General features: G+C 34.3%; 4 protein-coding genes across 4 annotated transcripts; 1 reads left to right on the plus strand and 3 right to left on the minus strand.

The window, feature by feature from the left end:
* Positions 1-19517: 19517 nt before the first annotated feature.
* LOC146997038 (uncharacterized) lies at positions 19518-21315 on the plus strand. Its single transcript, XM_085816336.1, has 3 exons — positions 19518-20107; positions 20210-20338; positions 20446-21315. The coding sequence occupies exons 1-3, from the start codon at positions 20075-20077 to the stop codon at positions 21295-21297; spliced, it is 1014 nt and encodes a 337-aa protein (XP_085672462.1). The 5' UTR covers positions 19518-20074; the 3' UTR covers positions 21298-21315.
* Positions 21316-26598: 5283 nt separating this feature from the next.
* Positions 26599-27337, minus strand: LOC146997039 (uncharacterized). The gene is made up of 2 exons (XM_085816337.1): positions 27001-27337; positions 26599-26901 (listed from the first exon to the last, which is right to left on the minus strand). The coding sequence occupies exons 1-2, from the start codon at positions 27146-27148 to the stop codon at positions 26612-26614; spliced, it is 438 nt and encodes a 145-aa protein (XP_085672463.1). The 5' UTR covers positions 27149-27337; the 3' UTR covers positions 26599-26611.
* A 1774-nt stretch (positions 27338-29111) lies between these two features.
* LOC146997040 (uncharacterized) lies at positions 29112-32168 on the minus strand. Its single transcript, XM_085816338.1, has 9 exons — positions 31809-32168; positions 31650-31730; positions 31289-31547; positions 30854-31180; positions 30462-30758; positions 30125-30369; positions 29958-30045; positions 29560-29851; positions 29112-29461 (listed from the first exon to the last, which is right to left on the minus strand). Exons 1-9 carry the CDS (start codon positions 32159-32161, stop codon positions 29172-29174), a joined length of 2232 nt encoding a protein of 743 aa, XP_085672464.1. The 5' UTR covers positions 32162-32168; the 3' UTR covers positions 29112-29171.
* Positions 32169-32242: 74 nt separating this feature from the next.
* LOC146997041 (uncharacterized) lies at positions 32243-34839 on the minus strand. The gene is made up of 3 exons (XM_085816339.1): positions 34144-34839; positions 32705-33010; positions 32243-32610 (listed from the first exon to the last, which is right to left on the minus strand). The coding sequence occupies exons 1-3, from the start codon at positions 34759-34761 to the stop codon at positions 32257-32259; spliced, it is 1278 nt and encodes a 425-aa protein (XP_085672465.1). The 5' UTR covers positions 34762-34839; the 3' UTR covers positions 32243-32256.
* Between the last annotated feature and the right edge of the window lie 37250 nt (positions 34840-72089).

Raw genomic sequence — 72089 nt, forward strand, 5'->3', positions numbered from 1 at the left:
GGCCACGACCAGCAGGGTTTGATCTATGACAACGCCAATGCTGATGGTGAGAATTTAAATCACCAGCTATGATAAGATTATTTGAAAAATTGAGCTGTGAATTTGCAGATAGAATAGAGGCATAGGCATTTTAGTCTTGAATTTTTTAAGTTGAGAGATCTTGTGGATTTTATAACCAAGTACTTCGACCGCAGTCTGCACAACGTTGATGGGTGTGTTGGAGGGTAATCCCCTAATGACCACTTTGAGTGGTCTTTCCGATTTTAGTGTATGTGATTTAAATTGTATGTTGTTTTCAGTGAGAAATCAAACGACTGTCCTATAATCTGATTCGTTAGTGGTGGTGAGGCGTAGAAATTCAATGTCTTGTTTCGATTGGATAGTCGGTGCGTGTCTGCGTAACTGATTTAGTAAAAAGAACCAATCAGCACGCGGTTTAATGAAGATGGGTGGTGGTGTTTGAATTTTAGGTGTTGTATTTTCAGCCGGCTGCTGCGTTAAGTTTTCTGTGTTTTCTGATACATTTTGTATGTTTGCGTAAGAATTTGTGGTTGGAATGTTGTTAGAATTATCGTTAGTGCTGGGTAGTTTCTTTGCAATCAAGTGTTTGGGGGGGACTGCAAAGCCGTCACTGTCGACAGGTCTGGTTCTCTTTTTGGTGTCAGGCTTAGAATTTTCTTTAGGTGGGTCTGAGGATGAGGGTGAGTTAGGTTTTGGATTTTTAGTATCAGGTTCAGATGCTATTGTGGTTCTTTGAAATTCTCTAATGAATTCTTCCTCTGTTGCAGGTAGGGTGAAAAGATTAATATTGAGTCTGGTGCAAAGTGTGTGTAAAGAAAATAAAATTTTCTCACCCTCATCCCGAAGTTGCTTCATCATCAGTTCTTTGTTGGAAGTTTCTGATCGTTGTAATCGTTGTATGTCGAACAGTAGATCCGTGTGTCTGGTCTTCAGAGCGTAAATCTGTAGTGCGCTTTTCGAGAGTTCGTGAGCAGAAGGAGAGGCAGGAGGAGTTGAGTGCGTGTCCATATCCGTTTGAACTTGTAATGGTTGAGAAGTCGAGAGGTTGCCTGCTGGCGGCGCCGTATTCGAGGTTTCCGTTTTCGCATTGCGGAGCTCAGAGCTCGCACGTCTGTCGCTCTTGGCGTCCATGACGCGAATGCAATGTCAAGGGTTGAGCCAGAGCGATGCGAGATACTTATAGCAGAAGTAGGAATGACGTCATCTCACGGCAACCAATCAGCTATCAGCACGAATCGGCTTTTCAGATGACGTAAATCATGTTTCGTTTTTGCATCTCAATTAGGTTGGAACAGTCCGTTTTCAATGCAAACAGTATCAGCAAGAAAAGAAGTAGAAGTAACTACTATATTATATTAAAATAAGGACTAAACTAAATAAACATTTCAAGGAGGAGAGATGATGCAGTAAAAGGTTTAAAAATAAGCTATATTTTCCAACAACACACACAACACACAGACAGACTCTTTCTTTTATTATATGTAGAGATATCATATGGCAAATTTGGAATAATTCTCAAAATAGAAGAAAAATATATGTAGAATAATACATCAAGTATACAATAACACATAATGTGCCATTATAACAAAATTTTGAATTTTCCAAATTTGGAATAAAATGCTAAAACAGAATATATCATGACAAATACTGAATAATACATAAAATATGGGAAATAAAATATAGCCTAATACATAAAGTATAGAATAGTACATAATATATCATATAATAAAATTATAATTTTGAATAAAGTGCTAAAATATAGGATAATATATGATATATCATATAATAAAATTAATAAAATAGAAGTATAACATGTAGAAGAGAATTAAATTGTAATTTAGAGTTCATGATCACAAATAGTTTTCAGTATTCATTAGGCAGACTTCATAAGTCACTAAAGTGTTCAGGATTACAGAGATCATAAAAAGTTTCTCGTTTAAGTTCATATATTATACATGACTCATACAATATTCATAGCTCATTTTTGTCATGGCACAGCAAATCAATGTCATGACCAGTTATAAATAAATGTTTCTTCTTGTTTTTGATTCTTATTTAAAAACACTTAACAAACAACTGAGGTCGTGTTTTGGGATCTGGAACGGATTAATGGCAATTCGTTTAACCACTTCACCGGCGAGCAAAACTTCTATATTTTGTACCATTTTTCTCTTCCAAAGGTAAACATTTTGTGTCTGAAATTTAGCTCAGTTAACGAAAGAAATATTGCCTTCCCCCTTCCACTACCTGTGAGGTCTATTGAGAAATTCTATTGAAATGAACCTGAACCCCGTACTTGTCACACTCAAGGACGTCAGTGACAACCCCATAAAGGCGACCATCGAACACAAAAGCTGGTACCTCGTAGAGGAGATATTATCAGCTTTGACCACACTACCATTTAAGACCAAGCTATGTCGTCCCTGGAAATCTGTTTTTATAATTATTTTAAATATAGGAATAATTTTAAAGTGTAATATATCATACATAATTTTATAAATAATAAAACTATATTCGTACGAAATATTCCTAAATTAAAAATCTTACATAAAAATAAATAAAATACCTTAATATCTTATATAATATATATATATATATATATGTGTGTGTGTGTATTCGGGGTAATGATGTGATGATAAAACGTGTTAAAAACTCGCATCCTTCTCATCTAATGCTATGCATTTTAGGACTTTTCGATTTGCATCTGATAATTAGTAAGAAGAGTAAAATCGATTGAAAGTTATTCAAATGCAAATGCCATTTTTGATTGTGAAATAAAAGCTTTGTTAATTAAAGCAAAAATCAGTACATTTGCTTATTTGAAATAGCTATAAATAATGTTTTGCTACTATTTTTCTTAATGCACTGTAATAAAACACGCTCGAATTACTTCTCATATATTTTCATACATTTAATTATTAGCCCAAAAGCGCTATTAATCTACGAAGGCATCCCTCCTTTTATGCAGATAGCCCTCGAATGCTTTGCCGTATACATCTAAACCAAACCGAAATACTTTGGGGAATGAACAAAAAGAAGAATAAAAAAAACTGATGTGAACACCACAAGACGACTTATTTACATCATACATATTTTTCTGCGTTTCATTTAAACTTATTTTCTCGAATTATTCTAATTAACCGATCCCTCATGCAAGTTGAAAATGAGACGAAAAATAGCACTGAATATCCCGGGAAATTTTTGTCGTGCAGATGTCAAGCTTCTTGTAACTTTTTTTTTTTTTTTCATAACGAGTACAGAACTAGCCTAAATAGGCATGGGAACCTGAAGAACACATTGAAAGATAGATTTCAATATTTATCCAAATAATTTTTTTTTCTTTTAATTTGACATTGTCAAAACATGCATATTTTCATCATTTATAATACTTTCATATTTGGATATACATGACTACCACCAAAGATTGAGAAAATAAAATAAAAGCCGTGTAAAAACATTTAAGCTGGTAAGGGGCAGTATATATATATATTTGGTACTGCCGATTGCAATAAAAATGAGAAGTGCACAACTAGATGTTATAGCTGCCCAACATACAAAATTTCATTGTTATAGGACTACTCGTTTTTGAGTTATGCGAGATACATACATACGTATGTACGTACCATACAGATGTCAGGAAAAAAAAATCTATTTTGAATCTATTTTACTGTTTAACTACCCATTTAAGAAAAAATGACTTCTTTATTCTGTCCGTACGCACAGTTGGAAAAGGATTGTGAAAATGGATTTGGGAACGGGCAAAATGGATATTTCCGATGAAATATGAACCCCAAAAATTTTCGCGCTTATAAACTTCCTTTACTTCTCACAGTAATAAAATATAACAAAAGCGAATACAATCACTTCAACTAAAAAACAGCCAAATAACATGAAAAAGTGGTACGTTTTCAAAGTGAATTCATTTCTTTACATTCAAAAAGTTAAAAAAAAAATTCTTCAAGGAATCAAAATTAAAACAGAAAATATTTTATTTATACAAAGTTAATCATGAAGGGGTAAGGGAATTATTTCTATGCGAAATTCTTATTACTTCAGAAAGAGTTCAGAGTATACAGTGTATGTACTCAAAAAAAAAAAAAAAAAAAAAAAAAAAAAGGCCACGTTCGGATTTGAAAGGATAGCATTTAAAACCTTCAGACTTGTTTGTCAGTTAATGGGAAGGTGTGTGAATTGTTGTGCATCTCTCGAAATCTGTGTTAAGGGGGATTATTCCCTCGGAAAAAGCGATCCCCCGTCGTTTGCTTTTCAGGTACAATCTGTGGAGTGAGTCTGGTCAATTAAGCCATCAATCACTTCTTTTCCTTTTCGACTGGTACTGAGGGGTAGGAAGAATAAGAAGCGTCGAATCTCTCTCGGGGGTCACGGTTCATGCCAAATTTCACCTCGACGATAGTCTGCCGTCGCTGACGGTTAAATAAACATTTCAAACTGACGATACTCTATCGGGGCAAACGGTGAAGTGGTTAATTTCAATGAGGAAAATTGCTTTGAGATACGAGCAATTTGACATACGAGCAAGGTTACGAAACGAATTAAACTCGTATGTCGAGGTACCACTGTACGTAATTATATAATCGTTAGCAAGCAGATAGTAATGAATAATTTTAAAAGTCGGATGCTATCAATATATAAATTATGTTGACTAGTATAATTAATTTAGAATTATACGCCTACATATAATAAGATGATGTATGTTACTTACATTAATATATACATATATAAGTCTGTGCCTATATATGAAATCATAATACTATTTAAACAAGTTAGCAGTTAGAATTACTGAACAACCATGAAAGATTCCCCAAGAATGAAATATGGTGTAACAATGAACACTTAGTTTAGAAATTAGATTCTATTTTATATTGTTGTAAAACTCATTGTAAGAGTGAAAATTCTTCATTCTGCCTTAATGCGATTTTTTGCGTTTAATGCGTTGTTTGGAGATTTTATGATCCCGAATTATATTGATGTGATATATTAATACTGCATTTGTAGATATACGTTTTCTGAGAAAGGAGTCAATTCGATTGATTTTTTGTAAAAATTTGGATTTTTCCTTATTTTATTGACGTGCACTAGCACTGAATTGAGAATGGCTTTGCTATGCTTCGATGGATGAAAAAGCGTTCGTAAGTAATGAATATTATGAAAGTTTCAGCATATTTAAATGAATAGTATTAAAAGTATATATTTACTAATATATATATCAATAGTTTATGGTAAATGTTTCATTATAAATCTCATGATAGTTTCATTTCTCATTCTATTGCATTTCTATAGCGGTACATTAATTTTTTGGTTTACATATTGTAGATTGCATCAGTTTTGCCGCGCAATTTATTCCTTGGTATGTTACTTGTAGTGTTATTAGAAATTCCATTATTTTTGTATTTTTTCTGCAATTTTTAGTATCTTATTAAGAAATTTATGTTTTATTTCAAGATGTAGCGTTAGCTTTATCCAGATAGATAAATGAATTTCTTATTTCTTAAATACTCAAAATAATAATATAGTATAGTAAATAAGACACACTCGGATAGTAGATTCACTGACTTTACGTTTTTTAAAGGTTATATATATACATTAAGGGCGTGTTCAAAACAACCATTGACGGGTAGTCTTGGCGTAATTCGGATTCATACCAAGCTTATCCATTTCTCAAGGCAATAATTTTCGTTATTTTTGCTAAACCATTTACGAAAATATAATTTTCCGAATGCTGAACTCTTATGCATGAAAAGGCAGATTTTAAGATTTTTGTTTTGCAATATAATACAAAATTCGTATTTTTAAAACACTGATGTATATGTTCTTATTTTAAAACTCTGACAGTATATAACATTATATAACATTATTGTGTTATCACCATTTATAGATGTCGCTTGCTGTACAGCCTGCTGAATACATTTTACTTTCTAGCTATCTACAATTACATCATGTTGTTTCGGTATGAACAGGATGGAAGTATTCATTACTAAGATACATTTAAAGATAATTAATTACGTTTTTCTGATTTTTATATCTATAATATATAGACAGGATTACTGATAAAAAATTTAAGAAAATAGTAAAGGAAGAAGTAAATAGAAAAATTTCGTTCAGGTATTGTGAGATGCTAATATAAACTTCATACATTTTACTAGAGGGCTGTTGCCAAAGCAAAATCTTTACTATATATGTCTACGAGCTCTATGTATACAGTGTTTTGCTCAAAGTAAACTTCCTGCATTGTGAAGAGTACTACGTGTATGTCTTGATGCGTTCATGCGAAGCTTGTTTCCCCGTATACGCTCTGCCTCTTCGAACCAAAATTGTCCGTAAACTGCAGCGTCTTGAGTTATTTATACAGGTTCTTGAGCTGTTCTGGTATTTCCTGTCGAATCTGACGATGACGCAGAGAGTCTTGTATCCTTCGTTTACTTGCTACTTCTTCTATTCATCGCGCATGGTCTGTTGACGTTCCACTTGCCTAATGGGCCTCCGTTTCCCTTCTGCTTCCCTTTCCGGAGCATGCAGTGTTTCTTGGTTTTCTGAATGTTTTTTGTGTCTTTTACTAGTTTCTGATACAGTTTGAGCACGCGAAGTTTCTTGAGTTGCTGCTTGTCTGCTGGAACTCCTATTCGTTTCTTCTTCAGTTTCTTGAATGCGTAAGCTTCCTTGTCACTATGCTTGCCTGCTGTGTTTCTAGTTGTATCTTCATTCATTTTTGAAGCTCGCAAATTTTATTGTACTTGCCTGCTGAGTCCCCTAGTGTTTTTTACTTCATTTTTCTGTAGCTCGCTGTACCATTTGTGCTCTCTTCTAGCGTTCAGACATTTTAGAAAATTGAAAAAAAAAATTATGTAACTGTAGTAAAGTAACATTGCATCTAAAATACGTTAAATACCTACAGATGTTTAAACTTCTACTCAGAAAGTAAGTATACAATAAAAGAAATTAAATTTTTATAAATAAATTTAGAATAGCATAAAATGCATAGAAACATTTCATTATGAAGAAAATGTATTCATTCTTTCCAAGCAACCAGCGATTCGTAAATAAATTTTTCTTGCCAACTCAGGAAACAAAGAGCTTTGACACTTCAAGTAATACATTGGAGGTTATGATTTAAATTTATTTCAATATAACAAATTTTCAAAATCTCAATAAAGGAATTAACGTAGCGATAGCATATCGTGTCACGTATCAAAAGGTGAAACATAAAAGTTGCCAAAAGCAGCTATTCATTTAAAATGCTGATATTAACGAAAAATTTTCGACATACAATGACGTTATATGGAATCACGTGCTTTCTTCAACTTCAGAATATAACCGTAAATAATAATAACAATAAGTTTCACGTTTGGCAATACTATTTATTTCATATTTTTTTTAACTTGAAAATATCTCTTAAACAAACTCTACGATTTGAAAGTGAGAAGGGCGAACATTTTTCCAAGTAAAGCATTTTGATGTCCAGTGCGCTAGACTTCGGCCACTTGGAAAAATAAATACGAAAAATTAGCGTTTTCCGAAATTTTATATAATATCTCGAGTGATAGTCGTAGAAAGTTAACAATAGTCGGAAAGTTTTACCAAGAATTTTTGAAATCCGAGGGTACCTCCTTCCAAACTCAAACTCCCCGTTCCGGAGATATGATGTTACGAAGAAAAAAAACAAAGAGGCAAAAATCCACAGATATTTATATTGTTGATTCCTGTTTACAATATTCAATTTCCTTTAAAAACATTAAGCTTCATTTAAATAAAAGGAAATTAAATTCAGGCATTTTTATTACCTTTCAAGCTTTTATTGTATTTTTAAATATTCTTTTTGTCACAGTTGCGCAAGTTTTCCTCGGCGTCATTAGGAGCCGTAGGTCGAAAACATTTAAGAATCATTGCTGTAAATAATGATCATATGATAAATTGCAATACATATTCGATTGTTTTGATGAGAATTTGAGTACAATTCTTTATACATCAGCTACTATGCCCCTTTATGTAACGACAAAGATTATTTTCAATGATTATCCGATGAGAATGATTCTTTACAATGATTATTCGATGACAAAGATTATTTGCAACGAATATTAAAAGCTGATGACTATGATTACTTAAATAGAATATGCATGTCATTCGATGACAGCGATTATTTCCAAAGAATCTTCGATCATGTCACTATTGTATATCGCTATACCCGTGGGGTTGGGGGCCGGTTGTGAATTGTACTATGGCCCTGTAATTAAGCGTTTTAAATGATGTCAAAAAGTCACTGATCCAGATATTTTACTAGTAACTGCCGCGTATTGTGATCGAAACCGTTATTTAAATCTTCTGAATAAAATTTGGGATAATTCCTTTTACATCAGAGAATAAAGCAATTTGTAACACGAATTTCAACAAAACTACATGCATCGAATAACAAGAATTATATAAACGGAAGTATCAGTACAACAAATCACTCTTTGCAGCTACGCTTTTGTCCGACACTTGTTTTTCAACTATCGTATCTACCCATTTGAAGATACCATGTGAAGAATACTTTTTTTAAGTGTGTAAATTAATTACATGTATGTTATGTATATATATGGAGATATTTTTTGAATTAGGAAAGCACCAACTTCTTTTAACGAAAACAACCGAGACATTATCTCCAGTCCAATTTAATTTTTCAGCTAAATCATTTCTTAATTACAAAAGTTAATATTAATTTTCTTTGCGAAGGAGACTAGGTGTTGCTGGAAACAAATGAAATACCAAACATCATAAATTTATTGAAGTCAACAGCAGAAAATTGTTAAACAATTAATAGATCACTTCAATGAAATGTCATTGCATTTAAACGTATTAAATTGTTTTCAGCAAATGTAATAATCAGGAACATAGGAAGATCCGAAGAGACATTGTGCGTTTAAATACTTCTTTTGTTTTGGCTAATCTTTTTATACATTTCAGTTAACGTGTAAATCTAAGTTTTGAACGCATGTCCCGTTAAGTGAAGAAGTCTGTGGGAAGGAAGTTGTTAATCCTGTGCGGAAATTGTCCAAACGATTGATCAGTCATCGGCTCAGCATACGCAGCCATCAGGTTGAGATCCCAAACATTGATTAATTGCGCTCGACTGGAAATTGGATCAGCCTGGTCAACGGAAGCCACCGTTTAAATTTTTTCTTGCTTTTAAATATATGCTTATTCACTTTTGTAATATGATTAGATACTTATAATCCTTCACTTTCAATAATATATTTCTTAAATTGTTGAAGTGGAGACACACACTTCATATTCTAGAAAAATGTTTCTCTGGAATTTTTGATGCAAATCCTGGTTATTTTATCTAAAAACAAAAGTAAGGGAGAGTGCCATTTATAAAGCTTAGGTTTTGCTAAATTTGCAGGTTTTTCGCGCTCGCATTTTACGTGCTTCTTAAGAATCTCTGGAAATAAAATGGGAACTTTCCGTGACTTGTTGCCAATCTAATTGGAGAAAAAAATTTATTCTTTATAGAGATACTTGCGGGAGGTAACCGTCGAGCAATCTTCTTGTATCTGCCTCGTCCCATCCTGTTTGTTATTTTATTAAAACGTGTTTGGAAATTTTTTTCCTCATTGCAAGGTTTGATTTGAGATGATAGATGTCAATCAGACCTTTTAATATGGCATCCTGAGCTGATGGTGCCAGCAGCTTCATTTCCTATTATACCTGTATATCCTCATAATGAAATTTAGGCTAATAAGACTAATATTCATTTCCATATTTATTGTTTTTTAATGATTTTGAATAAGTAAAGATATTTTCTTCGTGGAACATAGAGCGTTTAAAAATCTTTGACAATCTGTAAAAATGCTCGCAAACTGTAACTTACTACTTTTGACAAAAAACGTATAAGTAATCATTTATTAAATTAATTAATTCAAACATATGAACATATATATTTAATGAAATAAAAATATTTCAGCGCAAATAATTATCGACGTGTATTTGAAGAAGAAGAAGGAGAAGCAGAAATATACTACAGCGAGCAATTACTAGAAGAATTGGATCCCCAGTGTTTAAGATTGCAATACGTGTCGGAGACGTAAGTCTTTTCGGAAAAAATAATAAAACAAAACATAATGTTTCAGGTCCAGTTTAATTATACATTTAATAATTTTTTGACAAAAACGCTGGTCTGGAAAAATACGTTTTCAGATTTATAATGCTTAATGTTTTTTTTCATTCCTTCATTACAAAAATAGATTATAAATGTTTAAGTTGGAAAATTACATTGTGAAGAATTCAAATTTATTGTAATACTTTTTGATTATAAGGAAAGTTTATTGCATTAACTAATGAAATATCTAAACAGAAAGCTAATATACAAAATACACGTGTTTAAACGGCCAGTTTGTAAAATTTGTGAATGAGAAGTAAATGTGAAATAGTTGATATAATTAGAGTAGCAAAGACAAAAAGGACTTTATGTTTATAAATAATATGCATATATATATATATATGTAAAACAAATTAAGTAAACACTGAAATCCATCCCATACTCTGTTCGGAACAAATCTAATATAAATTGTTCTCTTCACCTCTTTCTGTTAGGCTATATATTTCTAGATTTACAGAGATTTATGATATTATTTAGCTCGAATTTTGAGAATGTACTCATCAAACATAATAAAAATTTCGAGATTCTAACTTTTCATTGCAATTACTTTTTTATTATATATAATATTAAATGATTTTGAATTAATATCAACTTAAAAAATAAAAATTAATTAATTAAAATATATGTTTATGTAGATATATATAGCCCCATCACATGATTTTTACATAACGATGATGACTTAGCTAAGTGGGAATATAAAATTTCCTGAATCAAATATTTCTCTTACTAAACCACAATATTGTCGAACTATGCACATTTTTTCTATCTCTGTCACCGCTGACACGGCGTCGTGCTACTTTCTTCCTATTCCAACAATATGAGAAATATAAATATTCTAGAAATAGGTAAGTTTAGAATTTCAAATGAATTGGGGCCGCAAATTTGAATTGAAATAAATCTGAATATTTTATTCTTTTCATCTGCCAAATTTGCTCTGTATTATAGATCAACATGTGCGATCGGAATTCCTAAAATTAATTCACACACTCACACATATACATATATATCTATATATATATATATATACGTTTATCGTATATATGTTACGGTGAAACACCGAAATCTGGACAATGTCGACTTTCACCGGTGAATGTCAACATTCACATAGTCGCTTGTTGTATGTCCGAAATATTTTCAAATACTCTTATTTCTGACTTACACCGGTAAATGTCGACATTCACCATCTACTAATGGTGTATATATATATATATATAATCGTTTATTGCAATGCATTGTCGAAAACGCTTTCCTGGCGCCATAGTGACGAGAGACAACACAAGAAGAATAGGGTACGAACAGTGTAAAGATATTTGTTTATTATTCTTAGCGCGGCGGAAACTAAGAAATAAGAACAAAAACATTGGGTCGTCATCAAAGAAAGTATTCGAAAGTTCCTTCGGAAAGTATCCTAAACATGGGTTTGGTAGGGGTAGTCCAGTGCATTGTTCAGCAAGATCATGAGCCCTCACTTGCATTATCACTTCCTCTAGTGTACGTCAACACATTAGTGCACGAAACCCCTGTTAGAAGTCCAAAAGGAACTTGTGGCACATATCGTGGCAGCTGCTGGGAAAGTCCTGGGGGTGCACGGTATTTTCCAAAACATCTTATGTTCGATGTGCGAGAGATGTAATACCTGTATCAGGGTGCAGGTCGTAATTTCGAAGACCTTAAGTGTCTAATTTTGTTCCTATTTTTTAATTTCTCTTGTGCTAAGCATAACTGGTGTCTGTTCTTTCTTGTGTTTTGTGTTGTTTGTACCGGCCAGGAAAGTGTTTTCGGCCATGTTTTGCCATTTCATTTTTCGTCGTCGTCGTCTCTCTCATATATGTGCATAATTACTTGTGACTCAAGTGTTGCTACTATATCATGAAATTTACAAACATAGTGTTTAAAATGCTACACATACCCATCCGAAAATATCTTTTTTTTTTCTCTTGCCCTTCAAATAAGAAATGTGTGTCCTTCATTGTAAAATCTCCTGGAACTTTAATTCTTCTTTTTTCGAAGACTATGGAGAAAATATTTCTTTATAGGCAGCTGTCAATATTCAAACATTACATTTTAAAAGCCATTAAAGTGTAGCCGAAACGCTCAGAAAGGCTTAATTCGCTTAGGATTTAGGAAATACATTTTGTAAGACTTAGCAAATTTTCCTTCAATAAATTTAATGGAAAAGACAAAAGAAATTACAGGGAACAATAAATATAGGAGAAAACAGATATTACTTTTCGTAATTTGTTTTGCTTTGTTTGATTTCTTTTATTCTTTCTGTATAAATAATTAAAAATTTTAAGAATGCAACTGAAGAATGAGAATAAAATTTTCAATTGAAAACGAATGGTGGACAAAATCCTAGTGCTGCTCTTTTGTACCACGAAATAGACCAGCAATATATTCCGAATTTGGAATAACCAGAAAAAATTTGAAACCTGTGCAGCCAGCGATGCAAAGAGATTGATCTGAGAGGAAGATGACTTAAATGAATAAACTCGGAGATAATTAAATGAGGTGTAAGGTTACCTCTACTGGGATAATAATAAGAAAAGGTTAAAATACAAAATACGTAAGTAAATTATACAAAAATTGAAGAAATTTAAAATATCTGGCATGCGTAAGAAATAGTAATTGATTCAAAAATATAAATGAATCCAAAGCGCTCAAACTTATACTCGTTTAAATACAGATTTTGCTGATTCAGAAAGAACGTTACGTGTATATCTTCTAAAATACTTTTTCCATCCTTTGTTTGTAGTTGTTTCATTTTTCATTTCAGTTTCATTTTTTCCTCCTTTTTGCAATTTTCGCCATTCTTTCCCTCTGCTTTTAAGCCACCTGAGTTCTGAAGTTTATTAGTACTATTATTTATATTGCAATTTATGTAAAAATTGAGTAAGGAAAAGTAAGGCACTGAAACTTTGCAAATTATTACGCTCTACGTGAGATTCATGGTGGTCGCTTATTGCATACAAATCATGCCAAATGCTTTAACTTTTTCGCATCGAGAGACGACCAAATCTGTTTTTAACAAACATCGAAAACGCCAGTGTTTACGAATTTGTCTTGGAATAGTTTTCCTTTCCCCCTGCGGTTTCATCCATTGTGTGCAGTTTCACCTTATGGCCGGTTTGCACCTGCGAACGTCAATAGCTTTCCGTATTTCTCCTTTATTTGCTTCAAAAGAATGATTGACATGTCCTTTAACAACTCGCGAAACCAATGAGCCATACACACTAACGTGGAGGGGAAAGAACTAGGTAGAAAATAAACGAGGTGTTGGGTCGGTTTGCTGTTGCCTGAATGAACGGGCGTTACGGGCGACTTCGATGCGAAAGAGTTAATTTCTCTGCTTGGCTTTAGGTCCTAACAACGAAAACTACAAATTCGCCCTTTGTAGAAAAAAAATTCTGTCAGGCAATGAATCTACGGGGAGATTTTTCCCTATGAAACTGAGCCAAAAGTGTTATATAGTATCTAAATATGAAAATGTTCTACATGTTAAACGGGATCTCCGTTGCATTACTTTCACTTTTTGACTACTGAAATAAAGATATACTGATTATTTTGTAGATTGGAAAACCCTCCTTGTGATCATGAAAAGGAGCAAAAACTGGAAAACGAGAAAGTACTAGAAAACAAGCGAGAACAGGAAAAGATGCAAGAGCTGAAAAAGAATCAAGAGCTGAATAAAAAGGAAGAACAGGAAAAGAAGGAGAAACTGGAAAAGAATCAAGAACTGAAAAAGAAGAAAAAACTGGAATTGACACAAAAACGAGAAAAGAAGCAAGAACTGAAAAAGAAGCAAAAGCTGGAAAAGATACAAAAACGAGAAAAGAAGCAAGAACCGAAAAAGATACAAGAATTGGAAAAGATACAAGAATTGGAAAATAAGCAAGAACTGAAAAGGAAGCAAGAGCAGGAAAAGAAGCAAAAACTTGAAAAGAAGCAAGAACTGAAAATGAAACAAGAGCAGAAAAAGAAGCAAAAACTGGAAAAGAAGGAAGAACTGAAAAACAAACAAAAACTGGAAAAGCAACAGAAACAAGAAAAGAAGCAAGAACTGAAAAAGAAGCAAACTCTGGAATGGATTCAAAAACTAGAAAAGAAAGAAGAACTAAAAATGGAGAAACAACTGGAAGAGATACAAAAACAAGTAAACAAAGAAGAACTGAAAAGGCAGAAGAAACTGGAAAAAATGCAAATACAGGAAACGAAGCAAGAGCCGGAAAAGATGCCAGAACTGGAAAATATAGACGAGTCAGAAAAGACGCAATACCTGGAAAAGAAGCAAAAAACGGAAAAGAATTCAAATCTGAAAAACAAGCTGGAACCGGAAAAGAACTGTCAAACGCGAAAAGGAAACCGGATGAACTGCGAAAAGAGCCAGACCTGGATAACGACTGTAGAACGATTGATTTAATGACCAAACGAAGCAAGACCCGAGAAAGAAAAATAGAACAAATAAATCATATACCACTGCAAATAATACCACTGGAAACATTAAAAATCAACTTCAAAAAAGGAAACACCCTTCTTCAAGGGGGCCTTGCAATACACTGTCATAATCCAGAAGATATAGAAAAACATTAGCTATAACCTCATTGCCAAAAGAGTTGCAAAATATATAGTTAACATAAAATTTCCTGAAGCCAGAATACCAAAATGCACAATTCATAATATTCCAAAAAATTTCAACTCTGATGAACTGATTCAAATTATACCCCAAGAAACATAATATTTCCGAGCTAAGACCTTTATTTAAACTGAATGATCAAAATAATACTCATAAATGGATCATAAAATGTCACGGTAAAACTTTCCAAAATTTTATGAGTAAAAAACAAATATATATTGGATGGCGCACCAATAAAATAACCGAGTTTATCGGTTTACGCAGATGTCAAATCTGCCAGGATTTCTCCCATAAGAGAAACAAACCAAAATGCTCATTCTTCATCGGAAATTATCATGTTTCTTGCGTTCTTCCCGTAAACTCCGTACTGCATAAACTGCTGGATTAACAATGAAAAGTATGAAGCAAACTTTGACTGTAAACATCCAGCTTTAGCTACTTACTGGTCCACATATCAAACAGAAGTTAGACGAGTAAAATCCAATACATATTATCAACAATAATGCAAGATCCTCCAGACTATCTATACACCATTTCCATCAATAAAATGAATAATAATGTCATCCGCTTTCTCGAAATAAATTTTCAAAGAGAAAAGACCGCCATCGACCAACTAAGTCAGTATCATATAGATTATCTGGCAGATTTTATTATAACACAAGAACATTATTGCATCACTGGCAAAATAGGAAGAATTCCAAATAACTGGACAATTATTCAACGTCATGCTTCAACTGGTGTTTTATCTTCTCGTACAGCCATATTCATTACAAACAATAAATGGAATTCTACAATAATGCTTAATACTCGAGATATAATCACAATTTCAATCAACACTAATGCATCTCAGCTTCTTATTACTAGTATCTATATATCTCCGTCCAAAATCCAAATCAAACCTTATCCGTACTAAATGAAATCTTACAACATAATAATAGTCCGCATGCTATTAGTGGAGACTTTAACTCTCATAGTACTTAATGGGGATACTTACAAACCGATCACAGAGGAGAAAAACTTGAAGAATTTTTAAATGCAAACAATCTCATTCTACATAATCATTTTACAGACGGACCTACCTTTGATAATACCTACAATAAAGATTGGACTGATCTTCTTATTTCTACAACACATCTTGATAATAAAATTAACAACAGATCAATACTAGATGAACACCGAATCTGATAACAAATATATCTCTTTTGATACAACTGAATATACGTCCTTTACTGTCCTTACAAGATTTAAAATCAATAATAACAAAGAAAAGAAATTTCAACAAAAGTTCAATCCAATTTCAAATCACTTTCTAAATTCTATTATTCTCTGTACAACAAAACCAGAACTTAATAATATTACCAAGGAACTTATCAGAAAGTTTCAAGATACCTAAGAACATATCTTCTTCAAAAGATCATCAATTCCCATTATAAAAATCAACTGGTGACGAAAGATCTCCGCAAAGAAACACACGAAACACGAGCATTACGAAGAAAACTCAAATCATCGCAAACTGATGAAGAACGACTCAACCTGCTTCAAAAATACAAAAAACGAAAAGCCTCATATAAAAAGCAAATAATATCTGCAAAACGTTAAGCATGGTGCAACTATTGTTCAAACAACCAGGATACATATGGCTCATTGTACAAAATTGAAACCAACAAAATCTTCCACCCAACGCAACTTACAGTCACTAATACGGGAAATAATGATAAAAATGTTACGAAGATCACTTTGGAAAACATCCTAGATGTTATTCTACCAAAAGAAAACATATATGATGATTCAACTGAACAAAGATTAATTCGTTTTAATCTACTTCCACGAAAAAATCCTAAGCTAATTCTAATCTGCAATAAATGTCTTCAAATTGGTATTTTTCAAGACTGCTTAAAAACAGGACAAATCACACTCTTCCTCAAAAAGAAAAAAGCTCCTGATAATCCTAATTCCTATCGGCCAATTAACCTTCTTCAAGCTCTTGGAGAAATTCTTAAACGTTGTATTATAGGAAGACTTGAATACCATTTTCACCATCAAAAATTTATCAAGGTAAATCAGTATGGATTTAGGCACCAAAAATCTACCATTCATGCAAACAGTGCAGTCCTAAATCAAATCGATGTTAATAAAATCAATAACCTACACTCGGCAATAATCAGCTTATATCTTAAATCAGCCTTTGGTTCATTATGGCGGCCTTCAATTACAGAAGCACTTAGAAATATTGAATGTCCTTATAATATCTATCAAATTATCAATAATTTCCTTCATAATCGCCATAGTCTCATTTTATATAATAATACTTTAATCAGAAGAAAACAAGTTCGTGGATGTTCACAAGGCGCATGTATGAGCGCAGAATTATGGAATATTACATTTAATAAAATTATAAAAAGTGCCTAGCTTTCTTTTGCTAAAGTTACTGCTTACGCCGATGATGTCGCATTTGTTATCAGTGGAAGGTCCCATTTAATCCTTCGAAGAAATTGTCAAGAAATAATAGCCATATTCCAGCAAGAATGCAAGAAAATTAAACTTGAAATTTAATCCTCCAAATCTAGAATCATGACAAATCATAAACCTGGACAAAATCTTACTAAGCAATTTTCTGTTAAAATAAATGGCGAAAAAAATCAAGCATACTAAATCAATCAAATACCTAGGAAATTATAATACATGAAAACAACAACTTATCGAATATCTCAAAGAACTTAAAAATCGTACACATTCTATAAGTCAAAATCTTCGACATGTGCATGGCATAACCTGGGGTTTAAATCGCCATATCACCAAATTACTATATCGTACAGTAATAACCAAAATGATTACCTACGACTCTGCCATCTGGAAATTCCCTATAACCACAAGAAAAGAAAAAATTCTTACCTCAACACAACGACAATTTACGCTTAATATTACCAGAAGCTTTCGAACTACCTCCAGTACTACTCTTAATATCTTAGCTGGAACTATTCCACTCCATGTCGAATCCATTCAGGAAGTAATTTATTCTACAATATATCAACTTCGCCATAATATTACTTATGACAAAACCATATACATCACAGAGGATTACGAAATGTGCCCTGCTCCTTACAATAGACATCTCCTGCTGTATCACACACACAAATAACAACAGCAAGAAACACTAAAACTAAAAACAATTCAATTGAAGTATTTAATTATAGAATTAAATATTAATACCGACCGTCAAACTGCCATACTGACCGTACTATCTCTAACCCAGAAAATCAGTCTTCTATTGCTTATGACATCAATAAACTCTCTAAAAAAACAGATAATTTAAAAATTCATATATCGTGGATAAGAGGCCATAGTTAGAAATGACGGTAACGAAACATTCGACAAACTTGCAAAGAAGCTGTTCCTAATCAAGAAAGCAATTTTCTATATACGAAATTTCCCAAATCTTATCTTCGACTCTGCATAAAAGAACAAATTACCCAAATATGCCAAGAACAATGGAATAACGCATCTACAGGTCGACGAACTTACTAATTCTACCCCTATTGCGATACTGACACCAAGAGTACAAAATCCTTTTTAACATGTAATATTACTGGCCATAGGCCATATCGTGTTTATTTTCATCAAGGAAACTTAATAGACACTGACATCTGTATATGCTGCTAGAAAGGAGACAGTGATCATTATCTTTTCTCATGTCCTCTCAAGAAAAATTTCATATTCTCGCACCCAGAAATATTGATATATCATTCAAAAGAACGATCAGCAAACTTCAACATCTTCATTCTAATATGAAACAAATTCACCAAAACTTAACACAATTGGATTAAATCTATGCAGAGTAACCCCATCTACAACAGACGAAATATAACAAAATATTTAATTTTCACATTTGTAGAATTTTAAGATAATTATCGATCTTTGTCACAAATACTTATTTGTACTGATCGTAATAAAAAACGCCTTGCAAAATTCATAATAAACAGAATGAAATATAAAAATTGAGTCGTGAGAGTAAACTAGAACTGAAAAGGCGAGTCATGATATTGATTTGCTGTGTCATGACAAAAATGAGCTATGAATATTGTATGAGTGATGTAAAGTATATGAACTTAAACGAGGAAGTTTTTATGATCTCTGTAATCATGAACATTTTAATGACTTATGAACTCTGCCTAATGAATACTGAAAACTATTTGTGATCATGAAACTCTAAAATACACTTTTATTCTCTTCTACATGTTATACTTCTGTTTTATTAATTTTATTATATGTTACATCATGTATTATCCTATATTTTAGCACTTTATTCAAAATTATAATTTTATTATATGATATATTATGTACTATTCTATACTTTATGTATTAAGCTATATTTTATTTCCCATATTTAAAGTACTATTCTGTATTTGTCATGATATATTCTATTTTAGCATTTTATTCCTAATTTGGAAAATTCAAAATTTTGTTATAATGGCACATTATGTGTTATTGTATACTTAATGTATTATGCTACATACATTTTTTCTTCTATTTTAAGAATTATTCCAAATTTGCCATATGATATCTCTACATATAATAAAAGAAAGAGTCTGTCTGTGTGTTGTGTGTGTTTCTTTCGTTCGCGCTGCGCGTAAGCTAATAGACACACGAGTAGTAAGCGCAGGTAACCGTGCTACGGAAGTGACGTCACAGAAAGGGGGCGTGGCTTGGATCACGTGACCGGAAGTGCCGCCATGTTGTCGAGTTGAGTTGAGTGGTTTCGAAGTGGAAGTGTTTGTTTGAAAGTGGAAGTAGGAGTGAATAGAAATTTCAGAATTTAAGTTTTTTGGAAGTTTCATTTTTATTGTGTGGCAACGATTATTTTTTTATTTTTTGTGGCAACGAGCTCTTACACCACGTGTTTGGAATGACATCATCAGTTTATGCGTGCTTTTACAAAACGGCATCGGGAGGATGACATCACCTATTCCTGTTTGGGCATGTTATTTTTCAAAATGGCGTCTGCCTTATTACATCTTTATGTGCTTCCGCTTAGGCGAACGAATACATTTTTCTGTGGCCAATCAGATTCTCTGAATAATGGACCAACCGCCTCTTAGCCAATCAGCATTCAGATGAAATAAAGAGTTCCTACCTGATATAGAGTTGTCACGAGAAACGTTCAGCATTTCTTTCCCTGCTCTTGCCTTGAGTGTACGCACATTTTTTGCTTGGACGATCCTTGTTATTTTCTTCGTCGGACTTTTATCTGTTTCTTCTCCGCTTCGAATATGGATCAGCTAGGAAACTACAACGCTGCAGAGGTAAGTTACTTTTCGAAAACATACTATTTTTTAGAGTGTTAATCTTTTAAAAATTTATTTGTGAAAGTGCAATGTGGGCTTAATTTGCCTTTTATTTTTCAGATGGAAAATCTATTGGAGAAAGAATCCATGCCTTTGAATGATGAAGTGTTGAGCCATGATGTTCCAAGAGAATCAGATAGCTCTTGTGCCAAAAGAAAAGCAGAAGAAACATCCCATTTCGAGAAAAAAGTACGTATTTACGAAAAGCTTATAAACTTTTTTTTATTTTATGTTACCTCATTTTTATGTATGTTCTTTTATCTGCCAACCGACTTACCATTTTTTTTCCTTTTCAGCGCAAAGGACTCTTTACCGAAGAGGCTATTCCAAAGGAACTCACTCACATGGGAAACAATGTCTTTGTGGGACCCAGCATTTACAAGGGAAAAGTGACTGTGCACATCCGAGAGTATGCTAAATATGGTAAAGCTTACTATCCGACAAGACGAGGAGTAAACTTTGAGCCATGGTGTTTGAATGTTCTCGTAACCATCATGACAGTGGAGGAACCAGACCTGCTGACACTCAATTTGGAATTGCCCAAGAACATTGTAGTTACATATAAAGATGACCACTTCACTTTGACTCAACTCTCTTCGACAGGAGAGACAAAATGTAGCCTCAGCATTACGACTGCGCAGTGGGAAGAACTGCTAACAAACTTTAGCCGTATCAGTGACATTGTCACCAACCTCGTTTATCAAAGCATGAACTTTTGTGAAGCTTATGAAAGCGTATCCGACGAACCTATTAGTGAGAAAACTCTTCCAGAATCCTTCGATCTTTCTATGGGAAAAGCATGCCTTCAAACTATTCTAAAAACATCGCTTGAAGAGCTCCTTCAGCAGCAAGGAGAACTAAAATATCCCAAGCTCATAGACTGTGAAGAACTCGCTGTTCATAAAACAGAAACTGTGAATTCACTTGCTGTGAGATTACATCCTATAGACATTGCAAGACAATTTTATGGAAATATTTGCGGTGAAGAACCCTATTTAATGTTATTGAAACCTGCTCACTATATCACCAAGGACTTTTTAAAATCTGTATGTTTAACTGATGTATTAAACGAAGTAAGAGAAACTTTTTGTCCAACAAACTTAGAACAGTATGGTGCCTTTGGTACTGAATATTATGAATATTTGTAAAAATAGATGCTCAATAAAATGTTATTTTATTTTACAATGGCATCATTCTTTGATTCAGACAATCTTTAAATGAAAAAAAAGGTATAGTATTGTATTTGTTACATATAGTTTTTATTTAGTACGAACTTATCGATTAGAAAGAATATAAATATGGTTGTTCGTAAACATATATATCATTACTTGTTCAACCTTTAAGTTGTTATGTTCACTTTCTTTCTTGTTTATGTCATATTTATAAAATCTTTATATAGGCGAGTTATTATTTTCCTCTTAAACATATATAAATGAATATCAGTGCACGTTTTGATCATAATAATTGTTGCAATGAACTCAGCTCTAGCTCAGACCTATCGGGATCCTCAGGTCCCCGCGAGTTTCGGGGGTGTTGCTGCTTTACATCGTGCTTTAAAAGGTCGCGTGAAAACAAAAGACATACAGAAATGGTTGCAAACCAAAGATTCTCATACTTTACACAAACCCGTGCGACACAAATTTCCCAGAAACAGAGTCATCGTCGGAGGCTTAAACGAGCAATTTCAATCTGATTTAGTGGATATGCAATCCCTGGCCTCTTTTAATGATGGATATAAATATTTGCTGACCTGTATAGACATCCTTTCGAAATACGCTTGGGCTATCCCTCTGAAAGATAAAACATCGGTGTCTATCAAATCTGCTTTCGAAAAGATATTTTCGGAACGTACACCCGAATCTTTGCAAACAGATGCCGGGAAAGAGTTCACCAATAAGCAAGTTCAAGATTTTTTGAAAAAGAAAAACATTCACTTTTTTACGACACATAATGCAACCAAAGCTTCTGTCGTGGAAAGATTTAATCGCACCCTTAAAACTAAAATGTGGAAATAATTTACTGAAATGAATACACGAAAATATATTGATGTTATAGATCAATTGATATCCAGTTATAACAATACATGGCATCGAAGTATTAAGACGGAACCCTCATCGGTTACATTACAAAATCAAGAAAAAATTTGGAAAAGATTGTACGATCAGAAATCAGTAAAAAAACATGTTCCTACCGATTTAAAGATTGGAGACACGGTGCGCATCAGCCGAGCAAAAATGCTGTTCGAGAAAGGATATGAACAAAACTGGACAAGAGAAATTTTTACAATCTATAAAATTATTCGGAGGACTCCTGTCGTCTACAAACTGAAAGATTTAGCAGGAGAAGTCATACAAGGGACCTTTTACAAACAAGAACTTCAAAAGGTTTCCGACTCTGGTTATTAGCCGGTAGAAAAAGTTTTGAAAAAGAGGAAACGTCGAGGGAAAGTGGAATATTTTGTGAAATTTCAGGGGTACCCCGAAAGCTTGAATGCTTGGGTAGAAGATGTTAGGATGCTATAAAAGGCCTGTACATTCTGCTTACCTCTCATTTGAAGAAACATGTCTTTCTTTATCACACTGATCAGCGACAGCTCCATGCGCTTTTTCCCAGACAACAAAATATCGCAATTTACCACTCAGCTTCCTACGCCGATTGATTTAAATAATCAGTGGGAATTATCTCTTGTGGACTTTATTTACCCTCACACGTGGTATAACGTCCGAAAAGACAACAATTTATTTGGATTTCATTTAGGAGATGGAAAACTGGAAGGGAGAAGAGTTCCTCCAGGATGTTATGAAACGATACCAGATTTATTAAAAGCCATGAAAATACCCTCTCATAAAAATAAGATTGAATCCAGTTATCATCCTGTCACGAAACAAGTGACCATTAAGACTGACGAAAAATGCAGTGTCATTCTTCATGAAGGATTAGCTGAACTTTTAGGATTCGAGCCTGGTGTTTACAAAGGATTGGAGCAAAGTCCTTTTGTAGCCGATTCAAAAGCCTCTTTTTCTGTCATGTATGTATATTGTGATCTCGTAGAGCCTCAAATCATTGGAGATGTACAAGCTCCGTTGCTAAAAATTGTCACGGTGGAAGGAAATGATGGGGATATCATAAACGCTCATTATCCCAGACCCTTTTACCTGCCAGTCATTCGTCAGCAGTTTCAGACTATACATATTGACATAAGACTTCACTCTGGAGATTTAGTGCCGTTCGAAAGAGGCAAAGTATTTCTTGTATTGCATTTTCGCCTCAGACAAATTCTATAAAAGAAGCATCCATTTGAAAATCCATTTCATTTGAATTGTGTATGCAAGAATAGAAGCATCAAAATGAGAGTGCCTTATACGTGTTGTACGAAAAAATTTGAAGATTATTATGTAGCTCAAACTGGAAATGAACTACCTTACTATCAAGGAACCATTTTACAGAAAGGTTATGGGATTGGTGGATTTTTTGCAAAACTGTTTCGCAGTGCCATGCCTTTTTTGATGAGGGGGGCAAAGACAGTGGGAAAAGAAGCTTTACGGACTGGAACACAGATTGCGAACGACGTATTGTCGGGCAAAAATTTTAATGTGTCCCTCAAAACCAGATCTAAAGAAGCTGGAAAAAAATTAGCGAGGAAAGCAGTTCAGAAAGCAGACGAGATGATCGGTCATGGAAGGTTTAAAAGGAAGCGCAAAACCCCCAAACGCTTGATTTCGTCTAAAGCCAGGAAGGTGTCACGACGTGATATTTTTGACTCGTAATGGCTTTCCTGTTAAAAGATTCTCCAGAATGCGCAAAATCCGAATTGGATTTATTTTCGTTACCTCCCACTCAAACAGTGATAGAAAAAGGTCAGTGGGTTGAATTTCACATTAGCCAATGTGTCGGAAGGAAGTCCTGTTGAATTCAATGTTTCTAAAAGCGGAGACGACTACCTAGACTTATTACAGACACAACTCTACGTCAAAGTGAAAATTTTAAAAAATGATGGCAAGCCAATCACGGCTGAAAGTAAAGTGGGACCTGTCAATCTCTTTTTACATTCCATGTTTTCACAAGTGGATATTAGTTTAAATGAAAGACTCGTTTCTACCAGTAATAACACTTATCCCTACAGAGCCATGATAGAAAAATTACTGAATCATGGATTTGATACAAAAACTTCGCAACTTTCATCAGAATTGTTTTTTAAAGATACAGCAGGACGTATGAATGTTTTTGATACTCAAGATACTCAGCCGAACGAAGGATTCAACCAACGAGCAGAATTGTTTAAACTGAGTGCCTCAGTCGATATGATTGGCCGGTTGCATTTGGATATGTTTCATCAAGAAAGACTTTTGTTGAATATGGTGGATATGAAGATTAAACTCAAACGCAGCAAACCCGAATTTTGTTTACTGGGAGATGGTGAATTTAAAGTCGTACTCGAACATGCTTCGTTGTTTGTAAGAAAAGTGAGAGTTAGCCCTGGTGATAATATGAACTTTATCGGCGTTTATGTAGATGGTCAACCGGTACCTCATAATCCTCTTCAACCTAATTTTGAGAAAAACCATTTTATACGAGCTTATCAGAATTTATTTACAAATGCAGACGACCGAGGACTTTACCTTTCAAGATCAGAATTTTCAAAGGGATATTCCTTATTTCGCTTCGATTTGTCACCTGATCTTTGTGATGGCTCTCATTTAAATCTGATTCGACACAGCAACTTAAGATTAGAAATAAAATTTGACAGTCCTTTAGAACAAACTGTTACCTTATTAGTGTATGCTGAATTTGAAGATTTGATAGAAATCAATAAAGCTCGAAATATTCTGTATGATTTTGGAAACTGATGAATTCATCACAGATTCATCAAATCTTATCTCGAGATCCTATTTCTTCGAGATATTATGCGGGTATTTTCCCATCTGACAAAATACCTGTGATTCAAAATTTTCCATGTGCACTGGTGCTGAATACGGACAAGCATGATGAAAAAGGAACTCATTGGCTAGCTGTCTACCCTGCAGATCAACAGACTCTTGAATTTTTCGACTCTTATGGACTCCCTCCCGAAGTATATGGAGAAGATATCGCATCCTTTGTCAAGAAATATCGTCATGTTCGCTGGAACAAGATTTCGCTTCAAAGTTTAACTTCTAATGTATGTGGACAATATTGTATTTATTTTATTATTAAACGATGTCAAGGACTCTGTATGGAACTCATTGTATCACCGTTAACCGGAAAGAATTATGATTTCCGAATATTTCAATTTGTCAAGAAAAGATATGGTGTAAACATGATTTTTAAAAAATAAAGTTGTTTTAATTTTAAAAATTGTGTCTTGTATTTCTTTTGTGTTGTTTCTACATATATTTAAACAAAACTCGTGTAACAACAATTTAGATAACACATTTTGGGGTATAAAAGGGCTCTCCATACACAGTGTGTTAAACATCACGAACATGGAAAGACAAAAAATTGTTGTTGTTATTTTAGTTTTGTGGATTTTTTCAAGTATGGCCCTCCTAATTTGGACTCATCTCCAATGGACATCTAAACAAGATTTCAACTGTTTTCAAAATAAAACAACACTTGACATTTATAAAATTTATCAAAAGATTGATTCAATAGGTTTTATCAAGTGCCACGAGTTTCCCAATTTTTATTTAAATCACCCACATTGCGGAGAAACAATTTGTGAATGCGTTCAAAGCTCTTTAAATGTTTTCAAAAATCACTGTTTGGAATTTACGAAAAATATTGTGGATTCAAGGAGCGAATGTCTTCTGATTGCCAATATACTTAAAGACTGTTTAGAGATTTTCTGTAAAGTATAAAAGTCAATATTTTCTTGTTCCTGTCATTTACAAAAATGGAACTGCCCAAGTTAGTACACCCTTCGACTTGTCTTCTGAGCGGACCCACAGGATCGGGAAAAACATTTTTTGCGAAGAAATTGATAGATCATAAAATGTTCCATCCTATGCCAACTCATATTATTTATTGCTACGGCAGTTATCAACCTCTTTTTAATTCCATGAAAAATGTTAATTTTGAAGAAGGATTACCATCTAACCTGCAGACTCTCCAAAATGCTTTAATTATTATAGACGATTTAATGTCTGAACTAGCAAGCGATACCCGTTTAAGCAAACTTTTTACAAAAAGAAGTCATCACCGAAACCTTTCAGTCATTTTTATAACGCAAAATTTTTTTCACCAAGGCAAAGAGATGAGAAACATTCATTTAAATTCCCATTACCTTGTCTTATACAAAAATCCTCGAGATAAAAGTCAAATTATGCCTTTAGCTAGACAAATGTTCCCCGGAAAAGTAAAGGCCTTTCAAGAAATTTTTCAAGATGCTACTTCAGCCCCTTTCAGTTACTTGTTGATTGATTTACGACCTGAAACAAGTGAAACGTATCGCCTTCATACCATACATTTTTACAAAAGTTATTTTCAAAATCCAAATGGTAAGGTGGTCAAGTCCTGTTGGATTACCCTTTTATCCAACACAATTCTGTACAGTTTTGTTTCCGGTTTATTCACCACCTTTCTTCTCTTCGCTTCTCGGGTGATTTTGCAGGGGTTGTGGAGAGAGATGATCTCACTTCGGTCGAGGCTGCAGACCAGACTTTTAATGGCTTCAAAATTCAGCAACTGGGAATTCCGGAAGTTCAATGAAAATCCTCGGACTTTGCAGCAGGTTTTCCCAGTGGCCGTCTGGTATGCGTAGTTTTTCGGTCCTCCTGAAAAAATAAAACATCATGAGAAAAAAAGAGATAATAGAAAAAACATTAAACATTTTTTGGTACATATTAAATAAGGAACTTTTTAAAGGTGTTTACCTAACACGAAGGTTTTGATAACATCTCCATCCAGTTCGTCGGTAAATTCTCCTAAGAAGTTTCCTAAGGGGGGATCGTTGCAACCATTCGAGGCATAGATGATGGAATCTGTGTCGTGATACAGGACGTCTCGACCCAGCTTGTCCATTTCACTATACAGCTTGAGACGAGCCCAAGCTGTCGTAAAAGTTGCTAGAAAAATGTTGGTCGAGGCATCCTGCGGTACAAACTCCTTTGAAGATTCCCAGCAAATGGCAGCCACCTCAGGCGTGGGAAGAAAGACATCCTTGATCTGAAAATAAAAGAAGAATCATAAGTTAACAGTTCAAAATAGTTATGAGTTAACAGTTTGAAACACACTAAGCTTATAGATGGATAAAATCGATAAGAAAACTTACTTTTTTAGTAGAATCCGCCAACATCTTATTAAAGTCTGGCATCTTTCCTGGGGATAAATACTATGTCTACCAGCCCCGATAGTTCATTTCAGTTTGAGACGTCGAATGGCTAACATGTCTTCTCCCATCGTGATCGATTTCGAAGGCTTTCAATGGATGCCTCATTGCTACGTTGTTAAAGAATTAGCCTTGTATTCTGTGCATGAAGGATATCACAGTTGATGGTCATTTTTACCTCCTCAACCTTGAAAAACATTATCACGATCTCAGCAAAAGTGTTTTGCCTGGGTCACAAAAAATCGTCATCACATGAACTGGAGTGAGGGTGTATTACCTTATACTCATCTTCGTATTATTTTGCAATATTTGTCATCTGTTTACTCTGTCATATACGTGAAAGGGTTAGAAAAGAAATTATTTTTAGAAAATTTATTAGGTAGAGACATCATAAGTTTAGATTGTCCTAAGATAGAAAATTTTAAAAAGAAAAGTTCTTTAATATGTTCGATTCATGCAAATGGATTTAATTGCTGTGCTTTAACCAAAGCAGCTGCATTTGCGACCTATATAAAAGAAAGTGTGCAAGAAAAAGAGCTCATTTGTCATCAGAATGTCTCATCAGAAGGATGTGGATTATTTAAAATTGTTAGGAAAAAGTCGGACAAAAGCAGCTCTACTGAAAAAGTGCCAAAATCATCTCATCAAATCAGTTTGTGAATGCGTTTTAAATCTTCTAAAAGCAAACGTACCCATCACAAAACGCGTCAAAAATCGACTCACCCCATTCAAAAGAACTTTAAGAAAGCTAGCGGACAAAAAAGTACCTCTTTTTAAGAAAAGGCGTCTTTTGGTTCAAAAAGGTGACGGTTTCCTATCTTTCCTGATTCCTGCAGCTGTCAGTGTCTTATCCTCTCTTATCCATGGAACACAGTAAGAAATTTACGCTGGTACCCTGGATCGTATGCACCAGTTTGAAGATGAACATTTGAGTGATTTAGATACCCAAATTCAAAACATCTTAAAAAAGAAAATGGACGATGAAGAAAAGTCTAAATTGTACATCCAAGTTCTGCAAAAGTATGTTACATTTCCTCATGTGAACACTTCCGAAGAACAACCGCCTGAACAACGTTCTGAGAAGATATAGAAAAAGAAATTATGCAAACAGTTCCTGTGAAGCAGAAAAGATCGGCACAGAAAATAATAGATTTTCTAAAAGAGCATCAGATTTCCTGGACACAGAATAAAGAACTCATTCTGGATGATCATGTGTTTTCTGGCTCTGACATTGTTCAGTTGATAAACTTTCTGTTGAGAAATAGAACTCAAAAACCTTTTGCCTTTGAACAGTTTAAAAATGTACTGAATGTTAACAACTTTCCTCAAGACTTTGTCAAAAACAAACATTTAATGAATGTAAAAACTATGTATGCTAGACCTAAAAGAAAATCCTCTTCGCAGCTGTGGCTAAAATTGTAATGACATGTGTAATACTTTGAGATATGAATAAAAGTTAATTTCTGATTATTTGTGTTATGTTTTTCTTTCTAATTAAACTAACATATAATAATAATTTTTGAAAAAATATAACAATTTTCTTAAAACAATAAAAACTTACCTTTCATGCCATTCTTTGAAAAAAGAAAAAACACCATAATTTTCAAACTTCTGTTTATTTATCTAAATACGTTTTTACACACAAATACTGTGCATAACATCTTTTTACACACAAACATTTTTTGTACATACCATACATTTTTACAAAAGTTATTTTCAAAATCCAAATGGTAAGGTGGTCAAGTCCTGTTGGATTACCCTTTTATCCAACACAATTCTGTACAGTTTTGTTTCCGGTTTATTCACCACCTTTCTTCTCTTCGCTTCTCGGGTGATTTTGCAGGGGTTGTGGAGAGAGATGATCTCACTTCGGTCGAGGCTGCAGACCAGACTTTTAATGGCTTCAAAATTCAGCAACTGGGAATTCCGGAAGTTCAATGAAAATCCTCGGACTTTGCAGCAGGTTTTCCCAGTGGCCGTCTGGTATGCGTAGTTTTTCGGTCCTCCTGAAAAAATAAAACATCATGAGAAAAAAGAGATAATAGAAAAAACATTAAACATTTTTTGGTACATATTAAATAAGGAACTTTTTAAAGGTGTTTACCTAACACGAAGGTTTTGATAACATCTTCATCCAGTTCGTCGGTAAATTCTTCTAAGAAGTTTCCTAAGGGGGGATCGTTGCAACCATTTGAGGCATAGATGATGGAATCTGTGTCGTGATAAAGGACGTCTCGACCCAACTTCTCCATTTCACTATACAGCTTGAGACGAGCCCAAGCTGTCGTAAAAGTTGCTAGAAAAATGTTGGTCGAGGCATCCTGCGGTACAAACTCCTTTGAAGATTCCCAGCAAATGGCAGCCACCTCAGGCGTGGGAAGAAAGACATCCTTGATCTGAAAATAAAAGAAGAATCATAAGTTAACAGTTCAAAATAGTTATGAGTTAACAGTTTGAAACACACTAAGCTTATAGATGGATAAAATCGATAAGAAAACTTACTTTTTTAGTAGGATCCGCCAACATCTTATTAAAGTCTGGCACCGTATGTACGTAGGTCAGTTGGGCTTTGTTGACGTTCATGCCCCATCTGAAACAAAAATTCAACATAAATCACAAAGAATTAAAAATGTTTACAAAAAGTTTAAGTCCAAAAGAAATCATCTTACCTGTCCCAGAAACTGTTCAGGGCCAGCTTGGCAACTTGTCGACGCCCAGGGTTCTTGGAAATCTTTCCAGCGTCCAACTTGACGCCCTCTCTTTCTTCATACTGGCGAATGTACTTCAGTCTGGCTTCTTCCGTCACACACTCCGAAGGCCAACCGCTACTTTCCTGTTTGATCTTCAGAAAGAGATCAATGTAGGAACGAAACAGGGAAGTAGACGATTCTTTGAAATGATAGACGTCGTAAATCTAGAAAATAAAGAATAAATTTCAGTTATGACAAAAGATTTTAAATAAATTTGGGTTATGACAAATAATTTAAATAATCTTTGAATACTTACATGTGTGACGCGGTAACATTTCTTTATCGCCAGCTTGACTTCTTCCGATACCCACGTTCCGATAAGAGCTCTTTCATCGTCTGTGTGGGTACAGGAAGACTGAGACTGTAGAAAGGCACAAGTCCGACACAGGGGGAACATGAGCTTCTTCCTACACCGATAGGGCAGTACTGGGAGATAGAGATTCCGAGGAGGAATCACACGGCACTGGATAAGTCCAAAGTAATTTTCTATATCCCCAAAGCTTTCCGTAATGATTGTTGGATGTCCTACAGGGTAGACGCAATATTTGTTCACCTGTGAAATAAAACAAAGTAAAAAAAAACATACATAAAAATCAGAAAAACACATCATCCATGAAAAGGTTTTAAAATAATAAAAAAAGTACGAACCCATGGATAGAGGGATGTGAAATCCACATATTTAGCGTCTCCCTCATGGAACAATTTGAGGGCATTTGTCCGTCCTCCGAAAAATGAGTCTCGAGGATTAAGCCGGTCCCTCAGATGGTGTTGCTCCAGGAAAGTTTGGAGATCCGGATTTTCCTCTTTTTCTCTCTGAAACTCATGCTCCCACATTTCTATGACGTGGAAACCCTGGGTGCGAAGCTTTCGTGTGGTCTCTTCCGTTTTCTCTCGCAACGTTGTCATGGAAACCCCTTTTAGCGGATGAATGACATCACCGTCATAACAGGAACTACACCCGTGGAAGAAAGAGCCCTAAAATAATACAAAATATTAATAGTGTTCCACATGTAAATTAACATTAAAAGTGTAAAATCATTAAAAAGGAATCACATAGAAAAAGAAATGGTTATATTTTCTTACCTGAAACTGATAGATGGTTTGAGTTGCTTGGCAGAAACTGTCTACCGAGATTCCGGCGATTCTGTGCTCTCCGGAACCATTCAACGCATGTTGAATGGCAATGCCTTCCGAAGCAGCAACAAAGTCCAACCACCGGATCGAATCAGGGCTGTAATTCGTGGAGTTGACGTAGCCGTGTGTGGGTACCATGGCAATCGTGTTAGGCTGAATGTGGCCACTCCGATACGTTGCCATACACGCTGACGCAATGGTCACGTATCTGAAAAGAAAAAAAGAACAATTTCATGAGCATGATTAGTCTATAAGAACATAACTGTAAACATGATCATTACTGTATAAAATAATTAAGAAAATAACTTACTGGAATAGATCCACATTCGCCACATCCAAAAACTGGGCTCGAAACTCCAGACAACAGCGGCGAAGAATATCCACGTCCGATCTATGAATATAAAAAGAAAATGTTAAATATACGAAACATAAAATATAAAATTAAAGCAAGAAAAAGGAAAAAACATACCTGCAATAGGCCAGCATCTCGTCTTGAAAATTGAACACATCCCCCTTGTGTTCGTCATGCCAGGACAGAAATGCTTGTCGGGCTGAAGTGCTCATGGTATCCGGGCTGTAATAGTGGGGGTCCGGTAGCGGTCCGACATAACTCTGGTTTTCCTTCGAGTTAAAGAGATGAGGGAAGTATCCTTTCTTTAACTCGCTGAGACCGAAGCACCCCGGTAGTTTGGCCAACGCCATCGGTAAAAAGTTTAACGAGTCTATGACCCGAATATTGAGACTGGGGTGTCTTACACTCATGATCATAGACCCGTTAGGGATCACCTCCGGCGCTGTGCCTTGCTCCAGGAGCCAGGCCATCACGAACTGCCCATCGAACCTGTAAGTAAAAAAATATTATGAATAATATTGAAAGCATAGTCATAATTAAAGCATGCAAATTATAGGATTTTAACTTACCCTTTAATGTTGTGTGCCACGGCGGTGAAGCCCTTGTGCTCTGTAGAGAACAGCCATACGCAGAAATCTTGGCATGCTTCGTAACCCGGGAACACCTTTTCAGTGCCGTCGGCATACTGAGCCACCGCGAAATTTACGAGATGCTCCCCCGAAGACTGGTCCGTTTCAAAGTCAAAAAAGATGAACTTGTCCTCGGACTTCTTCGGAGCAACACGACGCAAATAACAGCGGTGCTCAGCAGCCACGACAAACTGGCCGCAAGACGGACATTTGGTGGTACCGCACTTATGCAGATCTTTAGGGCAATCCCGCCTCCGGATCACTTGGCAGCAGTCCCTGCACTGGTATACCTGTAACGACAATAATTTTTTTTAACATAACAATTTTGAGAAAATTATATGATAAATAACTTTGGTCATTAACATATATTTTCAAAACACTTACCCTATCGCAAAGTGAAAAGTCTTGGTTTCCAGTGAGGGCTTTGTGTGCTGCATAACAGGCATCGGATCGGCAGAGACGGTCACAGTCCGGGCATCGTTGGGGCTGGCCTGGAAAGCAATCAGTCCTTAGGCATATAGGGCACGCATTGGCACATCTATGGCTTTCCGGATGATCATACGGCTTTTCATATGCTGTGCAATAATGGTTGCTACCAAAAAACCCTTTCAGGGACTTAATGACATCATAATGTCCATCGTGAAGCCACAAATTGATCCGTTGTGCCCTCTCTCTTCCTTTGTACACCACCTAAGATACAGCAAGACAAAAACAAAATTCTCTTGAATTCCAAAAAATCAAAGTAAAACCAGTTTTTAACATTTAATTGCATACATAAAGCGATCTAAAAATTCCTAATGCATTTAACATCGAAAGTAATTACATGCATATATGTTAAAGAAAAACAAAAAAAATTTTCATCGTGAATTCATTTTTTATAGTTTAAAGTTTTAACATCTTAATGAATTGTGTGCATGCATAAAATGAATCTAAAAATAAAAAATTCTTCATGCATTTTTTTTTACAAGTCATATTTTTAACATCGAAGCGAACCGCATTCATGCATGCATTTATGCATAAAATTTAACGCAATCTAAAAAATTCGCCATGCATTCAGTTTTACAAGTTAAAGTTTTAACATTTAAATGATCAGAAATATATGCCTAAATGTTCACTTTTTGCTATATTTTTAACATAGAAACAAATTGCCTTTGTGCATACATGTAAATAAAATCTAAAAAGTTAAAGTATTCTAAAAATAAAAATTTTTAAAAGTGAAAGTTTTAACGAATTGCATACATAAAATAAGAAATGAATCTAACAATTTTATGTAAACTAAAATCTCACTATGCATTTAATTTGTACAAGGTATATTTTTTAACATCGAAGCGAACTGCATACATTCATGGATTCTATGCTTGAATATGCATAAAATATAATCTTAAAATTTAGAGCAAGTCAAAAATTCACTATGCGTTCAATTTTGACAAATTATATTTTTTAACATGGAAATGAAAAATGCATCATGCAGAAATTTTTCTCTAAAAATCATTCAAAAATCGGACATTTTAGAAATCAGTTTTTAACTGCTATATTTTTTAACATGTATACGAATGATATGTATGCATAAAAGTTAATCTTAAAATTTAAAGTTCATTGTGCATTTTGTCAAATTATATTTTTAACATGGAAACAAATTGCCTGCATGTATAAACTATAATGTGCGCATCTCAAATTTTAAAACTATTCATTACCAAAATAAATTTTACAGTTTGTCACATAAAAAAGAAGTTAAATCTAATTAAAATAAATATGTAGAAAAGGTTTAGGTAATTTAAGGCTAATATTTATAAGCAGAAATATCTTGAGAAAAACTGACTTACCTGATTCAAATTTTCCGATGAGAAGACTGCAATTTGAGTATCCAGGTGCTCTTCAAATCTGGCAATTTCGGTAAATGTGCAGGGACCTAGAGGCACATTTGCAGCCACATGGAGTTCCTTGGCCCTGTTCACAAGAGCTGGCCGACTGCGATTTCTCATGGCTTTGATGGCACTCGTATCTTTTTTCAAATGTGCTAAGGCATACACAATGGCTTTGGCACAGCACAGTCCTTCCTCATTGTAAGGAATAGACAAAATAGACTGTTTTCTCAATCTGTCTATGGAGATATTGATGACTCTCCGATTTCCTCCGGCACCCACAGGTCGTCTGATGGTGATGACATCCACCGCGAATCCTGAATCTAGCTCAATTTTGTCTTTCGACTGCAACACTTTCATCACGGCAGCCAGAATCTTTTCCACTGTTAAAGTCGAAACTGTCATGAGGGAAGTACTTATCGGTTTATCCAGCCCTTCTGCTTGGATACAAAATCGGATGAGGTCCGAGGGACCCAGATTAGTTGTCGTTCGGCGAATAAGCTGCTCAAACAGTTCCCGGACGGTGTCCGGAATTCGGACCATCGGGATGCGTTGTACGTTCTGAGGCAGCCGTTCCATATCTATACTAGCTCGGAAGGTAATCTCCTCGGACTGATATTTATGGTTTCGGCGACGAGACTTTTCTTCGAGCACAATCTCCTCATCGATCTGAAAAATAAAAATAAGTTTCAGTAATAATGAAACATTTTCAAAAAGACATTATTTTAATAAATAATGCAAAAAAGAAAAATACACACCGAACGTTCATCGGAACCAGCCATAAAAACAGACCCACGAGCTGATGACGGAGAAGTCTAAAAATAAATAAATGCATTTTTAATACTGAGAAAAAATATTCTAATAAAATCTAAAAATGCTGAAATACTTAAATAAAGATATACTTAAATATTTTCCTCAAATCCGGAGCCCACTTGATAATACAAGGGTAGATCCATAGGACTTTCCAGAAAAATCTGATCCACTTCATCGATTAACTATCAAAATAAAATAAAATACGTTTAAAATACATTCAAATAGTAATAAAATACGTTAAATAAAAAAGTGCGTTAAAAATACGTGTAAAAACTTACATCGTCATCTGAGTCCCGAAAAGGAAAGTCAGGATCTTCAAACAGGACCTGGCAATTAAAAATTTAAATAAATAAAAGATTCAAAAAGAAATAAAATTCGTGTTTAAAATAGTAATCTAGACATTAAGTACAAGCGAAAAAATACTTACATTAGATGCAGAATAAGTTCGTTTAGCAGACATCGTGTACAAGAAAACGAAATGGCGCAGGAAAATAACAGAATCAAAATGACGTTCACTCAGCAAGAATCAGAGTAGAAATGATGAAATCGTGAAAGCTAGCGAATTTATAGGCGATATATAAGAAACAAACACGCTGATTGGCTGAAATAAGATAGATATTGTTAGCGGAATGCTGATTGGTTGTTAAGATTGTATACGTTCGCCACGGCGGATGCAGAAAGCGTGAAGCGGTTTCGACAGCCTGCAACGTGAAAGAGATGACGTTTACCTGTTCCCCCCCAGCCTATGACGTCATGGTGATTTTCGCTCCAAACGGAAAAATAACAGGTTTGATAACATGAAGGGCTTAGCCGAGCGGTAAAGCGCTACACTCCCATCCCAGAGATAGCGAGTTCGAATCTCAGCCGTGGAGTTACTTTTAAAATTCAGGGAAAATAATATTAATTTCCACAAAAATTCATTAAAGGTAATAAGTAAAATAATGATGTACTAAATAGTTAAAAATAATAGTTAATAATTAAAAAGTTAAAATTAATGACGTATTAAAAATTAATCAAATAACAAAATAATATTAATCACATGTCAAATAATTAAAAATAATAAATTAAAAGTGATGTCATTCCAAACACGTAGTTCAAGAGTTCGTTGCCATAAACATAAAAAATAGTGTCGATGCCACACAATAAAAATGAAACTTCCAAAAAACTTAAATTCTGAAATTTCTATTCACTCCTACTTCCACTTTCAAACAAACACTTCCACTTCGAAACCACTCAACTCCACTCGACAACATGGCGGCATTTCCGGTCACGTGATCCAAGCCACGCCCCTTTTCTGTGACGTCACTTCCGTAGCACGGTTACCTGCGCTTACTACTCAAACGGCTAGAAAATTTGCTACATAGGTGTATCTAGACAAGGGCCAGTGCACCTCGAAGCGATTTTTTCGAAATTCGAATTCGAATTTTTTTTATTTTATGTTTTGTGACGAAATCGCGTCATTTTGAGACATAATGGGCTATAGGAAAGCGAGATTTTACTCTACACATTCCATTTTCAAATCGTCATGAAACGTAAGCACTTAGATATTTTACGAACTTAAAATAAATTTCTTGTTTCAATAAATAGATTAAATACGAATTTATTTAACAAAGGGAGCTTAACACCTTTTCAAAGGGATATTTTCTAAAAAAGTTTATTTTTAAAAATGTACAGTTTATTTTTCTTTGTTTTTTGAACACGTAAAACTTTCATCCATGCGACTGCTTTTACAAAAAGAATTTTGGAAAACTGATAATAGTTTGTAACTTTAAAAAGATTTTTAAATGAAGCTTCTGAGTACACTTCGCATATTTTGCTTGCACATTTTTTTTTCTTCAACGGAAAGTTGGTTAATTTTTTATTAGGATAATAATTATTTGCATTAAGGGAACCTCCTTTATACCATTTGAGTTCTTAAGATTTTGCAAAGGGAAGTTGGTTAATTTATTTATTAGGATAATTAATATTTGTATTAAGTGATATTGCTTATTTCATTGTAATTTTGCTATACGTAATAATTTTTTTATGAAGTTGTTCTGCAGAGTAAAATTCTACGCTGTTTTTAAATTTAACGTTTGGTGTTCCTTTCAGCCATTTTTCCGGTACATTTAAAAGCCAGACGAAGGCTGGCAGCGAAGCTGCTAGTATTCTGTACAAGCTTGATGTAAAACTTGTTTTATTAGATTTCCCTCCTTTCCCAACAGCACGAAGTTTCGAGATCTGGTCTCATCCGGTGGGCTAATAATTGATTTACCCACTACAATATTATTACTACCTTCTAATGAACTTTTTTCTAGTTTTTTTCATTTCTTCTATTAACAGTTCTCCCTTTTTGTCTTCCTCACTTAAAAACTAACGTCTAAATCTCTCTTTAAAGAACTATCAGCAGGTTTATTCTTCTTCTGGCCTTCCCTCCGTGCTCTATTCGGTTAGTGATTGGGAGCTATAGATGTGCAATCTTTAATGAAGTTCCAACACTTTTACCTGTACATGTATGTATCTAAATGAAACTGGCTCGTTTGGATGTTATAGTAGCGAAACACCAAAAAAAAAAAAAAAAAAAAAAAAAAAAAATCTTGATTTAAATGATGATTATTTAAAAAATTTAGCTGGTATTTTAAGGATGAGGATTTACACTAACTGCTGATGATTCTTTATTTAAGTTATCGTGATTATATGTTATAGTGATGAAGAATATGATTAATTGAGTATGATGGTAATAAAATTTTATGTGATAGTACTTTTTATTTAGGTGATTTTTTTTATTTGACGACTTCAATGATGATGGTGGAGATGATATATAGTTGCGTTTGATCAGTATGGAATGATGTTATTTGTGTGATGGTGGTTTATTTTATTCTGACGGTGGTGATAGTGATACGATGGTTTAAAATGATGATGTGTTTTGTGTGGTGAGGAAAATTTAGATGATTTTTATGATGATATAGATTTGACTGATGACGATTTTGTAGCTGATATGATAGTGATTTATAGAATAATTTAGAGGGTTTCGGCAGTGAAGACGATGGTTAAATGACGATGAAGAAGATGATTTGGGTTACATTGCTTTCTATTTAGGTGAACTGGAGGATTATAATTTATCTATCTCGACGATGAGGTTATTGACGATGATATATCCGACGGTTTAAACTGATGATATGTTTTGGATGATGGGGGATAATTTAAATGATTTAGATGATGATTTTGATTTATCTGGTGATAATTTTATAATCTATATTCTGGTGATTTAGATAAAAATTTAGATGATCATTTACATGGTTTAGATGATGAAGATACTGATCAAATGAGAATGATGTTCTTGATGATGAAGATTTAGATTATTATACTGATTTTTTTGTTGATTTGAACGATGATGATTTATCTTAATTTGGCGATGTTTTCAATGATGATAATGATGATATATATATGATGGTTTGAAATGATGATGTCTTTTGAGTATTTATGATTATTTAGCTGACTTAGATGCTGATTTAAATTTAGCGGATGAATTTGATTGGATTTTGGAGATTTATATTTAGATGATGATTTCAATGGGTTAGATACTGATTTAGATTATGATTATTTAAACAATACTAGGGTCATCTGAAAAATCAATTTCCCGCACACCATAATAAAACAAAGCACTATGACTTTTAAAGACCTACTGCAAAAGATACAGCTATATTTCAGCTGCTTCTCAGCATAACAAGCATCGGAACTGTACCAATTGTTATATCGTCGGTTAAGTATATCCAGTCCGGTCTCATAGAAGTCTGCCGCCTGGGAAGGAAGGCAGCCTGTCACAGTTGCCTGCAACATTTCTCTTGTGGTAAAGTGATGCCCGGACAGGAAAATCTTCAGATGCAAGAACAAGTGGAAACACTTGAAAACAAGATGGGAGCTATAGGATGGAGGATTAGACACCTATGGAATTCGCCGTATGCATCAGATGTTGTCGGGTACAACACAACACCAGCACTGATCACCCCAAACCATTTGTTCTGAATTTTGACCGTAGCACTACTCGCCAAGAAGTTAATGAGCAGAATGCCTTTCTTGTCCCAGAATACCTTGCACATCAATTTCCGTGCATATAGTGTCTGCTTGAAGTTCGTCCTGGCACGGGGATCCCTGTGACGCCAATTGGTTGAGAGTTTCTAATTTCCTGGGGGTGAAGTGAGCATTCCACATCTCATCACCGGTAACGATCCTGTTGCGGTACTTGTTACCGTCATCGTAGTATCGCTAGAGAAAGGTCAATGCTGCTGCCATGCGTTTCATTTGTTGTTGCGGTGTCAGATTCTTGGACACACAACTGGCTGACAATTTTCTGATAAACAGAAGTGTTTTGTGACGATTTCATGCACCACAATTCGTGATATCCGAGGGAAATGGCTATTGAATTGTGCAACTGTAAAGTGAGGATTCTGCAGAATGCATTGACACACATGTTCCATAAGGCCGTGATTTAAAGACGGATGGCCAACGGCAGCGCTGTTCATCATGGATATTTTGCTTACCTTCTCACCAACACACCAAAACCGATATACCAACGACGAAACATTAGCTTGCTGATCACGTCTGATCCCTCAACAAAGTGCAACAGAAATTTGATTTCGATCGATACACTACCTTCCGAGCGTTAATGTAAGCATTACAACGACGTTAATGTAAACCTTCAGCCTTCAAAATTACAGCTGTTGCATACGATAGTCACACATACAAACTATCGGCTTCGCGTTTCGGTCCTTCTCAGCGCCATCGTTTGGCGGATATGGGAAACTGACTTTCCGGATGACCGTCGTATATAAACACTGTGAAATAAGTTGCCCATAACAAAAAATATGGTGAACATAATGAACGACTTCAAATAATAATAATAGACATAAATACATAAAGCTACCGAAAAACATTTGTGGATTTATGCTTGTTGCAAACGCTAAGTGATTGCTTCGATATCAAGTTAAAAGAAAACGAAACTTGACTGATGGAAAGAACATAAAACCCGACTGATTCAAAGAACACAAAACTTGACTCTGGAAGAATATAATATTTGTCTGTCTGTAACAACATGAGTATTTCATTTTAAAGAAATAAATGCGAAATACGACATCGATAAGAAATTCAGAAAAAGCTCTGAACTTTGTAATAAATAATTCTGTGATAAATTTCCGATTGTGTGCTGAAATTGATTAGTCTTAAATTTTTTGTAAACCGATAAATTTCGTTCGATAAAATGATTTTAATATCTGCTGGCTTTAGTTCTTTGTGTTTAAGTTCTGATTATTCTAAATTAATCGCAAATGTAGTCAATCAAGTAAAAATATTATCAATATATATTTTTGAATTAATTACATATTTACTTAACAGCCCGGACTTTTAAGTGAGCACTTATTGTTATTTACGCTTATACATTATCTCTGGTTTTTAATGATATTCTGTACTGTTCTAAAACACAGCGTTGTTATTCGCTTGAATGCATATAAATAGATTGTTACGTAGAAGCTAATACTCAATTATTCTCGAAACTAAACAGATCGTATACATTGCAACTCATTTTTCTCAAACAAAATGTTGAAGATTCAGTGATTTGTCATGGTGTTGAATACATTAAACCTTTTTATCCGCCGATAAATATTATATTCTTTCTATTCCTGAAAGCGAAGCAGTCAAACTGTTTTCTTCTTTTACGAATAGAACAATTCTACGCTTAGCTTTCGCTTTAAAGCTTTCTAGAAAATTTTTGCATATCCTTTAATTTTATTTAGTGTGCAAAATGTATAGTTTTGAAGCGATTCAAGAGTAGTTTGAGTAAATCCTAAATAGTTCTTTTAGAAACTATAAAGAGAATGTTGAAAGCAAACACAAATCGCTTATCTCTGGAAGATTTTATTGCATTTATATTGTCATTAAATTTTGAAACTTCGGATGCCAACATTTTTTTTTCTTCGTTTAGAGTTAGAATTCCCTTTGAGATCTTATTGGCGAGGAGTATAATAGGACAAGATTTAGAGAAAGAAAATAACTAAAGATTCAATGAAAAGAAGTAAGTCATGTTCGCCTTTTATAGTGTCCGCTGAAGAAGATTTGAGTTTCGTAATTCCCTCCTTACCGTCATGAAATTTTAAAGAAACCATTTTATTTCTCAATATATATAGAAACATACCATTATCTCAAAAAAGTTTAAAGTCGTAAAGTCTTGAAAATTTAAATAAATTGGAATCAGATTTCAGTCATGCCCGCATTTGCTATTGTCGACCCATTTAAAATCTCTGTCTGGTGATTGATACCAAAATTAATTAAATTTTTATATTTTAAGTAAAGTTAGAAGCATATCGCTATAGTGCCCCTGTATTGATATCCAACAAATTTTCAATAATTTTATCCTAAACTAAGTTCATATCTAGATAGTTATGTCTTTATCTTGTGAAAAGACACTTTGACAAGAAAGTCACATAATGTCAGTTCGCGCGGTGTCATAAAACCAAGTGGTAGCTTAGCTCCCAACATATCATTAAATGATATTCTTAGAATTCCATAATCCCGGTACAGGAGGATACTGAAAAAAATATATGAGCACATGATAGATCAATCCTACTCTCAAAACAGTAATTTAAGTTCTACAAATAATATCCTACTAAACTCTGTTAGCAATAGAAAATTAAAATCCAACACATTTTCAATAATTTTATCCTGGTAGTCATGTCTTTATTTTGTGATAAGACTCTTCTACTTAATTCTCTGAGAAGAAAGTCGCATATTGTCTTCAAAACCTAGAGCTGGCTTAACTTCCAATAAAACCTAGAGGTAGCCTAAAATCCAATATATCATTAAATGGCATTCTTAGAATTCCATAATCCAGGTACAGGAAGATACCAAAGACCTGTAACTGTAATTCTACTCTTTTGCTTTCCAGAATTCTCAAGAAAACAGAAATTAACGTACCTTTCTCGCAACCGGCTAAAAAAGCTTTAAAAATCCAGACAGGGAACATGTTATATCAGTTCTTCTTTAGTGAGCTGTTGTTGTTTATTTAGCTTCTGTTGTTGATCGGATTAGATTTCTCTGCGCTGTGGATTGCTTTCTATTTAACATTTTAGTAGTTTAAAGTATAGCTACTAAAAGATAAATCGTTTTATCGGACAGCAGTATACGGATATAAAGTACCATTGGAATGTATGGGGACTTAATCCTGAATATTAGAGCGACGTCTTGCTTTAGAAGATGTTTCGGACTCTCGATTTATTATTCTACATAATATATTGATGTGTTGCAAATGAAGCAGCTTAAATAATAATTAATAGGAGACTAAAAAACAATGTGTTTATTTTGCGAAATCAAGCATCAGTAGCATTAATATACATCATTTCGAAGTGAACTTCAAAGTGACGACATTCAGTAGAAGCTAGATAATTGTCATAATATTCATTTTGGGCCTTGTATGTCCTGTTTTAATTATGCAAAGCAACACCGAAAGTTTTGTGAGATATATTGTGTGATATTGTGCGAATATCTCTAAAGAATAATCTAGCGTTATTTCTTTTGATAAGAATAAATTTTAGTAACCCTTTATTGGACTTGTGTATTCAATCTGTTACGAACCCGTATGCAAGCAACACTTTTTGTTGTCAGAAGTGGGATTGAATGCCAATAACGTAAAGCGATAGAAGAACAATTAAGACAGCTCGTGGCTGCTTTTGCTGTATTTCAAGAAAAGATGAAAGCCGGCCAAGCACCTTTAAAGGAGAGATGAAAGCCCTTAAAGAGAAATGAAAGCGGGTCAGGAATTCGTTAAGGAAAAGTTGAAATCAAGTCGAGAAAAGATTGAAGCAGGTCAAGAAGAGGTGAAAAGAGAAATTACCTGCATAATAGAAAACAAATTTGAGGCTATGGAAAGTAGAATAGACGCGACTGAAAATAAAATTGGACAAATTAAAGAAACATTTTCCTCTTTCAAAGAACGAATAGAAAAGAGAATCTCGGCCATGGAACAACAAATAGATTACAGAGCTTCTTCTGTCAGAAAAACAAATCGAAGGAAGAGTTTGTGCCGTTCAACACAAAATCGAACAACAAATTGATGACAGGGTTGCTGCAGTTGCCAAAGACGTCGGTACTTTAAAGAAATTCATAGCTACGGCAGAGAACAATTCCGATGGTCTTAAATTTTTATCCATGCCTGTTCGTCCGTCTCTGAAGCTATCCGTATATGATGAGAAGACCTCCTGGGAAGTATATAAGACACAGTTTTCTATAGTGGCGAAAGCAAATGGATGGGATTCCCAAGCTAAGGCCTCTCATCTTGCCGCTTCTCTGACAGCAGACGCAGGGGATATCCTTCAGACTCTTCCCGAAAACCAAGAATATATATTTCAAATCTCTATCCAGGGTGTTGGAGCTGCGGTTCGGGGAGAAATGCTTATAACGCTACATTAAAGTAGATTATCCGGTCCTCACCTCATGTGGATTTCATCAGCAGTAGGTAGACCGCATTTATATTTACATTGAATTTCTTTCAATTTAAACCGATTGATGTAGCACGGAAAGGCTCCGTGATTGGTAATTACTTGACTTAGGAAAAAATCTGCATAGTGTCTTTTTTCCGATACCTTAGGAAAGAGCTTGAAAGTTACTCGACCTGTGTCATCTTCCATCCATCTTCTAGCAGGCTTCAGTTAAAATTTCAACTGAAGCCCATGGAAACACTCCAGGAACTTGCCACGGATGTAGAAAGGCTATTTCATCTCGCCTTTTCGGAATGCCTGGCAGAAACAAGAGAAATCTTGTCCCTACAGTACCTCATCGACGGCATCCGAGATTCTGAAATACAGAACGCTCTGCGAATGGCGATGTCAAAGACTTAAAAAGTGGTCTGTTGTACGCCATGAAATTCGAGGCAGCCCAGCAAGCAACTCGTGGAGACTTAGAACAATCACTGCAATCCAGTGGATTAAGTGATGACTTTTTCAGATGATTCATCCAGATAAGTCAATGTTTTGATACGGTGTAGGAGTGAGAAAACCTGGCTCTAAAATGTTGGAAATGTGGTACTGAAGGCCACATACGACGGCATCGCAGAATACCCTAGGGCACAGAAAATAAAACGGATGATTTGACAAGACCAGTGAACGCCTTGAGACGGGATATTGGTGAAAAGAAACCTACCGTAAAGAGCTGGAACTGCGCTGTTGAAGGCCACATACGAAGGAACTGCAGAAAGCCCCAAAGCACGAAAAATAGATGAGTTAAACAGACAATCAAATGTCATGAGACGGAAAAGGAGTTACAAGAAACCAAAGTGCTGGAACTGCGGAGCTGAAGGACACGTACGAGGAACTACAGAACACCACAGGGTACGGAAAATAAGACTATTTCCCAGAAAAGACACAGGAAACAAATTAATGACCATATCGCGGAACGGGTTTTCAAAGATAGTGCAAATCTTACGTTTTAAAGCGCTCAAGATTTCTGCAGTGAGTGGCAACAGTAATGAACTATCCATCAATGGACATATGGGTGGATCTCCTTGAAATATGATCATTGACACAGGAGCTAATGTTACCATCATTCGTAGAGATTTAGCTTAACAATTTAAAAATAAACCCATTTGCACGCCATGCTGTGTTACCATCCACACTGCGTCTGGTGATAAAATCCACATAAATCGGAAGTTAAACGTGAACATGACGTTTGGAAATGCCTCCTATTATCACACGGCAAATATGCCAGATATTACAGATCCTTGCATAGTTTGATTGCACTTTTCAAAGAAAAACAATTTTTCCTTGGATTTGAAAAACAACAAATTGCTTTCAGTATCAGAGGACATGATTACCCATCATTAGAAGATCCTCACCTGGAAACTTGTTTGAAAGACCATGCTCAGAAAGCTGCCGAAATATGTATAACTACGAGTATTTAAACGGAATTAGGGAATACTAGGGTTGAAGAGAAATGCGAGACTAGCGACTATTCCCCATCTCAGATGCTCTTCAGTCGTTACATTCGTCTACCTCCTGATCTCTTGTTTGGTTGCCCTCCGGATGTGCCTTCATCGGCTGAGGAATGCACAAAGATCTCCAGGCCTATTTTGAAATGATGCACAGTTTTGTACAAGAGCGAGTCAGCTTGGCGACGGAGGAAGATGAAAACTCGATACGACACGAGAGCTACTGGACACCTCTTTAACCAGGGTTTCTTAAACTTTTTTCAGTGGCGACCCCTTTTTATCACTGAGATTTTTCGCAACCCCCAGGACCCCATAATATTTATAAAACTTTGTGGGACACCATAAGAATTACGAAAATCCGACACACGCGTGAGTGAAACGGTCAATTTTTTCACTTGAATTGTAATGTACTATTGCAGGTTTAGGTCATTAACTTTAATTTCTAATTTTAAGACACAGAACAATGATAAAATTTTAAATAAGTAACAGACGAAATTACAGCGTCGCGTGCAAAGCAAGAAAAATGAATGTTTATATTATAAAAAGAATGCGTCGAAATGTTTTCGTTTTTTTTTTTCCTTTCTCTGTATCCGATTTCCGAAACCGATTAAAAAGCTTTAAAAAACCACACAGAGGACTTCACAATTCAGTTGTTGTTTAATAAGCTATTGTTGTTTAGACAGCTTCTGTTGTTGATTGGATTAGCTTTCTCTGAGCTGTGTATTGCGTCCTATTTAATGTTTTAGTAGTTTAACGTATGGCTGCTTATTATATTGCGGGATATTGTGATATTGTACAATTATCTCAGAGGAAGAGTTCAGCGTCCTGTTATATTTCTTTTGATAAGAATAAATTTTAGTAACTTTTTATCGGACTTGTGCATTCAATCTGTTACGAACCCGTATGTGCGTAACAATATCTTTACATTATAAGCTTACAAACATTACCATTATCTCGTCTGGGGAGTTCTATACACGCCAACAACATAGAAATACCAAATACATGTACAGCCAGGTATTTGGATTTTATGACTTAAAATACACTATAGGTCGAACTAAACGATCTGATGGCCTTTCGCATGCACGCACTGCGCACTTAACACAACTGGCCCTGAATATGAGATAGATTCTGGTTGATGCAAATTTTGACGGCTCAGAAAATTAAATTCCGGTAGACATTCATAAGAAGATAACAAATACGTTCGTAATCATTAAGATTGCTACACAAGGAAGAAAAGCAAATAGCAGAATTTTATTTATTGTACATTTGCAATATGGGGAGAGGAGGATATGTTTGAACTAACAAGTGGTTTTGGGCTGATTACATGCGAAATCTTAGGTGACCAGACGTCCCGATTTAGGCGGGACAGTCCGGATTTCAGACTTCATGTCCCGAGGTCCCTCACTTGTCCCGGCGGGACACCTGTTTGTCCCGCTTTTTTGAAAAAGACTCTTAACGTCAATTAACTGGAATTGGGCGCCACAGCGCATTGGTGACGCCCCGCTGATGCTTGCTTCTGATAAATGCCGATAAAGCTATGATGTCATCACTCAGAACCGCGGCCGGCGACCCGCGTTGGTGGCTAGGCAAAGAAACAGCATGCGCGAAATATTTGTCGCCAGAGCTACAAGCCGTCGTCGAAGTTCGAAGGACACGTTTATCAAGTCTGTAAAACGAATATCGTTTTAAATTTTTTTTAACTTTAAAGGAAAAGAAAATATTTTTTCGCGCAATTAAATTCCTTAATGGATTAGTTATTTTGACCCCAAAAAACTGCGAAAATCCGAGTTTAAATTATCACGAAAAGTCAAAGAAAAGTTCTGTCCAAGAAAATTTCTTCTTAGCACCGTACTCCTCAATTTCCTGTAAACATCGCGGAGGGGGAAATTCTCGCCGCTAGGTTCCATCGCCAAATCTCTTGGCAAATTTTCCCTCCGATTTCCAGCGACGTAATAGCAAACTGGTTTACATTACGTTCTTTGGAACCTTTCCTTCTTTACATAGATGTTCTTTGGCTAAAGTGGTTTGTGCGTGCGATTATCATGTTTCGATGGTTATTTATGTTTTCCTCATGTAAGTGACATTACCCGAGTCTCCATTGAGCATCAGTCATGTCAAAACGAAAGCTGAAATTCAAAGAGGAATTACAAGGCGAGTTTCCATTCATAAAGAAGGTTAGAAGCAACACCGATAGTGAATAGTGATGTGAGATGCGACAAATGTAGATCACATTTCTCCGTCGCTCACATCGGACGTGGAGATATAATGAAGCATTTGAATACGGATCGTCACAAAAACGCCCTGAAATGTCGGCATTGCCAGGTACAATTACGAACTATTTTTCAAGATCTGAATTAGGTGAAAAGGAAGCTCGGTTGGCTGCTACAGAAGGTAGCTTTGCATACCACACGATTTATCACAATCACAGCTTTAGGTCGATGGACTGTACTTCCAGATTAATGCAAAAGTGTTTTAATCCAAAATTCACTTGCGCACGAACGAAATGTGAAGCCATTGTCACGAGTTTGCTTTGTCTATATGTAATGAACCAAGTCGAACCATAAGGATGTCAAGCTATTTCCTGGGATAGTGAGATACTTTATGCAACTCTCAGGTGTGAAAGTTAAAAGCCTGCATTCTCTTTCTGGGGAAACAGCACAGACGATTTGCAACTTTCTTGTAAATGCATTACAACGGCATGGTCTGACAGAAAAGATTGTTGGCTTCTGCGCAGACAACGCTAACACGAATTTCGGTGGATTCGGAAGGAAACTGTTTGGTATTGGTTGTGCTGCTTCTATCGTCCGCAACGCAATCCAAACAGCTGGAGATTGCTTGTGAATTGATATTGAAGTAGTTTCTTTGAAAATTTAATTTTATTTTTATATCTACACTGTTTGTATTGAATCCTTCAAAGAATTTTGCGAATTTTACCTGTGTAGAGTACAAGCTCATTTTAGGATATGGGGAAACTAGATGGCTATCACTGATGTCTGCAGTAGAGACAGTTTTAAAATTGTTTCCTGCACTGAAATCTTATTTCCTGTAGGAAGGGTGTTTCTTGTTTTCTTATTTCTTGTCGGAAGGCCCCACCCTAATGAGCAACTTTTTTGAGAATCCCTGTGCTGAATTGTGGCTTTATTTCGTACATAATATCGCTGTGGTGTTTCAAACGGGAATTCTGCACGTAGAAGCACAGACTGTAACAGCATTGGAAGTATCTTCTGAACTGAATGATTTAACCCTCCGGAGGTTTTGAAGGAGATAAGGTATTGTTTTGTAAAGCGTCAGCAGCTTTGTCAAGAAATTGCTTCAAAACGCGTGGAGGGTTTCTGTCAATGTATCCACCGAAAGCGTTAAGCAGTTTTTTTCACCCCCCTACACCTGCGGAGAATCATCCAGAAGAACTAATTAGTGTGTAAAAGTATCAATCACTGTCAAAACTTTGCCCTTCCGGAGTTTTCAAAAAGGAGAATACTTCGAAAGCGATCTGACCTTGTAACAGTAACTGTTCGCTTTATGCTATGGATTTTGTTATCAAATGAAAATTTTGAGAGAAACTGAAAAATCAAGACTTTAAAAGAAAAAAAAAATATATGTTTAATTTTTTTTTTCCGTTCATAAACCTCCATTTTTATGCATGTATACATGTGTGCGTGCGTGTTTATATATATATATGTATTTAAATTTTGTGGAAACCAATGTGCATACGGCAGTAATATCAAAATATTTTTGTGTTTCTAACTCCCTTCACTTTAGTTATTGAATTTACCTCTTATATACGATTGCTTGCTAGGATAAAAGGAATATTTTCTCACTAAAAACCATATGATTTGCGGTAGTTCCCAAGATAGTTTACTTTTTATAATAAAGTAAAATATCTTTTTAACTTAGAAAATTTCCTATTTTATTTGCAACTTCTTGTATTTTTGATCCAGAGTTTATTTGATGCTACGGATATAAATAATATTTCAAAATTTACTTGATATAATGACAGAACTAATTAACTAAACATGAAGTAAAAAACGTTTTTATTTGATAATCATAATTACAGTCGTCTAAATAGAAAGAATTAAACAGAGACTCTAGTCAAATGCTCATGATTCTTACTTATTTTTTTTTTTATTTTTTTTAATTTGACTATGGCAAAGCACTCGAACGTTACTTGCCTAAGGGTAGGGATGTCTTCGTGGAGGCATTTCTGAGGGAAACTGTCTCATATACTCATTGCACGTGGGGAAAACAAAGAAAACGCCTACGCAGTGAGCTCGTTCGCCGAAACTCGAATTCTCAGCCGAATTATCGGTATTCAGAGACTTTATTGCTCGTTCGCTGATGGGCCAACGCTCTTGATGCGTTTTATTGAATATAACTTTTATACTTTCAGTTGGAAAATTTAAAACATTTTTTCAAAATATTATAGTTAAATAGAGGCAATGCATAGTTTTACTAAGCATTTTCTATCAGTATTACTTTCAGTGCAGTTACCTAATGCAGAAACATATAGTTTTATAAATATTTATATTTATAATTTGTTTTTCGATATAATGAATTAAGATTTCCCAGAATTCTATACATCCTTAAATTTCATTTTTCAGTATAATATTATAATCTTAGTATTATAACATAATCTTAATATTATAACATTTTCCGAAGCAAATTGTGGTTAATTTAAGTCTTTGGATTTTTTAAATATCGAAAATATTTCATTCATTTCCATCTGCAATCTTGTGTTCAAAAAGCAATGTAAAAGATCTCTGAGCATCGGACGAGCACAAAAGAATTTTCCATTTCGACCAATTGTGATAATTATTCAAAATCTTTGTTAACACATATATTTTGAGGTGTTCTATCCTTCTTTGCTTATGTAAAAATTTGCACTCACATCAGAAAATTATACAACTTTAATGCCTATTCGGCAAACCTTAAAAGTAGGAATTTAGCTCGGCTAGTGAATGTTTACTAAACGATTGTTCCTGCTAAATCCATTTGAGTTCCAAAATTAGGTAGTGTATGTGATGCTGGGAAGTTGGTTTTAACTGTATTAAGGCTTATCAGATGTTTAACTTCGAATTAAACTTTGCGTTTATATTTTTTAAAATTTAGCTACAAGAGAAAAGAGAATCATCTTAGTCATCTAATTTCTCTGACACCCAAGCGGGACAATCGACAACGACGCTGACCGTCGTATCGAAGATCCCACGGGTACGAATCTCGGTGAATGTTTGTCAATAAGTAGTGCATTTGAAGCATGGGGAACTCTATAAAAGCGGCCAGCCAAATATTCTCTCGAGAGGTTGGAGGCAGGGAACGAGGGATGGGAGACCATCGGGCAAGTCACCTCGGGCTGTTCTCCTTCAGACTTGGTGACAGAACTAAGCAAAGTGGAACTGTTACCCGTATGCTAAAGCGCAAAGCAGCGGGTCTATGCACAAGGTATTCAGCACATGTAATGGACCCGTATGCTAACAAAAGTCGCAAATGTGACTCCTTGCCACAATGTATTTCGTGTGGTTAATCTCAATCACAAACCAAAATTAGTAACAAAAGCGGCTATTTTGATAACAATAAATCATTGTTTCAGATTTGTATTATATTTTCTGTTAAAAACCAAAACAATGGCTTAATAAACTTTTATTTGTATTTTCATCAAACTTGTTTTCTGATTCCAGTTAAATAGCTGTTAAGAACAGACAATCTTTAACAGTCTAAGGTAATGTTAGCCGTTAGGTTGAGTGTTTACAGATACTTCAGCTTTTTAAGAAGGTTTAACCATCTCAAGCCAACATTGTTTGCAGATTAGATTCCCGTGCGGTTTACACTGTGTCAGATTAAAAAAAGGAATGTGGTTTCCGAGCTGATAATACAACATTCTACAGTCCACGATATATTAGATGAAAATACTGTTAAAAATTAATATTTCACTGTGCGAAAAAAAATCTTATAAGTTAGTGTAGTAACTCTAGAAGCCGTGCAAGCAAACTTACGCAGCCAGCGAATACATTTTCCGTTCAGAAAATTAGCATTATTATGATAATCATTATTATGTCAAATAATTTTAACAATTTTTTTTTTTAATTTTTATGGTTTTGAGTTCAATTTTAGATTATTTTGATTATCATTAAAATCTAAAATGAGTAAAGCCTCTGGAAATTTACAAAATGTGTTTTTAAATTAATTCTGAGATTTGAAGATATGGATTTGGTTATTTACATGACTTGGCATTAAAACTGTTATGGAATATTTTAATTTTATAATTATGTTTTACTTTCACTAGTGCTTGTATACCCCTTTGAGGGGCGGTACATAAAATAATTTAAACTGTGGTAAAATTTTGCATGAACTATGACTTATGGACCCTAAGGACACAAAATTGAGACTTCAAAAAAATCTAGAGCGAAATCCTGAATTTTGAGAGCCGGTATATATTTTATACCGGCGCCCCTCTAGGACATTTTTTTCCAGTTAGCTGCCAACTGTTAATCTTTGCTTTTTAAGTTAATTTTGCATACTTTTGATGTGCGTCTGTAGTGATGAGTGCTTGAATACAGTTATGTAAGTCTAAAGACAAAATTTTTTTAAATTTCGGCAGAAATTAAAAATTTTAAAAATAAAATTTATGTTTTTATGCACTTTGATGATGCAACCCAGCTGAACATACTTATGTAAAATATGGGTAAGAACCTTTTCAAGATTTAAATTCAATATTATTTTATAAAAAAATTTAGCAAATATAACACTGCATGTGTAAATTCTATCATGCTGTAACTGAACTAGTATAATATTACAAGCAGATGTAACTCAGCCGAAAATTAAAAAAAATTGAAAAATGAAGCACTACGACCGACTCAGCTGAGAAAGTATGTTGCATTTTTGAAGTTGTATTTTATGCTTTAGATAATATATGAAAAAAACCATGCTTCATACAGTATACGAAGAATCGCCCCCTCCCCCCTTCACACACACTTTAGATCATCGAGGACCGTAAGGGTCCCTTTTTTATTTTTTGTATAGTTTGTAATATATCTTTTTTTTTTTTTCAGAAAGAAACGCCGTTAAACAATTTTATTATTTGATACACCTCAAAGCTCTTATTCTGATTTTCAATCCCTTTGGCCTCATAGAGGCTCCTTTTCAACTTTTGGATACATTTCAGTTTGTATCTAAAACGGGCCTTAGAAATATTTTTCCTCCTTTCACCAACTGTGAAAATTTATTTCGGAAACAACCTATTTGTATCAACCAGAAGGCAAATTTCTCTTGTGTTCTCTAGTCTTTCATCTGAAATTAACAAAGAATTAAAAAGAATTTCCCTAAAGAATAAAAGCATGCTTTCAAACCAGCAGTTTTTGTGATTACACTATGAGATGGACCTTAAGTACATTTCCATTTTAAGTATGCTTTCCCTTTGTGTGATCTTATCACACACAAAGGGAAGAGAGCGTGACTCCCGAATGACAAATTAGTTGTCAATCACCTCTTTCATTTTCCTTGCATTCTAGGAATTTGGAAAACACGAAGCAACGGGTGTCTTTTGGGGGCTTACATGCCACATTTAACCCCCACAATTGTGTAAAGTTTTGACCCCAGATGGCAGTTTTGAAATCGATGAGTCTTTCTCTTGGAAAGGGATAAGTGCTGAAATAAAAATTTTAGCTACACACAGACGAATGAAACTCGAGCTGAGTACGCAAAGAATAAATGAAACTAATATACTTGTATTCAGTCCTAGCGCAGGGTCAGTAAACTCCCCATTCCTCCATGAACATAATATTGAATCCCAAACGACTTATAAATTAATCATGAAAAATTATTACATCATAAACTGCTATAATAATAAAGAAATTCTGTCATGTCACAGAGTAGAAAAGGAGAAAACTGGTGCTGCCATCTATTGGCGTGTTACCCTCAGTGTGGGCGCCGGTATATATTATATACCGGTTTTAAAATCGTATAAATAATCATCTGTTAATTATCAATTCTGACAAAAATGAAGTAAATATATAAGATTCAGCATGTGTACGTCATATATTTGCAGATTTTGAATTTTTTCTTTCCCTCCAATAGAATTTACGAATCTTCCAACATGATACCTTGCAAAGAGGTATATTAATTTCATAACTGCAAAATATTGAGCATTCATAGGGTGATACTACCATTTAGAATTGAAAGAAAACACTAGACACTTACGATTGTAGCTTTTGGTGTAGAAAAATTAGCATTTTTACGGAGGTTAAAAAATTGACAAACAACCGGTATATATTATATACCGGTGCCCTTCAAAGGGTTACTAATGTTTGAAGAATCAGTGAACTTCTGGAGTGAAATCAATTCACACATTGACTACAGACATGTTGGTTTAAAAATATTCAATTTAAGGAAAAAAATATATATTACCCAAATGCAGATTAATGTTTTCACATATTTCCGTACCCTGTTGAGACACGTAAATTATACCAGATTTATAGAGAATAATTATATAAAACAATGAGACCTTGGTGGTGCCATTAATCTCAGAAATACTTCGCTTCAGTTTCTAAATGGTATTCACAGTATGTGATCAATATTAAGCTTTATCTCCGATAGCCTTTTAAGAAAATCTGTGATACCCCTTTACTAACGTTTAAACAAATGCGTGCAGCTTATACAAATTGGATTACTACATACTTGGGAAAATAATTCTTTCAATTTCTTCCTGAATTACATGTGACATAGAAACAGGTTTCGTTTCGATGATGAATGGGATTTTTAAAATTATAGATTACAATGCAATGTATTTTTAACTATACTTTGAAATTATATTTACGATGATTTTTCGTAGTTATTATGAAAAAAGTTATAAGAAATTTTTTACTTACTAGTTTTTTCGAACACTCTAGCGATACATTTGCTTTTAGAAGTAGGAAAATCTAATGTCCTTTTTTGAGTGTATGCCATGTTTTAAATGAAACTGCTTTGCGTATTTAGGGCAGAGCGGTGGCTTTTGAATAAATTATAGTTTTATATATTTTATTGCTTGGTTTCCACTGTGGTTAAATTGTTTCCTCAGTTTGCTGCTCACTGCAAAAGCTATTAAAAATGTAATTCAAATGATCCATTTACAGCCTGATGAAGATTGTAATCGTTTTGAAAAATTATTTGATATATGATTTCAACAGCTGAAATCTGTTTATTTCAGGAGCGCTTTCCAAAAGCTCCACCGGAAGGTTTCATCAGTTAAAGTACAAATAGTGGGCAAATTGCGGAACGCGAATATTTTTTTGTGGCGCGCTAAGACAGTCATAAAATCCGCTTTAATTCGAGATTTCCTTCAAGTGCGCGATCAAAGATTGATGTCGCATATCGCTATATATCTGGTTATACCTCCGCGTAACCATGAAAGTGCTCTCTGAGTATTTTATGTGCGTTGAGATCCCTGCTTTTTGCATTTTTTTGTGAGTGATCTTCTTGCGGTGTTTAAGTGCTGAGATATTTTAAATTACCATGACTATTATATTGGGCCAAAAATAGTGAAATTCTCCAGTTGGAGAATACTTCGAATAGTGTGTTTGAAAATGGCGTTAGGAATATTACGTAGGCCGATGCCTCGTGCTTTTCGCATGAACATGATTTAGACCTTGATGTGGAATTTCTTACTAAATTCTATGTCTCTGATATTTTGGAATTCCTGAATAAGATAATCGACGATATGTATGTGGATAAATTACTATCTCTATATTTTTCAAAGTGTGATACTTCGGATTGTGCACGTGTTGACTTGCTCATCGAAATTTGAAAAGAACCTCTCTCCGTACTGAAATATAAGCTCGCGTTCATAAAGATAATATCGGTGCTGTGTTCCATTACTATAATTTGCCTGAATCTAATGAACTCCTGGCCTATGGGCAAAAATTTCGTAAGGATAATTTCATGAAAATTAAGAAACTCGAAGTCTATGTTACTTCGAGAATGGTAAGTGTGATTTTCATTTGTCAAACAGAGAACACTAATTTTTGTAAATGCCAGTAACAAACGAAAAATGTTGTTAATGGTAATGAGTGCATTTCTAATGATGATAACTCAGATTTTAAGAAGTCGGCTAAAAGTGCCAGAGGCATGAAATTAATTAACCTAGATCGAGTTAACGATACAAAATATATTTGCTAATCTTGATCTAAATAATATTCCTATTATAGTGATAACAGATGTAATGTTCGTACTCGTAATAATGCTGCATTGAATAATGTTCATGACAAGCCCAATCCTAGTAAAACTATTGTGAGTAATGCCAATTTAAATTTTGCTATTATTAATAACCCAGAAGGGACAGCCGTGCAGGAGCCGTCGGATCAGCCTAGAACTCCCTGTCATGGCTAAGCCTTCAGAGGGTGTTACTCACCGAAGCAATTTTATGGACAAATGTTCTCGGAGTATATCACAGCTTCAAGAGAATTCCTTTCTTAATTTACAGCATACGTGTTGCTTTTTAAGTTATATTTAGACATATTAAAAACTTAAATTTATTACATTTACGGGCATAAAATATTTCAAAGATTTCTAGTTCCAGTTTCTTCGAAGCTTATCATGATTAATTTAAATCCTTGAGCTTTTTAAACATCAAAAACATTCATGCATTTACATCTGCAGTTTTTGTTTCAAACATGAGTGCAAGTGATCTCTGAGCGTAAGACAAGCAAAAGGACATTTTCCGTTTAGAACATTTGTGATGATTATTCATAAATTTAGAGAGAGCTTATATAAGGTGTTTTATCTTTCTTTACTGATGTCACACTTTTCGCTCACATCAGACAGTTACACAAATGTAATGTCTGCGCGGCAGACCTTAAAGTTACGAATTTGACTCGTCTAATGTATTGTTCGTCATTACCTCAAAAAAAAATTGTTCATGCTAAATCCATATGAGAATTAAATTTAGATAGTGGTTGTGATACTGGTAAGCTACGTAAAATTTAACTGGAGTGTAGACCTAGATTTGAGTCCTAAAATTAGGTAGAGATTGTGCTATTGGTAAGTTGCTGTAGAATTTAACTGTAGTGTAGACTTGTTTAACAGATGTTTAACTGAAATAAACTTTGTATTTATGCATTTTTTAGTTTAACTACAAGCGAAAACACTCATCTTGGTCATCTTTTTTGTATGCCACTAAAATGGGAGAGGGGTAAGAGACGCTGACTGTGGTATCACGGGTATCGAGCCAGAAATACGAATTCCAGTGAAGGCATAGATATTTGTAAATGAGTAGTGTCTCTGAAGCATGAGGAACTCTATATATGCGACCAGCAGAAACTTCTCTCGAGAGGTTAGCGGTAGGGAAATTGGGATTGCAGGCTCTCGGATGCGTCCACTTGGGGTGTTCTCCTACAAATGTGGCGGAGGAGATGAGGATAGTCGAACTGTTAAGTGTATGCTCTCCAAGCTATCTGTATGCTACCGATATAAATCCCAAGGTAGCTGATCTATGCGCAAAGTACCTATAATGAACCTTTATGCTACCGATAGGCACAAATTTGAATCCTTGACATAATGAATTTCGTTGGCTTGATCTGAATCAGACAACCAAAATTAGTAACGAGAAAACTATTTTAATTCCAACAAATTATTGTTTTAGATTTGTATTATATATTCTTTTATAAATCCCAAGAATGGCTTAATGAACATTTGTTTGTAATTTCATCAAGATTGCTTTCTGATTAGAGTTACATTGCTATTAAGAGCAGAAATTCTTTAACAAGTTAAGGTAATTTGAATGTGAGTCGTTAGATTCAAGTGTTCACAGATAGTTCAGGTTTGCTAGAAGGTTGAACCATCTCTTGCAGATTAGGCTTCCGTGTGGTTTGCACTGAGTAAGATTAACAAAATGAATGTGGTTTCTCAGCTGATAATACAGCATAATAATGTTCATGATCTATTAGACTAAACCCCTGTTAAGAACAGTACTTTATTGTGCGCAATGAAGTCTAATTCTATAAGATAGTGGTCTGAGCCTAGAGGCCGTCCAAGCAATCTTGCCCAGTTAACGAATGCATTTTACGTTCAGTTAATTAGCATGATTATGATACTAAATATTATGGCAAGGATTTGTAACAATTGTAGGAATCAAATTCTTTTGAGTTCTTTTAAACCGAGCATGAGTAACGCCTCTAGAAATCGGCAAACTGTGATATTGAACAAAATCAGAAATTTGCAGTTACGCATTTGATTATTTATATGACCTGATATTAATTTGTTGCAGATTATTTTATTTTCATAATTACGTTTTACTTATTTTTACTGCTGCTTGCATACTGATGTTTGAAGAATCATGGAACTTCAGGATTTAACACAACGCACACATTGACTGCAGACATGTTAGTTAAAAAATCTTAAATTTAAAGAAAACATGCCTACTAACAAAATGCAGATTAATCTTTTCACATTCTAATTTCCGTACCTAATTGAAATAGGTAAATTATATCAGAATTGTAGAGGATAATAATATAAAACTATTAACATTGAGACTTGGTCGTGCAATAACTCTCACAAACACATATTCTCTGTTTCTAAAAAATGCATATTATTCTCGTTCACTAATAGCGACCCAATATTAAGATTAATCTCTTATAGCTACTTTAAAAAAATATCCGTGATAACACTTTACTAAAACAAATGCATGCAGCTTATATAGACTGGACTATTAAGCACTTAGGAAAGTTAGTTCTTTAAATTTCTTCATGAAATATATGTGACATGGAAACAGGTTTCGATTCGATGATGCCATTGATTTTATGATTATAAAAACTAAAAATTTCATCTTATTAATCTTAATTTTATCTAACTCTATCCCCTAAACTTTCTCGAGCGCATGGGACTCCCTCTAGCTTGCATAAAGTTAGTTTATGCATTTTTCCTATTTCTGTTCACTTTATTTAATTCTGATGAGGAGGTGTATGTCTATGTCTTAGCTCTGGGAAGAGGCTTTCGCCTGTAACTGCCTTTACGAATATATTTTTCTTGACTTTTTAGACTTCAAGAATCAATGAAGTTGAATTCAATAATATGGAAAATACTTGTACACATGCTGTGCTAGAACTCACAGATTATAAGAGACGGAGGCTCCAATGCCGTCGTACGTGTTCGCATAAATTTACGAGTGTTAGAGAAAACACTAAATCAGGATGTTGGGGTTTTAATTTTTGAATTTCATATTTAAAAATATCTTGCTTCTTTGCATACCACCTATTTTGCTCTTGCGTACAACCAGTGGTATGTCTTCCACCGATTGAGAAATCCTGACTTGCACAACAGGCCTTGCTCTATTCTATAAATCTGATGTTTTTAAGACTAAATGTGAAGGTGCTATTGAAGAAACTTCTAATAGTGATCTTCATGGTTTTATATTAGATCTTAAAACTGATAAACAGCTTATGTATCATACGCTTTGATTTTCTGAATCAAGTAAACAACGAACTTTCATTTTGATACCTGCACCACGAACAACGGCCAGTAGAAAAACAATTTATTTACCATTTCTAACTTCTGCCTTTTCCAGCATTAGTGCTTTCAATGCTGTTTCAGAGTTATTAGCAGGATTATCCTGTTCACATAGAGAATCATTTACGACTGGATAAGCTCTTTCTTATAACTCCTTTTCTATGCTGTTGCATTTTATAGCATATTACATTCAACTTTAATTCTGCATATTCTTTAACATAAAACTTTTTATAACACAAGAAACATTTAAAGTATCTAACATTTATTCTAAGAATATCCTTCTTCTGCGATAAATTAAATTTATTACAACGATCCGATGAATGATCAGTTACTTTATCAAAACAGCAAAAGAAAAACTTGAATTTTCAGAAAGCCTATTTAAGGCTGCAGTTGTTGACACTTTCTTCACATTATTTAAAATTTTCATAGGATACGAAATTTCCTTTATTTTGTTTATAAGTGCGAATTTGATTATCTGTATATTTTTAATAAATATTATCGCAATCAGTTAAAGGAAATGTGTACATTCTAAATTCAGTTTCTTTCTCTTAAATGTTTCACATGTCTGTTGCTTTTATTTTTTTCGGTATCATGAAATCGGTTAAATGCAACAGCTTTACCTGTTGGTACCCCCTAAATAAAATGGGGGTAAAAGTGTACCATATCCGTTTAGATCAATGCCAAGACTGGCTAGATCTTCTGCTTAGGTACTAAAGTGGTCTTTTGTTAATGACGTTATGGCTTTGGAATATCTGCATGGAGTCAGATTGGGTAATCTAGGCATACAGATGTCTAGCTGTAATTCTTTTCTATCCAAAGCGTTTAACTTTAATATCTCATTTGCGTGTTATAATTTTCTGAAATCAGTAATAAACCTATTGCGGAAGTTTCGTTAAATATTGTTAAATAAGTAATTCAACTTTTCTACGCCATTTAGAGATTCGTTATTGTGAATAACAGTTTTAAACTATGTCCAAATATTTTGAGACATGTTTCGGTTACTAAATGTGAAATTTTAAATTGAGCTGAACTGATATCGGATATTCTCGGATTATTTAGAATACCTAGAAGTATCCTGCACTCTAATTTCAGGTGAAAAATCTCTTTATACATTTTTTCATGCTTGTTTTGAAAATTAAAATATTTTCTTTATAACCTTTAGTAGATTTTATGACCTTTTAAATTGATTCACGTCTGTCATATCTACTTCTATTTCTTTATTTTACTGTAACTGATTTCGCTTTTCCTCTGTTAATACTAAAAACAGTTTTACAATCAGTTTAGTGTTCGAGGATGTAAGATTTAGTTATGGTAATAAATTTTGCTATAGTTGCTTTTTAGCGCTGTGCGCTTCTATATATTCTTCTCAAGTGTGTCAATTATCTAACAGGATAATTTCACGTATTCTCTTTTTTCTTTCCAAACAATTCTTTTTTCGTATACTCTATTTTTCTCGAATGTCGGATGTTCTTGAATAATATTTTTGCGGTAACTATCTATATTACCATTCTTTAGATTTAATTCCGAGTATGAAATCCGATTAGTCCGGTCGTTACTAACACACATAAATTTATGCGCAATACAGACAGAATCATTAGGGGCATGCACCTACAGTATTGTTAGGCTTAACATCTTCGTTATTCATCTAGAAATTAAGTTATGGAATAATTCCAGAGACAGGACGCTCGGAGTGCCATCTAACAGCCTGACCTAGCAAATCATAATACCTAGAATAAAAAAATCCAAGCCACATATCACTCTATGGAATCACATCCGTCAGGCCCAACTTGGGATACATCAAGGAATGGTAGAACATCAAGGTAGAAAATATATAAACTTACCCCAATGGGCCAATAAATCTAGTGCAGGTCCGGATAAACCAATAATAATATAACCGGCCGTTTTGATTTCTTTTATATTTTTCAAATATATTAAAGCTCCGACTTATATTGAGAGCAGGAATGAACTTTCTTCGGATCATAATTTTGCAATGGTGTAAATCAACATTAATTGCTACAGTACACAACACAAAAAAGTCCTTATTACTAATTGGGCATTATACTCCAAAGCTCTAGACAACGCGAGATACATTTCTAGCACAAGGGATGAATTGGATCAGGTGTTCTCAACCGGTGGTACGCAAAAGAAATGTAGGTGGTTCGCAAAGAAGCAAAGTATTTTTAACTTCTAAATTCAAAAATTAAAACCCCGACATCCTGATTGAGGTTTTTTCTCCAACACTCCTAAATTTATGCGATCTCAGCTTTATTCCAGCCGCTTATAGACTTTAGCAAGAGGCGTACGATCTGTCTGCATGGCAGTTTCCGTTGTTCTTCCATGTTGTACATTTCGAAAACATTCGTTTAGCTGCAGACATAACAAAGTTTTCCATAAATGATGTTTTTAAAAAGCGTGATGGAAATGGATGCTGTATTTTATAGGAAATAAAAATAAGTTCGTATAACAAAGATAATTGTATCTCATTAATTCTCTGAGAGTTTATCGATTTTTTAGCATGTCGGCGCTTCATATGTCGTCATTTCCGGGCTCGTATTGCTCCATTTTCAATGAGAATCATTTTTTACGCCGGTTTGCTGTCTTTAAGAGTAAGTATTGTGTCTTGTTGCTTTGTATTCCTTACCTTTCTACGCGATTTGAGAATAACGTCGTCTGTTTTTGAAGAACTAGTAATATAATGTGCATTTAAATATTTGTGTAGGATTGACTAAGCGGAAAAGGGACGGTTCCCAAGTGACGGATCCGGGACAATATACTAGCACTGAGAATACGGAGAAAACGAAAAGTAGAAAAGAAAATTTCTAGAAAATATAATGAAAGTTTTTTATTATTTGTATTTACTTGGAATGGAGATGAAATGGACCCTCAACCTCAATGTGTTGTTTGTGGTGAACTATTATCCAAGCAAAGTATTAAACCATCGTCTCGTAAAGGATATCTTGAACCTTAGCGTGCCAGTTTAAAGAATAAATCTTAAGACTATTTTAAGAGGAAATTATCGAAGTGGATAAATATTACACAAGTAATGAAAGGTCTTGCTTCTTCAAGTGAAAAGGTTTGGAAGCTAGTTACCTGGTAAGTCCAAGTATTACTAAGACTGGGAAGGCTCACACTATTGGAGAAATCCTTACATTACCAGCAGCTTAAGATATCGTTTTAACATTATTCAACGAAAAGAGGCTAATGAACTTAATAATATTCCTTTATCAAATGATGAAGTAAGTCGACAAATTCATGCTTATGATTACGCTTATGCTTTACTTTCACTACAGGCATCAGCTTCTTAGAGTTTAAACCCAATCATTCTAACTTGCCATACGGACCATTCACGGTTGTAGAAAAATTTAGGCCGCTATCCCGCTACTCACCCGAAAGCGAAACTAAGAGTCTGAGAGATCAGACATTCAGAGTTTTAAGGTTTCAAGTCAGGGTGGAGAACACTAACATAATAGCACAAATTTCAATTTTTATGTCAGGAAAATCATTTGAGTCCTGACTAAAGAACATTGAACAGCATAGTGAGAGATTCGAGAATATAATATCTAATTTTTGAGAATTCAGGGTATGAGTATCATGTGACTGGTACTAGCCAATACGCTTGGATCCACATTGGTAGGCGTTGGTGAGTTCAATTATTTACATTTTGTACAAATGACACTAAAAGTCTTTGCCTGTCCAGGCAATATGTCCATAATCTTAGTAGTAAACGCAAAAACAAATTCACAAACACGGGAAATAAATCTCAGTTAAATACTTGGATAAATACTAGGATTAAACGCATGATTAAATACTGGAATAAAATGAGATAAGGTGAATAAAACTATATACATATTTACAGCTACCACTTTACAGTGTGGTGAATTGAACTAGATCGTTTCACGACGCTTTCCACAGTGGGATCATAGTTCGTAAGTTCTCTCAAAGTATTGACTGGCGAATTCTCCATTTTCTCAAAAAAGTTGTGAGCATCCATTAGGATCTGCTTCGGTATTGGTTTAATTTTTAAATCTTCAGAAATGATCGTATTTCTAACATACCAATGCGCATCAACCATCGTTCTTAGTATTTTATTTTACAGGATGTTAATTTTCCTTCGTTCAGTCTCATCGCTGTGGTCAACGCGGAGGGCTGTATAAAGCAGAACTGGTATAATTTCCACAAAAGGGACATTTATTTAAAAAATAAAACAATGAGCATTTCGCATTGCAATTGGATGAAAATTCAGATAAAACGAACTTTGTTCAATTATTAGTTTACATACGTATCGTAGAAGATAAACCTATTGTTGAAGAGCATCATTTCGTGAATCTCTTCATGAAAGAGCAACTGCAAGTAAAAGTTTCAAAGTAATTGACAATTTTATGTCTTAGAATGTCCTTGCAATGCGTTTATTGCCGTATGCATTGGCGGAACTCGGGCTTTAACAGGGAAACATTCCGGAGATATTTCTCAAATAAAGAAATTCGAAACTGAAACTAAATTGACGACGAAAATTTGATTAACAAACTCAACGATTTCAAAGCGAGAAATGGAAAAACTGCACACAGAAAAAAAATTACCTCCAGCTCGCGATACTGTGTATCGGAAAAACTAAATATATGGTCATTTTAAAATTATTTCGGGATATTCCTGTTGAATTGAATTTTATGTTTTAAGTGCAAAGAGCATGATATTTAATAAATAAAGATAACACACAAAAGCTTAAAAAGGTGTCCCTTTGAGCGTAATGGAAAATTTAAAAGCTTTCGGATTTTTATTATTATTATTATTATTGTTGCAATTGTTGTTTAATATTTCTATGCAGAAATTAAAACATAACCATTGTAAAATGTAGTGATGGTATTAAAGGTTTTCAATTTTTGTTTAGAAGGTACGCTTTAGTTGAAAGGTTGAGAAGCGCTGATTTAGACGATTTAACTAAAGAATATACGAATAAGTTTCACACTCTGCACACACCAAAAACTCCAAGGAAGATGCAGAAGAAAAACGATTTAAAACTCCTGCCTTTAGAGCATTGATAAAAAAATCAAACCCTGCTAAGAAAACCTGGAAACTATCATGGTTCGCAAGACGAAAGAATCATGAAAACACTTAATGAGGTCAGGACCCTTATCCAAAAAACAAGTTCAACTTGACATGACCAGATACTTAGAATCACTTTCAACAGATTATAGTTCTGTCTTGAATGCTGTTTCTAAGTATAAAGACTCAACACAAATATTACACCACTTAATAGAACTAACGGGATCGCATGCAAAGAAATTGAGAAAGGTAAATCTCTGGCAGGTCACTGCGCATCTGAATTTTCCACTCACAACATATCCCATCCTCCAACAGAACAAGTTGTGTAATTGCTTAATATATAATTCTTTTCAAGAACACACATAAATTATATCCCAGTTGTTAAGCCTTCAGAGGTGATTTGATATATCGAAATACTAAAAAATAAGTCTGCGATGGGTTGACTGCAAGCGCATTTTCATGTGTTTCCCGATGTAGAACGTAACTGAGAGCCAGTTCGTCTTACAAAGACCTCGAAGAAGTCATCTTTGTCCTTAGACAAATAATTACAGCGTGTTTTGTCATAATCAAGCAAACCTAACCATCTTTGGAATATGCCAGCTGTGACACACAGACACACACACACACACAAAAAAAAAAAAAAAAAAAAAAAAAAAAAAAAAAAAAAAAAAACGAAACTGGTCCAATGAATCATTGTACTTACAGAATCAGGTCTTCATCACTTTCAAAGTAGTTCTCTTCAGCATTCAAATACTTTTGCATTCTGTGCTGCCATTGTTGGTAGAAGTTCTGGAACGGTGTTTTTGGAAGGCCCTTTAGTAAATTCTCCGTTTTCGCCTGAACCTCTTCAGCTGAGGTTAAATGGGTTTTCTTTAGGTAAGATTTAACTTTAGAAAATTAAAAAAGTCGCCTGGAGCCAAATTAGGTCAATAAAGAGGATGTCCCATTACAGTAATGTGTTTGCTGGTTAGAAACCGTTTGATAGATAGGGCCGTTTCAGGGGGTGCCTTATAATGGTGTAACAGCCATCCATCACTCCAAAACTCCGACATTTTTGTTCCTAATTATTTCACGAATTTATTTGAGTACTTGAATGTAGTAGTATTGATTAACAGTCTGACCACTAAAAACCCATTCAATCATGATATGAATCACGATCTTCTTCCACAGTGTCCCTTTCGCCTGGAAACAATTTATGCCATTCAAACACACGTGTATGAGACAAAGTTTCATCTCCATAAGCGTCGGTTAACATTTGAAATGTTTCTCCGTGGTTGACGTGATGTTAATTCTCTGTTCGGTGTTTAAATTAGACATTTTTTCGCCAGAATGCAGTCTTTCACCTTCACTCAATGACGCAGTACTCCCCAATGGCGTGGTTGGTTAAGTCAGAACTAGCCGCATAGATAGAACAGCTGTGTGACATGACATCACCAAAACAGTTGTTGCCAGCTCCACTCTCTTTTGAAGCTATACACTTAGTCTCTTTTTTGTGTCACACCACGTATGAGTATTCCTCGGTCATAGTTATCTCTCCGTAACCTATAATTAAATACCAAATATGTATTCTATAAGGGCTCGGTATTTCATGTGTCATATGGTATGTATATTTGTGGAAATTTTCCGGATCATTGCTACAAGCGACTAACATTACTAATGTCTTAGCTTAGGAGATACTATTTTGAAAGTAGATACATTTTGAAGGGAGTATTTGTACTATTTAAGCAGACAGAAAAGGCAATAGCAGGCTGAACACCTATATAGGACATTATGGATCAGTATAGCATTCGGTTATTTTTAAATATTCAATTTTAATATTTTGAATAATTATCACCCGATGTGTCTACTTGTAGCATTAAAATATGAAAAATTAGTATGCTTAACCAGAATACCATAATTCCAAGCGTTATTAGCTTCTTAAATATTTCATTTTCCACTTTTAAAACTTACATTGCACTGAAGGTATATATATCGCCACATCATAAAAATAAACAATGAGTAGTCATGTAACAGCGTAAAGCCAGAAGACAAATATCACAGAAGCCTGTCCCAGTGTTTAAACTTATGATGCTCACCGTCTGTTCTTTTCAAAATCCTGAAGACTTTGTTTATCGTTATATATTTTGTCAGTTATTGTTTTCCTAAAAATCGAACTTCTTTAACATTTTCTTACTGTTGCCATTTATAATTTGCGAATTTTATCTTGCCGTGACCACACGCGTGAATGCTGTTGGGTTCGAGACGCCGATTTTCTTAATTAAAAAGAATTAAACCTTTTTGTCTTGTTAATTATTTCCATCAAATTGCTTAACAAATAGTTCAAAATGCTAATTATGCATGAGGTTTTCTTAACGTAATTAACAGTTACAATATTTTATAAATTCCCATGATACTTAAATTCCTTTATTAAAAATATATATTTTAATTCTATCTATCTATGTGTACGTATAGAAAGAAGGTGACATTGTTACATACAGACGCACATGCATTTTTAGAGTTTCGAATTTTCGGAAATGAAAAGATATGCGGATGCCTGAGAACTAAATTTTGCTGTTGAATTTTTTTCGAGTTTTTATTACGTCCTTGCAATCTCCATATAAAATAACATTCGTTCATAGGAGTATTATTCCTATATTTTCCAGAAAAATCTTACTTCGAACTATTTTATTTCTAAATATTTGCTTCTGTCAAATTTTTCCTATATACCACTGGAACCAGAATGAAGATAACTTTTCTTATTTGCTTTGCCCACGATCACAATGGATATTAACTGAATTTCACTGATAATTCTAGGTCATAGGTCTTCGCTTATTTAATAGGTATACGACCCTGAAGTCTTTACCTTTCTATATCTGTCCTTAGTGGGTATCCTAAAAGTGAGAAATAAATCCAAATGTTGGAACAAACCTGTGGATTTGAAGTGCTGAATCACATCCAATGTGGCAATATATAACAGTGGCGTAACTTGTGTAAAATAGCGATTTAACATATCTGAAAGTTAACTAAAATGTGACAGATTAAAAATAATGTTTTAAAATTGTAGCAATGGATATAACAAAAGAAGGGACCTAAAAATGTAATAGCAGTACTTTGTTTACTGTAAGTAATTTTTCCCGAAACAAAATTACATCAATTTTATTTTAATTTAGAAATTTTGCATAAAAAAATCAGCTTTGTTGAATTCTGAAATGAATAACTGCATCGAGATGCTGAATTTTGAAACAATAAAGCATTCTTGAAGAAATTTAACAGTAGTTTACAAATGAAACTACTGTTAAATTTCTTCAATTTCATTTGTAAACTACTGTTAACGAGGAAGTCAAAAATACCAACATAAGCGCCATACAACACATCTCCCAAGGAATCTTTCACAATTAGTACAGTTTCACAATTTTTACCAGGAAGGTTTCTAATACTGGAAGGAGATTTAAAGAATTCACAAAATTTTAGTAGTTTTATTTGTAAACTACTGTTAACGAGGAAGTCAAAAATACCCGCATACGCCATATACAACACATCTCCCAAAGAATCGATCACAATTAATCCAGTCTCTCGCTTTTAGATATTTTTTCAGCTTTATGTTCATTCCATCATCTCAAATGTATCCTGTGTAATTTTTTTCCATCAATAAACAAGGGAGAAAAAGCTCTTAGTCTAAATGCAGCCTTTAAAATTAATCAGCAGTTATTGTCTTTCGTTCTTTTATTTCGCCATCGACAGAACCGTTGTTTCATTGGGTTAAATGTCCATTAGCATAAAAGATCCCCGTCAATGGAATCAATAAAAGTTAGACCTTTGTTCAATGTCTTACAGGCAAAAGAGACTTTGCGAAAACGTGCTACAATGTTCACATTTTTATTTTTCTTGGTTGAAGAAACCGCTCTGGTTTCCGCATACGTTTGTGAAATAATTATCTAGATCAGGCTTTTAAAGTATTGTTATGAATCCGCACACTTTACACTGAATGGAGAATTGTCGGCACTAAATCTTCCAACAAAACTTCGTATGTTGCTGCAACGTATAACAGGTAATAACCATGCATAACAATTTCCCACCTGTGTCATCTTCATTTAAAGAACCACCGCTTTGCCTCTAAGAGGCATCGCAGTTTCATAAAAATACATTATAGCATTTGTATTTCATTTTATTAGGGTTGTCAAAAATGACTAATTTTTTATACTGCATAAGTTGAGGAGAAAACTGGTATGCAGTAAATTGTTTCTATAAACAGTAAATTAATATTCTCGCCGTCCCAAATTAGTAGCTACATTTAGGAAAACATTATGATATCAGATGGAAGCAACTCGTACAAAATAACCCATCTCTCTAAGGAAAAACTTCGTCGTCCAAGTCTTCTTCCGCGAAACTTGGCATATAATCCCGAAACTATATCATGAGCACGAAAGTCCTTATATATCAATAAAAATTGTTTCATTTGCGATTAAAATTAACTTGGCATTTTCATTTCAATTTTTACTTTTCCCAACATGTAGCACTTATTTTAGGACGAACCTTTCGACGTGAATTTACAGCCTGAAGGCCGCCCCATTTCGTAAGGACTCTTACCACTGGCATATCACAAGGATTATGTTTATGTGATTAACCCAAAGGCTTGAGGGCTGTCTGTCTAGGGAAAGGGATGCCTTCGTCGAGGACTTTCTAAGGGAAACTGGCTCGTATACAGATTATTACAGGCCAGGTAAGATATAAATTTCGTCTATCAAATTAAATAAAAGTGTAAAATACATAAATATTTACAGCAGTTTATACAGGTAATAATGAATACACTAATAGAGCGGGATATCATCGCATTCGCAAGTAGAGACCGATGCATAAAACTTGAGTTAAGTGCACCTATTGCCGAAATGTTCAGGATATGGCAACTAACCTTTTAAAATATTCGTAAAAGTATAAGCAATGATCAAAAAGTGTCTAGTGGACATTAGGGAACGTTAAATGCAGTGAAAGGAAAATAAATGTTCGGTACCCAGTAGTCACCATCTGGGAGCGATAGGATTATTAAATTCACAATTGATTAAGTAGTGCGATGACTGGTAGAAGAGTCCGTACGAAATGAGGTGTGACTTAAGGGTGTGTAAAACCTGTATTTTTTTTTAACTAATGTGATACTGATTCTAATGTGATATGGTAACTAAATGTTGTTGATTGATTGCGTAGAAACTTGAAATCTCTTTAAAATGCTCAAACGACATCATAATCAGAATCAATAGTCAATACAGCAACTAATTTGGGACAAAGAGAGTATTATAATGAGTTTTCGTATGGATGGCCTGTTTCCAGAAATTACTTGTGTTGCCGTCTGCGGTTTGCGTTTTTGAGTATGAATATGCGAATCTTGAGGAAACCTTTACTTAAAATACCCTATAGGATTTGCAGGGGGGCTCCCTGCATTAAATCTAAAAATGTGCAATCACACAAATAAAAGCAATACAACTTTAAAAAATATACATTAAGGCAAAATTTTTATTATTAATTACAATAGGAAATAAATATTTATAATAAAACATCAAACCTGTGAATATTGGTGCAAATAGCGGCAAAAAATATGATTTATTATTATCTATAATACTGAAAATTTTATATAAAGGAATACTACTGATGTGCTTCGATTATATAGAGTTTATGCGTCACCATATGGTTTTTGATAAAGTGGAGTGGCAACATCAAGCCCCCGGGAAATGGAAAAGAACAATGGCTTATTTTCTGTTTGTGAAATTTTATATGGAAAAATGTAAATAAATGTTAATCTTATCGGCGAGAGTAGTGTTTAGCATTCTGCTACATTCCAGACTTTTCAACTGATATTATCAAACGGTTTTCAAAAATATTTAATGAATAATATAATTTCCCATAAAAATACTTAATAAAAAATAATTTCGAAAATTAAAAATTTGCATTGTCGACTTGTAAATAAACTCATTCATTCATGATACTGCTTAGTATGAGAAATGAAAACAAATTTAAACTGATATGCAAACATTTTAACAATATAACTATAAAAGGAAAAAATTGAAATACTGGCTTCATAGCCTAAGCGATAAAATGAATTTAACAAACTGTTAATCACCCCATGTAACAAACTCTCATACAGCATCATGTCTGAAAGTTACTAATTTTTCCAAAAGCATTCGATACGTATAATTCTAATGTTCATATTTGCGAAGCACCTCTCTAACTGCCCTTTGACTGTAAAATGTATTTATTCGTGATTACGAAACCGATATTAGTTCCGGAATCAGACTTAGAGCTCAAGAAATACTCTTATATAATTCAGATATGACCCTTATAGCAGAAGCATTTTCATGCAAAAGTGATTCTTATACATTTCCGAAATGAATTTTATACTTAGCTTAATTGGGAAACGTTTACGAGTCGTTTCGGACTAGGGACAGTTTAAATGATTAATCGTATTCTTGCAGTGTTCACAAATCATACTTTTAATGATTAGATATATTACATACAACGATTACACTTCTTAATAAAGGAATTTAACCGTTTCGAATATGAAAGTCAGAAGATTTTCCGCCACGCCCATCACCTACTCACTATCTCTTGTGACCACACTAATTTTAGGGAAATCTCTTCCTCTTATTTTTATTAAATTCTCTAGAACAGTTTTTCTATTTATTTATTTTTGCATTTGTTTCGAATTTTGTTCTTATAAGGGACGTTTATCCCGACAGGGATATGAGTCTCGAAACGGCGTCTCGAACTCGTGAACTGCGCGGGTGCGTAAGAAACCTTAATAAAGCTTTTTGGCGACCATAAAACTATGAACCCTTCAGGCTTCCTTTGTACCCCCTAATATATTTGTAATAATAAAATTCCTTAGACAAGAATACACATAAAATTCTAACTGTATATTCTTTTCATTTTTAATGTCGACGTTCTCTTATTTGAAAGTACGTGGAATTAAATGCACAGCCCCGTAGTCAAGTTGTTTTTCCCGCCTTTTCTACGCGTACAGTTTTAGAATGTTCTGGAGATATATAAAACGAACTGGATTGGCTGACGAGGCTGACGTCATTTCTTGGAAGCTCCGCCTTTCCAGAGGCTATAAAAAGACTCACAAAAGGAATATCGGGGCTTTTTCTTAAATGTCACGATGCAGTAAACTTCGTACAAAAAAGTTATTAGTAATTCTTTTTATTTACTCCAGATATCTGATTTTTGTAACTGCTATTTCTCCTGAATAATAATAAATGGATCCTGTTTTTGAAACTTATCGTCTGATTATTTAAGCTACGACTAAAGCTGATACATCACAACGAGTTATTTAAGCTACGACTAAAGCTGATACATCACAAGGAGTCGGCAGGATGGATGTACCCAAAGAGGAAAGTAATTCGAATGGAAGAGAAAGAACTTTTTAAGTGGAAGTTGTGTCTGCTTTTTACAACCGAAGAATTGTGAATTATGACACAGCTTTGTCTTCGCATTTTGAGCGCGTGTCATAGTTAGAACCGCATGATTTGGATATCGTCTGTTGGAAAGAAGCTGAAGGATTTCAATCATTTATGCTGTGTTTTTTAAACAGCACACAAATGAGCAGGATTAAATAGTGTACTCAACAGCCAAGTAAGAACATATTTTAAGAAATTATTTTTTCTCAGTGTGTGAACTAAGTTGCAGTAGTTTGTTTTAAATATATTATGTTAAAGTTATTACGAGTTTATTTAAATTTCAAGTCTTATTCTAATTAATAGTATTCTAAGTAAGATTTTATATTATCCTGAAATGTGTAGTGAAAATCACAAAATTTGACAATACAAAATTTTTATTTAAGTCTATTATTCTATGAAGTGTTGATAATACTGTGAAGAGCTTTTGGTTTAAAAAAAATATTTTAACTATTGTAAAAATATTTTGAGAAAAGTGCACATTTTTTGTTCTCAAGAAAATTTTAAAGTTTCAGTTACAATGTCGACAAATCAGAAACCCGTTAATCTTGACGATTCACTAAACGTGAATCAAGATATAATAGATTTAAATATTATTTCATTTGAAGATTCTAAGGACAGTGACATAATTTCTTGGTTAGGTTATTTTAACAAAGTCTGCCAAAATAAGGACGAAAATTGGAAACTTCAAAATATTTCTCGTTACATTAAGGGAAAAGCCCTCTGGCTCTATATTAAAAATTGCCATGAGCTAAAAACTTACTCAGAATTTGAACAAATATTAAAAGAAAACTTTATCGATCCCACCTTAACTACTTTCGGCGACTTCGCTAATTTAAAATATAACGCCAGAGAAGACATCACAAATTACTTTCGAAAGAAAATTGAAGTGGGTAAGCGGCTTAAATTGGATAAATCAATTGTTTTAGAAGGTTTGACAGATGGTTTGCCAACGAACTTAAAGTCTTTGATGATTGTTCAAAGTCCCGCTGATCCGATAACTTGGCTAGCCCACAAACTTCGACAAATTTATGAATTTAAAGATGAAAATTCACAAAATTATAACAGAGATAGGAATAGTCTACAATTCAGACAAGCTAATTTCCGAAATAATAATCGTCAGTTTGTTTATAATCGACCCAATGCATCTAATTAGAAACCTCATAGTTTTCAACAAATTGGAAATAAATCTAACAGCAATATCAACAACGGAA

This window comes from Stegodyphus dumicola, chromosome 5, assembly GCF_044657685.1.
Source record: "Stegodyphus dumicola isolate Sdum_Otavi_A_Nest chromosome 5, ASM4465768v1".
Classification (NCBI taxonomy): domain Eukaryota; kingdom Metazoa; phylum Arthropoda; class Arachnida; order Araneae; family Eresidae; genus Stegodyphus; species Stegodyphus dumicola.

What these genes read in the sequence shown, in the direction of transcription:
- LOC146997041 (XM_085816339.1), bottom strand. Translation starts at nt 34,761, where the DNA reads ATGGAACGGCTGCCTCAGAACGTACAACGCATCCCGATGGTCCGAATT. An exon ending in CATCGGAAAATTTGAATCAG is followed by an intron (nt 33,011 to 34,143) that starts GTAAGTCAGTTT and finishes GCTGTATCTTAG; the next exon opens with GTGGTGTACAAAGGAAGAGA. An exon ending in ACTTTTCACTTTGCGATAGG is followed by an intron (nt 32,611 to 32,704) that starts GTAAGTGTTTTG and finishes TTGTCGTTACAG; the next exon opens with GTATACCAGTGCAGGGACTG.
- LOC146997038 (XM_085816336.1), top strand. Translation starts at nt 20,075, where the DNA reads ATGGATCAGCTAGGAAACTACAACGCTGCAGAG. An exon ending in GAAACTACAACGCTGCAGAG is followed by an intron (nt 20,108 to 20,209) that starts GTAAGTTACTTT and finishes TTTATTTTTCAG; the next exon opens with ATGGAAAATCTATTGGAGAA. An exon ending in CATCCCATTTCGAGAAAAAA is followed by an intron (nt 20,339 to 20,445) that starts GTACGTATTTAC and finishes TTTCCTTTTCAG; the next exon opens with CGCAAAGGACTCTTTACCGA.
- LOC146997040 (XM_085816338.1), bottom strand. Translation starts at nt 32,161, where the DNA reads ATGGCCTGGCTCCTGGAGCAAGGCACAGCGCCGGAGGTGATCCCTAAC. An exon ending in GCGAATGTGGATCTATTCCA is followed by an intron (nt 31,548 to 31,649) that starts GTAAGTTATTTT and finishes TTTTCTTTTCAG; the next exon opens with ATACGTGACCATTGCGTCAG. An exon ending in TCACATCCCTCTATCCATGG is followed by an intron (nt 30,759 to 30,853) that starts GTTCGTACTTTT and finishes TTTATTTCACAG; the next exon opens with GTGAACAAATATTGCGTCTA.
- LOC146997039 (XM_085816337.1), bottom strand. Translation starts at nt 27,148, where the DNA reads ATGGACAAGCTGGGTCGAGACGTCCTGTATCACGACACAGATTCCATC. An exon ending in TATCAAAACCTTCGTGTTAG is followed by an intron (nt 26,902 to 27,000) that starts GTAAACACCTTT and finishes TTATTTTTTCAG; the next exon opens with GAGGACCGAAAAACTACGCA.